Here is a 72,089-nt window from a genome sequence, read left to right as displayed (position 1 = left end):
ACCCTTATGGTGGCTCTTGGAAGGAGCCTTCCTCTTCTTACCCTTTCCTTGGCCGATTGCCAACACAGGAGCAGCTACATTAGAGGATGATGCAATAGATTTGTCCTTGAGGTTGCTCTCAGCTGTCCTCAGGAGCCCTTGGAGTTTACTCACGGTGACCTCTTCCTTGTTCATGTGGTAGGTCATCCTAACTTGGTTGTAGCAGGAAGGCAAGGAGTGGAGGATGATGTCGATAGCCAAATCCTCATCAAACTTAACATTAAGTTTGAGAAGACGATCAACATACCTTTGCATTCTTTGCAAATAAGAGGTTAGGTATTCTCCACTCCCCATCCTAGCGGTGATCATGTTGGTGATGATCTCATAGCGCTCTTGCCTCGCGCTCTGGTGGTACCTGTCCAGCAAATCTTGATGCATTTCATATGGATACATGTCCTCATAGGACTTTTGGAGTTCGAGGTTCATGGTGGCCAACATGATGCAATGAACTTTTGTTGCATCACGCTCGTGGGCCTCAAAGGCGGCCATCTCTTCAGGAGTAGCTTCTTCTGGGTTGATCTTCTCTAGCTTCTCGTCGAGGACATATTCTTTGTCCTCGTAGCGAGTTATCATGAGAATGTATCTCATCCACTCGTTGAAGTTCGAGCCATCAAATGTCACCTTTTGACACAGGTTCATCAACGAGAATGACCCAGAAGTGTTGTTGTTTGCGTTTGCGTTAGACATCTGAAATAGAAAGAAACAAAGTTTGATTAGAAATGAATCCCCAATTAAACACCCAAATGAGAAATTAGGGCTAGGATCCAACAACATTATTTACAGCTTAGAAAAGGGATGCCGTAACTAAAAGTAAATAATTTGAAGGTAAGTGAATGACAATTCACTAATTTTCACCATGAAAAACGAAAGGAAATTAAGTTTTAGATGTGTTTGAAAATTCCTAGATTTCTTTTGAGATTCATTGAACATTTCAATGACATGTTTAAATCTCGATATGCACTTCAAATTTGCGACTGGGATGCCGAGGATCGCAAACAAGTTTGTGAATAACCATGCGAATCAACATGTTTCACTCAATGTCTTCACCACCTAATCAATGTGCTGGTTAGCCACGCACGCTCCATTAATCTGTGATAAAACATCGAGCCACCCTTTGTCACCAATGTCAATCCCAAATTAGTGTGCCGGTTAACCACGCACACTCCACTAACGTTTGACAGGGGTACAAAGTGTAATTCCATGGAATAGCATCATTTTCACATTTTACCCTAAAGTAACTAAGATTGGGAATTTATAAAACAATGTAGTTACTTTAATATTTCCATTATACTTATAATGAGGAATTAAATGCCCTATCCTATCCGTTCGGCTAACGACCCTCCACCAGTCAAGCAAGCGGTAGGTGTGAGTGTACACCCATTAAGCACCATTTTATTGGCAGCAACCTTATACCCACCTTATAGACTGGCTTCGTGAATGAGGCCTACTAGCGATAAGACTAGCTTATTCTTATACATATATATTAATTAATCTTGTAATAATATAATAGCATAGGGTTGAATTTTAAACTTGTAAAATTCTAACTTAATTAAAATGAAATTTTTGGTCTTGAATTTTAGGATGTTACAAGTTGGTATCAGAGCCTTGGTTTGAGGGATTCGTGCACACTCTTGGGTGTGTCAAGACTCAAACTGAGGACTTGGTATGAAATTTTTCAAGAGAAAGTCGTTTTATAGAAAGAATTTTGAAAAGATAAAAGGACTTTGAAAAGAACAAGGTGTGTGATGCGTGCAATCAGCCGAGCTCAAGTATGTTTTTCCCCAAGATACCCATACATGTTATGATATGATATGATTATGAGAACTGCATGCTAGATTAGGGCTAAGGATCTAGGAGGATGCCTTATATGCCTATTTTATAGTATGTGCTCGTAGACTTACATGTTAGTGCTGATCAGTCAGTGATAGGATAGCCTGTTAGGGTTATGCCTGATTGTATGAGCCTTTAAAATTACATGCTAGTATAGATTCCTAATAAGAGGATAGAAAGATTGTTTGGAATATGTTGGTTAGATTTCCATTGCCTGAATGCTGCTTACTTTGTGCTTTGTGAGAATTTTCAACCGTTCTAGGGATAAGCCTTTTACTCGAAGTATTATCTGATCTCTGCCGCATGTGGCTATATTCATAAGGTAGCTAGTTGACATTAGTGAGAAGTCCATCAGCAGCTGAGGACTGGGTGGGTACGGGAACCTAGGAATGCCTAGGTAATGCTTTAGTGGGTTTGGTTGCGCTGTTAGCGAGCATTTAGGGTATCAATTTGAGGAAGTGACTTGGAGGATTCGGGAGGATTACCGAGGAAAGTATGGATAGGTGTGGAAGGTAGTATTGGGCCCATAATACTGAATGCACAGGATTCCAACACGAATCGGTGAGAGTCTTGGAGAATCCGAGAAGCTTCGGGAAGTGTGTGTGACCCGTTCTGGGGACAGAAGATGTTCCAGTTGTCGCAACTTAGCCATTGGCAAGTGAGCTAGTGAGCGAGACAGGGTGTCAGACCGTGAAGGATATGACTTCCAAGAGTTTGTAGATGCGAGGTTGGTTTGGAGCGTCCTAGGAAGAGAGGGTCGTGCCAGGTGCATGTAGTAGAGGATCCCGGGAAGAGACCCATGACTTCTGATCATCGGGTGAAAGGCCAGCGAGGCCGGAGTCAATGCAGCACTTACGGGAAGGTGTATAAGGGAGTTTTTCTCTCCAAGGGTTTAGACTGTTACAAGGTAGCGGGGTTTGTCATGTCAGCAAAAGGTGATAAGGATTCTTGGGTATGTTCAGATCCTTGGAATGTCAGTTCAGTATATTGTTAGACACCCAAGAATGGGACTCAGATTCGGGTTTCGGCTCCGGAGCAGGGCTTGGGCTAGTCGATGCGCGATCGTAGAAGTTCATCTCATCGGAGATTACTCGCAGAGTTTGGGAATGGACCTTGATGGTCTTTCGTTCAGCCAAGGAAAGGACTTTGGGAGCTCTCGGTAGTCGTCTCGGGACCTTTTGGGGCTAGACTTGTCGCGGGGAAGTTAGGGGTTCATTTGAAACCCAAAGTTTGTAGACCCTTAGAATCCTTCGGGAAGGAAGATCCTATAGTTGGTTCCTATCATCAAGATCAGGATTTTGTCAGACATTCACGGGTATGTCATCTTCTGCCACTTCAAAGTGGATATTGGGAATCTGTATCGTTTCAGAATTGGGAGAGAGTTGGATAAGTCAGATCTTGGGTCGGTTCTCCGCTTTTGCTTGGTTTATCAAGGATTGTTATATGCCATTTTGCATGCCGAAATGTGACATCCCCAATTTCACGGCCAGAAAATACCGATTTGTTTATGCTTTGTTTTAAAATCAGAGTAATCTTTTAAAGAAAACAGTTGCGGAAGTTGTTCCCAAACAAAATATGATAAAACTTTATCAAAACATTTCTCAAAGAGACTGTACTTTTCATTAAATATTAAAACCTCGGGATGTCATGTTCCGATACAGACCAAAAAGCATAAACAGTACAATTTAACCTTACAGCAGTTATTTACAACTACTGGTCTATAATCCAAAATCTCTCGTCAAGTCAACCAACTTATACTCTTGTGCCATTACCTGTAATGCAAAGAAGACTGAGTGGGTCAGGCTTGGGAGCCTGGTGAGCATATAGGGTTTTCAATCCACAATAATATAATTATTATATTCAATCATCAATCAATCCAAATTACCCATCCCCATTATCTCCTTTATTTCTTAAGGATTTACCCTAAGAAACAACTATCCTTTATTCATTTATTCCTAAGGATTGACTTAAGGAATTGACACAAAGTCCACCACTGCCAAGGTCCTCAAATTACAACCTGTAAACACTTAGTTCAACATACTTCACGAACACCTAGTTCAAACACTCCTAGTGAACACTTAATTCAGAACATCTTGTGAATACTTAGTTCTAAAACACTTAATGAACACACTCTGTTCAAAAACACCAAGTGAACACATAGAGTTCAAAAATTCCTAATGAACACGTTGAGTTCAAAAACACTTATTATTTCGTCTCACATCAACTATTTCATCTACCCATGTTCTACCCAACATATTTGTAGATGCAAACACATATACAGTTTAAATCTTTTAAAACCTGTATAAAACATTAATTCAACATCCATCTCAAGTAAACAAACAATGTATAAACACATAGCACGTACTTCATAGCAAATACTTCATATCTATGTGTTAGAAGAAAGTAACTATACACTCACCTGATACGACAATGATCGGACAGCACAATGGCTTGTAAAGTAGTATGCTTCGATGTAACCGGGATATCTTCTCAAAACCTGGCTTCTCGCGGGCAGAGTTTCGGCTTGAAAACTCTATTTCTCGGGATCTTCGAGGCTTCGGGACTTGCTTCGGGTGTCGGGATTGATACCGGGGCTTCGGGGGTACAACTTGCCAAGAAAAAGGAAGAATAAGGGAGTGAAAGGAAAGAAATGAGCAACCAATTCGGCTGGACTCGCATCCTATTTATAGGAGGGGTCTGGCCTCCGAACGCAGCGCGTTCCACCGTGCGTCATGGCTTACAAACTTCGGACTTGACAGGCGACAGGACTGGCTCTGGGCTCTGAACGCGGGGCGTTCCCCAATTGAAAGTGGGGCGTTCCCCCCTCGGTGTGCATGCCTCGAACTTCAGAAATTCATATATTTCGCATACAAGCTCCGTTTTCGATGTTCTTTATATCCACGTGAAGGTGAGATTATGCTCTATAACTCTCGTTTAGACTCCGTCGGCTAATTTTGAATTTTATATATTATATTATTTTAGTAGGCCGGGACAGGAAAACTCCGTTAGAAATTCATAAATTCTTCATCGGACGTCCGTTTCCATCTGTCTTTTCACCGTTGGACTACTATCGATGAGATCTTCGATTCTCATTTAAATTGTTTTGGCTAGAAATCGCTCGATCTCATAATCGAACTTCGGGCTGCATACTGCTAAGCTGAAACTTAGAAAAATCATAACTTCCTCAAACGAAGTCAGATTTAGACGTTCTTTTTATGCACACTCTCAGTTTAACGTATTCTACGACTTTCATTTAGATCGCTAAGGCCAAATATCGCTCTATCGTAAATTTACTATTTACGTCGCGCTGTGTCGTGTCGGTTCTGTCGCGAAACTTCGGCAGGTCATAACTTCTTCGTTATAACTAAGATTTCGGCATTCTTTATATATTCGGAATCCTTTTCACGACTACTACAACTTAGTTAAGATTACTCCTTCTGAATAGTCTTCCATCAGAAAGTCATTTTCGACGCTTATCTTCTCTAAATTGACTTGCTTGGATCTGCGGGCGTTACAATTATCTCCCCCTTAGGAAGATTACGTCCCGGAATCATCAACGAAATAGGGCTTGTATAATGATTCCATATGTTATCTCTTCATCCTAGGTAATAACTGTAACTTCTATGTTTCCTCGAAAGAGTATCTAACTCTTGGACTTCTCGATAGCAGGTAGTGCTCAATCCTGCATCTGCTCTTCGTACTATGTTGGACTTTCAATCGTAACCTTCGAGTTAAAAAATAAATCTTTATTGAGGACTCCTTTGTCACAACTAGGAATTTTGATGCCTTGTAACTACAACACTTATATTAATTATGAATCAACAATATGAAAGCATGTATGATGCTTATTCAATAACAACAAAACTTCATCAAATACTTCATTCAAGCACTACGAATAATCAACAAAGAATTGGAAACCTTTGAAATCCCGGTTTAAGTCCATTTTGGACTAGGATTTCCTTATTGGACCTAATGGACCAATAAGCTTCCAATTTAACTACCTTGAACATAGAACTCTCAAATGGGCCCAAATTGGACCCATATACATGAAACTTAATATTTTTGGGCCTTATGAGCCCAAAATATACTAGGTTAACTTTAATGGGCCTTATTGGATCACAACCAATTTAATTTAGCCCTAATAGGTCATAAAAATCATTCTTTGATTTTTATTAGGCCAAAAATCATCTAACTTAACCATAAAATGGGCTTAAGCATACAAGGCCCAATTTTCTCTTTTCGCCTCTCCATTTTCGGCCCAAACCACAAAAGAAAGAGAGTTGACTTTTCCTATGCCACCTCACATTTACCCATAGGTTTTCCATGCATCCATCTCATGTTTTCATGCAAGTCAACTCAAAGATCTCTCTTCTCTCCTCTCTCTTTTGCTCTCGCCCGAACACAACACAAACACACACACATTTCACTCAAAACTCTCTCAAAGAAACTCTCTCCACTCTTCACCAAGTTTTTGAGATTAAGGAAGCTTTCAAGGAAATTTAACCCACAAAATTCATCATCTAAGGTAAGATATTACTTGGATCCATAATCTAGCTACTTCATTTCATCAAAAATCTCTTCTAAATCCATTCAATCTTGTGATCTTGCATCTTAGAAGCATCTAAGTTCGAGATCCTCCAAGAAAGCTTGCTAGGATCGAATCTTCTTCATTTCTTCCTTCAAAAACCGAAACCACAAATCAAGGTGAGCTTCATACCCCTCTCTTTTCGGTTTTCATATGTTTTATGGGGGAGAATACAAGAAAATGTGTAGATCTATGTGTATGTGTATGCTATGTGTGATTTTATGCATGTATGTGTGTGATTTTATGTGTTTTTGTGATGAATATGTAACCAAAAAGGGGTGTTAACGCGAGATCTATGACATGAGAAAGGAAACAAACATAATCTAAGTTATTTTACACTAAACAAGTCAAGAATAATAGCTTATAAGATTATGATGAACATGTTTCAACATTAAACCCATTTTAGGGCTTAAATTGTCAAAAATACAAAACTTGGGTTAAAATTGCCAAGTCACGGTTTCTTAAGGGCCAAAATAGTCAAAACAGTTTCCATAATTGTTTTTCTGAATAATAAAAATTTCAAAGGACTTGAAATGTAAATTTTTAGCTTAATGGGCTAATTTTGGGCTTTTTGGCCCAATAAGCCCAATATTGCGAAAAATGATAATTGAAGGGGCTGAAATGAAATTTTCTTCATAACAGGGGATAAAAAGTGTAACAAAACTATTTCAAGAGTCAAAAATTCCTTTCATTTCCAAAAAGGATCAAAAATGTAAAGTTTTTGGATTTTGGGCCAAAACTGTAAAAATTGCAAAAAATAAGGCTTTAACCGAGAAATACCATTCTAGAAGGGCTGAATCTGATAACAAAATAAATTTTTGGGTTAAACTATCATTTCAACAAATTTATGATGCAAAAGTGTCAAGAAAATGTTTTAAGGACTAAAAATGAAATTCTTTTATATAAAGGACTAAAATTGTTATTTTTATAAAAAGAAAGGTAGTAACAAGGTCAAACCTCTACTTTAGACAAACTATTTCATTAAGTCAAAATACAAAACCACGACTACCGACAAATCAAAAGACGAATATCGTAATTAAGTCAAAATACACGTTTAACTCCAAATATCGTGATACACGAATCGATCGGTCTCGAATCGATACAATAAAACAACCGCTAAATCAAACCTCCAAATGATACGCGATACCTACGATGAGTAAACTTACAAACTTTGGGCTTATGAGTTTCAAATCATGCTTGTTGGGCATTGCATGTCCATCAACATGATCTTTGGGCCCAAAGGGATAACGATTATATGTTATTGGGCCTTCTATGACCCAATATTTTATAAAAGGACTTTCAATAGCTTTTATGTGCTATTGAGCCCTAGTGGCCCATTAGTAAAGCTAGTAAGGTCACAGTAATCAAATGCGAGTTGGACCATCGTGTCTTTCGCATCCACGACAGCCTAAGGTACTTACGATAGTAGCATGACATAGTGCTCCTCTTCTCTTCGTTCGCTAAGGCTTATGAGTATTCAAAGTAGACGGAATTAGGACGATATTCAACAGTAATTAAGGTGGAGTAATCGATATTCATTTGATATGAAGATACAAGAAATATTAATCACGTATACCTTTCGACATCGGAAAACGTCGGGTTTTCCGGGGAAATCAATACTACTCGCTCGAAATTTCTATAACTATAATACAAAACACCCTTCATATATATGTTTTGAAATCATTCATGCATCAACTATGGATCTTCACACTTTGATAAACAAATGTCTTTTCAGAAAATATCGGATTTTCTGGGTTTTATAAACTATACAAATCATTTTATTTACAACTATGCTTATGAACTCACCAACATTCCATATGTTGACGTTTTTCCAAAATAACTTGTATTCTCTGGTAACAGATAAGCGGAAGGGTAATACCAAGTATGTTAGAATATTTTGTGTTGAAATCTTTGAAACAATTTGTGTTATGAAGTGTAATATTTGAAAACAATGTACTGGATGTAAACAATATCAGTTGTAATGTATTGATGCATGGTGATGTTTGTGTTATGATTCATGTATATTCATTGTGATGGTATTCAATTTAAGTCACACGAGCCCCCGGACGTTTCCGCCGTCTGGTTTCGGGGGTGTGACAGGTTGGTATCAGAGATCTGTTTATAGTGAACTAGCATATCTAACCACACATCGATATGCAACTATAAACCAAAAGAGGGACTAACACAACTCTGAACAAAACAAATAAAACACAACGATAAAACATCCTTACTTGTGTGATATAGGAAAGAGAACATAATACAAAAATCAAACAAAATAACACTGACATTTCGGTTAAGTCGGGACTGTTCATGGTTGTAGTAAGGAGTGAGTGTAGCCTGATCAACTACATTTTCCCGAAGTGCAACTATTACATGATCCGAGAAAGCCTCGATGGTCAGTAAACCTAATAACATACCCTTGTTTTCCAAGAAAATAACATTAACTCAAATTACATAGTAACTAAAACATCTTAGAAATAATGAATAGTACATTAATATACTCTCGCAGACAGTATGGCCGGCTTCCATCACCCCGGAGATCTGTATTTCCCTAATCAGGGAAATAACGGATGGCTGGAAGAGGAACCTGAGGAAGACCCCGAGGAAGGGTCTGAGGAGGAGCCTGAGGAGGAACCTGAGGAGGAAGTCGAAGGCATACCTGCCGAGCCAGTAGAGGTCCAGGAAGAAGTAGCAGCCGGAGAGGACATCGAGGAAGAACCCAGCGATGATGATTCGGACACAGAGTCCGAAGTCATCAACCCCCCTTACCCGACTAGGGTGCCCGCTCATCGGATGGGCCCGACCGGCCCTACACCTCCCTGGGGTATCGATCTTTGGAGATGGAGCAGACAGCAGGGACAGCGACCTCCATTCGGCATGTCACGCGAATTCTACGACTTGAGGGAGGGAGGACCAGCTGATCGCGCACTTCCGGTCATGGTGAGACGACTGCGGGACACTGGCGACCTGGCGCAGAGCACCGCTGATCAGATACACCAGATGCGGGCTAGGGCTGAGCATGCAGAACAGGAGACGCGAGAGGTTATTCGAGAGTTCCACATGAGGCAGGTGAGATGGGAGACTCGCCTCCGAGATGCGGAACAACGGGTGGCTCACCTTCAAGGAGCGTCCACTTCGTCGGCACCACCCCCTGGCGCATCCCACCATGATTAGGACTAGTCATATCTATCTTTAGCATTAGGCTTATGTGATCCATGCTATGTATCATCGACTCTATGTTTAAGTGATTACACTACTCATAGAGCCGTTACGCTGCCGAACTTGCATCACTTATGTATGCTCTTCTGAGCAAAATTTTCATGTATCAAAAATGCGGATAATATTAATGACAAGTTTTATGTGTTCTATTGTGATGTTGTGATCTGCTATGTGCTATATATACATGATTGTATGCTAATTTGTGAAACCACTTAAGTTCATGCAAAAAACCTAGTTTTTAGGACCACTATCTCACAAAACTATAGGCACTCAACATCTTTCCGTTCCATGACAGAAAGATGCCTCAACGACCAACTCGTGGAAACCCTGGACCAACCCCACCCGAAGTCAACTCAACTGCATTCCAAGCTGCTGTATCTGCTGCAGTTACTACAGCCATGGCGCAGATCCAGCAAGGAAACAACGGTGGAATCAATGGACAAGGGGCTGGGAGTTCGAACAATGGAACAAATCACGGACCTACCAGGACATGCTCCTACAAGGACTTCACCAACGCCAAACCCCGAACCTTTAACGGCACGGGTGTTGTGATAATCCTGAAGAGATAGGTGGAAAAGGTGGAATCAGTGTTCGAAATATGTGAATGTCCCGAGGAAGTGAAAGTGAAGTTCGCCGCATGCACATTTGTCGACCAGGCTCTCACCTGGTGGAATGGGCATATAGAGGCCATGACTCTCCCTGTAGCCAACGCTATGCCATGGACGGAGCTGAAAGAAATGCTGATGGTTGAGTACTGCCCTCGTGGCGAAATCCAGAAGATGGAGCAAGAGCTGTGGGATCTCACCGTCCGAAACTCTGATATAGATGCATACATATCAAAGTTTAGCGAGCTGTCATTGTTGTGCCCTGGCATGATTACGTCTGAAGGGAAGAAAATCGAACGATTCATCTGGGGATTGACCTCCCCAATCCAAGGAAATGTAATTGCTGCAAAACCTGAAACCTTCGACAGTGCCAAGAGGTTGGCCAAGAAACTGTACGACCACAACAACAAAAAGGGCGAGAAGCCAGCGGAAATTGAAGGCAAGAAAGAGAATGACAACAAGAAAGGAAAGAACAACAAGAGGAAAGGACGACAAGGCTCGGAATCAGCGAAGAAGCAACAAACAGTGACGGTCAATGTTGCGACCACCCAAGTACCCTTCACACCACATGCTCTAGCCTCAGCTAATCCAAGCACTCCCAAGTAGTATTCTGGGAATCTCCCAAAGTGCAACAGGTGCAACTACCATCATAATGGCGAATGCAAGGAAATGCAATGCACTAGTTGCAATCGGAAGGGTCACATGGCAAGGTATTGCAGGACCTATCCTCCCCAGAATCAACCGCAAGGAAACAACAACAACAACAACCGCAACAACAACAACAACAACACCAACAATAGCGGCAATAACACGGGATCAAGCCCCACCTGCTATGGGTGTGGAAAGACAGGGCATATCCGTCGCAACTGCCCCAACACCAACAACCCTGGGAACGGAGGAACAGGAAGGGTGCTAGCTATGGGTCAGGGAGAAGCGGTGCAGGATCCCGCTGTTGTTACTGGTACGTTTCTCCTAAACCACACTTATGCATGCATCCTATTTGATACCGGGGCGGAACGAAGTTTCGTGAGTAATAAATTCAAACACTTATTAAAACAACAACCCCAAAAGCTTAATGAAACCTTCACGGTGGAAATGGCCAATGGGAAGACAGAGTCCACTGGGGAAATCTACATCGGATGTACCCTGACTTTAAATCACCACGTCTTTCAAATCAACTTAATGCCTGTTTCCATTAGGAGTTTTGATGTGATTATCGGCATGGATTGGTTAAGCCCCCACCATGCTGAAATTATGTGTCACGAGAAGGCCGTTCGCCTTCATCTCCCGAATTACGAAACCCTAGTTATTTACGGGGACAAACCCAGCACGAACCTTCGTCTTATCTCGTGCATTAAGGCGCAAAAGTGCCTAAGAAAGAAGGACTTCACGTTCCTAGCTCATATCGTGGATAAGTCCAAAGAAGAGATCAATATTCGAAACATCCCTGTGGCTTGCTATTTCCCGGATGACTTTCCGGAGGATCTTCCGGGGATACCCCCAGAAAGACAAGTCGAGTTCTGAATAGATCTAGTGCCAGGAGCTACTCCCATCGCCAAATCACCCTACGGATTGGCTCCTGCGGAGATGCAAGAGTTGTCCAGTCAACTCAGCGAGCTTTTGGACAAAGGATTCATCCGACCCAGTTTCTCACCTTGGGGAGCTCCGGTTCTCTTTGTCAAGAAGAAAGACGGTACCTTCAGGATGTGTATCGACTACAGAGAACTTAATAAGCTTACCATCAAAAACTGCTATCCACTCCCGCGAATTGACGACTTGTTTGACCAGCTCCAAGGAGCTAGTCACTTCTCAAAAATAGATATGCGATCTGGATACCACCAACTCAAGGTCCGGGAGGAGGATATTCCAAAAACCGCCTTCCGAACTCGTTACGGACATTATGAATTTGTCGTAATGCCCTTCGGTCTAACGAATGCTCCTGCCGCATTCATGGACCTAATGAATCGAATCTGCCGACCTTTTCTTGATAACTTTGTCATCGTTCAAATCGACGACATCCTCGTCTATTCTCGAAGCGAGGAAGAACACGGCCGACATCTCCGACAAATCCTGGAAACCCTGCGAACCGAAAAGTTGTACGCAAAACTCTCTAAGTGCGAGTTTTGGCTCCAAAGTGTGAACTTTTTGGGACATGTTGTTAGTCAGGAACGAATTCATGTGGATCCTTCTAAGATCCGAGCCATCGAAGGATGGGCAATTCCCACAACACCCACGGAAATTCGCCAATTTCTAGGCCTCGCAGGCTACTACAGAAGATTCATTCAAAACTTCTCCAAAACGGCAAAGCCACTCACCTCGCTTAAACAAAAGGGCGTACCTTTCGAATGGACGGACAAGCAAGAAGCTGCATTCCGAACCCTGAAGCAGGCACTCTGCAGTGCACCGATGCTATCGCTACCTGAAGGAACAGAAGACTTTATAGTTTACTACGATGCGTCAAATCAAGGTTTAGGCTATGTACTCATGCAGCGAGGAAAGGTGATAGCTTACGCGTCCTGGCAACTAAATACGCACGAGGTGAATTACACCACTCATGATCTGGAACTGGGAGCAGTGGTCTTCGCCCTGAAGATTTGGAGGCACTACCTTTACGGTACCAAGTGCACCATCTTCACCGACCACAAGAGTCTCCAGCATATCTTGAATCAAAAAGAGCTAAACATGAGGCAACGAAGATGGGTCGAACTGCTGAACGACTACGAGTGCGAAATCAAGTACCACCCAGGCAAGGCTAACGTAGTAGCCGATGCCTTGAGTCGAAAAGAATACTCGAATCGTCGTTTGAAGACTCTCTCCATAACCATTCGATCCCACCTAACCTCTCAAATCAGGGCAGCCCAGTTCGATGCTATGAAGGCAGAAAACAAAACAAGCGAAGCGCTGCGTGGAATGGAGAAGAACTTCGAAGGGAAAGAAGACGGAACAAATTACTTCATGAACCGTATCTGGGTCCCTAAACACGGGGGATTCAGAGAGGTAGTCATGAACGAAGCCCACAAGACGCGATACTCCATCCATCCAGGTTCAGACAAAATGTACTTGGATGTTAAGCAACATTATTGGTGGCCTAATATGAAGGCAGAGATTGCCACTTACATTAGCAAGTGCCTCACTTGTGCTAAAGTAAAGGTGGAATATCAAAAGCCCTCCGGATTACTACAGCAGCCAGTAATTCCCGAGTGGAAATGGGAAAGGATTACCATGGATTTTGTGACCAAACTACCCAAGTCGACGGATGGTTTGGACACGATCTGGGTAATAGTTGATAGATTAACGAAATCCGCCCATTTCCTACCAATAAAAGAATCATACAAGATGGAGCGCCTGACAAGAATCTACATCAAAGAAATCGTGAGACTCCACGGAGTACCTGTATCTATCATCTCAGATAGAGATAGTAGATTCACTTCACGCTTTTGGCAATCGCTTCAGAAAGCTATGGGAACACAACTTGACATGAGCACTGCCTACCACCCACAAACGGATGGTCAAAGCGAGCGAACCATTCAAACACTAGAAGATATGCTCCGCGCGTGTGTGATAGACTTTGGAAAATCATGGGATACCCACTTGCCTTTGATCGAGTTCTCATATAACAACAGTTATCATTCGAGTATCAAAGTTGCTCCTTACGAAGCATTATACGGGCGTAAATGTAGATCACCGTTGTGTTGGGCTGAGGTAGGAGACACCCAGCTAGCAGGAGGGCAAACTCCAAACAATGCCTTAACGGGACCGGAAATCATACGTGAGACGACCGAGAAGATAATTCAGATCAGAGCACGACTGCAATCGTCACGAGACAGACAAAAGAGCTACGCCGATAAACGACGAAAGCCCTTGGAATTCAGAGTCGGAGATAGGGTGTTACTAAAAGTCTCTCCTTGGAAAGGAGTGATTCGTTTTGGGAAGCGGGGCAAACTGAACCCTCGATACATTGGACCCTTCGAGATTCTTGCCCGAGTCGGTACAGTGGCTTATAGACTGCAACTACCCGCTGAGCTCAGCAGTGTACACCCTGTGTTCCACGTTTCCAATTTGAAAAAGTGCTTATCCGACGAGACTCTCGTCATTCCATTAGAAGAAATCGAAATCAACGAGAATCTTCTGTTCATCGAAGAACCAGTTGAAATCATGGACAGAGAGGTGAAGCGTACCAAGCAGAGCCGCATTCCGATTGTGAAAGTTCGATGGAACGCGAGACGCGGACCAGAATTCACATGGGAACGCGAAGATCAAATGAAACAAAAGTACCCTCATCTATTCTCGCATTCTCAAATCTAGCTTTCAAAAGAATTTCGGGACGAAATTCCCTCTAACGGGGGGATGATGTCACAACCAGGAATTTTGGTGCCTTGTAACTACAACACTTATATTAATTATGAATCAACAATATGAAAGCATGTATGATGCTTATTCAATAACAACAAAACTTCATCAAATACTTCATTCAAGCACTACGAATAGTCAACAAAGAATTGGAAACCTTTGAAATCCCGGTTTAAGTCCATTTTGGACTAGGATTTCCTTATTGGACCTAATGGACCAATAAGCTTCCAATTTAACTACCTTGAACATAGAACTCTCAAATGGGCCCAAATTGGACCCATATACATGAAACTTAATATTTTTGGGCCTTATGAGCCCAAAATAGACTAGGTTAACTTTAATGGGCCTTATTGGATCACAACCAATTTAATTTAGCCCTAATAGGTCATAAAAATCATTCTTTGATTTTTATTGGGCCAAAAATCATCTAACTTAACCATAAAATGGGCTTAAGCATACAAGGCCTAATTTTCTCTTTTCCCCTCCCCATTTTCGGCCCAACCCACAAAAGAAAGAGAGTTGACTTTTCCTATGCCACCTCCCATTTACCCATAGGTTTTCCATGCATCCATCTCATGTTTTCATGCAAGTCAACTCAAAGATCTCTCTTCTCTCTTCTCTCTTTTGCTCTCGGCCGAACACAACACAAACACACACACATTTCACTCAAAACTCTCTCAAAGAAACTCTCTCCACTCTTCACCAAGTTTTCGAGATTAAGGAAGCTTTCAAGGAAATTTAACCCACAAAATTCATCATCTAAGGTAAGATATTACTTGGATCCATAATCTAGATACTTCATTTCATCAAAAATCTCTTCTAAATCCATTCAATCTTGTGATCTTGCATCTTAGAAGCATCTAAGTTCGAGATCCTCCAAGAATGCTTGCTAGGATCGAATCTTCTTCATTTCTTCCTTCAAAAACCGAAACCACAACTCAAGGTGAGCTTCATACCCCTCTCTTTTCGGTTTTCATATGTTTTATGGGGGAGAATACAAGAAAATGTGTAGATCTATGTGTATGTGTATGCTATGTGTGATTTTATGCATGTATGTGTGTGATTTTATGTGTTTTTGTGATGAATATGTAACCAAAAAGGGGTGTTAACTCGAGATCTATGACATGAGAAAGGAAAAAAACATAATCTAAGTTATTTTACACTAAACAAGTCAAGAATAATAGCTTATAAGATTATGATGAACATGTTTCAACATAAAACCCATTTTAGGGCTTAAATTGTCAAAAATACAAAACTTGGGTTAAAATTGCCAAGTCACGGTTTCTTAAGGGCCAAAATAGTCAAAACAGTTTCCATAATTGTTTTTCTGAATAATAAAAATTTCAAAGGACTTGAAATGTAAATTTTTAGCTTAATGGGCTAATTTTGGGCTTTTTGGCCCAATAAGCCCAATATTGCAAAAAATGATAATTGAAGGAGCTGAAATGAAATTTTCTTCATAACAGGGGATAAAAAGTGTAACAAAACTATTTCAAGAGTCAAAAATGCCTTTCATTTCCAAAAAGGATAAAAAATGTAAAGTTTTTGGATTTTGGGCCAAAACTGTAAAAATTGCGAAAAATAAGGCTTTAACTGAGAAATACCATTCTAGAAGGGCTGAATCTGATAACAAAATAAATTTTTGGGTTAAACTATCATTTCAACAAATTTATGATGCAAAAGTGTCAAGAAAATGTTTTAAGGACTAAAAATGAAATTCTTTTATATAAAGGACTAAAATTGTTATTTTTATAAAAAGAAAGGTAGTAACAAGGTCAAACCTCTACTTTAGACAAACTATTTCATTAAGTCAAAATACAAAACCACGACTACCGACAAATCAAAAGACGAATACACGTTTAACTCCAAATATCGTGATACACGAATCGATCGGTCTCGAATCGATACAATATAACAAACGCTAAATCAAACCTCCAAATGATACGCGATACCTACGATGAGTAAACTTACAAACCTTGGGCTTATGAGTTTCAAATCATGCTTGTTGGGCCTTGCAAGTCCATCAACATGATCTTTGGGCCCAAAGGGATAACGCTTATATGTTATTGGGCCTTCTATGACCCAATATTTTATAAAAGGACTTTCAATAGCTTTTATGTGCTATTGGGCCCTAGTGGCCCATTAGTAAAGCTAGTAAGGTCACAGTAATCAAATGCAAGTTGGACCATCGTGTCTTTCGCATCCACGACAGCCTAAGGTACTTACGATAGTAGCAGGACATAGTGCTCCTCTTCTCTTCGTTCGCTAAGGCTTATGAGTATTCAAAGTAGACGGAATTAGGACGATATTCAACAGTAATTAAGGTGGAGTAATCGATATTCATTTGATATGACGATACAAGAAATAGTAATCACGTATACCTTTCGACATCGGAAAACGTCGGGTTTTCCGGGGAAATCAATACTACTCGCTCGAAATTTCTATAACTATAATACAAAACACCCTTCATATATATGTTTTGAAATCATTCATGCATCAACTATGGATCTTCACACTTTGATAAACAAATGTCTTTTCAGAAAATATCGGATTTTCTGGGTTTTATAAACTATACAAATCATTTTATTTACAACTATGCTTATGAACTCACCAACATTCCATATGTTGACGTTTTTCCAAAATAACTTGTATTCTCAGGTAACAGATAAGCGGAAGGGTAATACCAAGTATGTTAGAATATTTTGTGTTGAAATCTTTGAAACAATTTGTGTTATGAAGTGTAATATTTGAAAACAATGTACTGGATGTAAACAATATCAGTTGTAATGTATTGATGCATGGTGATGTTTGTGTTATGATTCATGTATATTCATTGTGATGGTATTCAATTTAAGTCACAGGAGCCCCCGGACGTTTCCGCCGTCTGGTTTCGGGGGTGTGACATCCTTCTTCTTCTTAGGATAAGTACTTTCCTTCATCTATTGTAACAGACCGATGGGTCATGTTCTAATGACCCATCATCGTATGATGCAATGCTTAGACTTAGGTCTCTTAGAGTCTAATTCCAGAATGGAATATATCTTCCCTCATATTCTAATGTGATATAATCATATTTTAGCATGTAGCATCTCTAGCTACAAACTTCTTTATCAACGAGCGCGATGCTATCGGTCGCATTGATTTCAATCTTCTGACCTCAGTCAGATGCTACATCGAACTTAGTTCTCCGAACCACGTAACAAACTCATCGTAGTCGGACTCAATTTGATATGACCACTAGGGTCGGAATAACAACCATCTTACTAGTCATTACCGAAACAATGGTAATGACATACTTGAATAAAACGGAATCAACTACTAGCTTCTTGGTAACCTTGTGACTTTCCATGATCCAAGTGTGAGTCCTGTGCTTCCGGTAGTATAGGCCTCTACTACCATTCACACCTACTCATACTCGTCCCAATTATTGTCTCGCAGTTAAACCAAGTCACCATACAACAACAAAAATCACACAATTATCCAACACATCAGATATTAACACCATAGATATCACATAGACATCCAAACCATAAATATCACATAGATATCAAAACCATGGTTTATATTATCTTGAAACGATTACACAAAGGTTCAAGTTCACCCTACACTATGCCGCTAATAGGCTACACTTCCAGATACTAGCCATATCTTAATACGAAGTTTTCATCCTTGATTTCTCGTATTGACATCTGCTTCGTCAAGGATCATGTGGAATGCCTTTGGCTTTGCTAGTTCTTTCTTCTTTGGGCAATTGATCGAGATGTGCCCTTTTTCGTTACACTCATAACACACTTTCTTACTAGATGCACACTCATTGGCGTAGTGCCCAGACTTTCCACACTTGAAACATGTGACCTCCTCGCCACATCCTACCAAATGTTTCTTCTTGCACTTATCACACCATCTTGCTTCATCTCTTCCTCCTTCGAACTTTTTCGAACCAGACTTTGAGAATTTTCTCTTCTCGTCGGATCTTGGGGATCCCTCAAACTTTCTTTTCTCACCAACTTCAACCTTGTTGGCGGTTCTGCCCTTGATCATTTCTTCGACAGACTTAGCAACCCAGATGGCCGCCTCAAGGGTAGGTGTCTAGCGTACTGGCACTGTGTACTCCCATGGTAGTCCCTTTGCATACCTATCTATCTTCGCCAGCTCATCTGGGACAATGCGCAGAGCAAACTCCATCTTATCTGTGAAGGCATTGGTGTATTCATCAATGGACATGCTGTCCTTCTTTAATGTCAGGAATTGGTTCTCTAGTTCTAGCAGATCTTGGGCCGAGCAGAACTTTCGTTTGAATTGCACCAAAAATTCTGCCTAAGTCAGTTGCAGTGGCTCGTTGGGGGTTATGGTTTTTCCCAGAGTGTTCCACCAGCGAACAGCGCTGTCTCTGAACTGACGCACTGCATATGTGGTTTGTAGCTTGCCCTTGCAACCACATGTTATGAACGCCAACTCCATCTCCGATATCCAATCCATAACTCCAATTGGGTTTTCTTTTCCCGTGAAAGTCGATGGCTTGCAAGTTAGAAAATCTTTGTAATTGCATCCATTTCTTTCGACCCCGTCGTCTTGGTTGTTTCTCCTAATCACTGGCGGATCAGCTTGACCAACGATCCCACTGTAGTTCCCTCTTTCCGACTGGCCTCCATTCACTTCGGGCTCTTCAACTTGTATTGAAAGTTCTTCACTATTCTGCCGAAGCAGGCGTCTAGTTTCTTCCATCTGACGATCCAACATCGTTTGATTCATCAATTGTACTCCAACCATTGTTATCGGCTCAGGTGCTGCTGCTGCAACAACTACTTGCTCAATCACAGGTGGTTGATTCTTGTTTTCGTTCACGTTTCCAGCTCCACTTCTGGTTCTTGCCATTTTTTATCTATACACCGAATAAGGTGAATTTAGATCCTCTTTCACGATAGATATTTAAACCATCCATATCTCTCCGAGACGTTTACATGCTAGTTCTAATACCGTAGTCATACGCTTAGAATCCTAAACACATAAGGTTTCCAGATCTGGTCGGCAACAGACCGAAGATCTAAACAAATAATATCATATATGGCAAACATATAACATTTAGCACATAAAAGCATTTTAGGCATCTTTCCTAAAATACACTAGTGCTCGTGTCTAAAATATAACAGACACTCATCTCACAATCTTCACTTAGCATTCTAAGTTTAAGTCTAGAAATTTCCTACAAATTCCTAGTTCACTTAAACTAATACTCTGATACCAACTGTGACATCCCCAATTTCACGGCCAGAAAAGACCGATTTGTTTATGCTTTGTTTTAAAATCAGAATAATCTTTTAAAGAAAACAGTTGCGGAATTTGTTCCCAAACAAAATATGATAAAACTTTATCAAAACATTTCTCAAAGAGAATGTACCTTTCATTAAATAATAAAACATCGGGATGTCATGTTCTGATACAAACCAAAAAGCATAAACAGTACAATTTAACCTTACAGCAGTTATTTACAACTACTGGTCTATAATCCAAAATCTCTCGTCAAGTCAACCAACTTATACTCTTGTGCCATTACCTGTAATGCAAAGAAAACTAAGTGGGTCAGGCTTGGGAGCCTGGTGAGCATATAGGGTTTTCAACCCATAATAATATAATTATTATATTCAATCATCAATCAATCAATCAATCAATCAATCCAAATTACCCATCCCCATTATCTCCTTTATTTCTTAAGGATTTACCCTAAGAATCAACTATCATTTATTCATTTATTCCTAAGGATTGACCTAAGGAATTGAAACAAAGTCCACCACTGCCAAGGTCCTCAAATTACAACCGGTAAACACTTAGTTCAACATACTTAACGAACACCTAGTTCTAACACTCCTAGTGAACACTTAATTTAAAACATCTGGTGAATACTTAGTTCTAAAACACTTAGTGAACACACTCAGTTCAACAACACCAAGCGAACACATCTAGTTAAAAAATACTTAACGAATAGATTGAGTTCAAAAATACCAAATGAACACATAGATTTCAAAAATACCTACTGAACACGTTGAGTTCAAACACCAAGTGAACACATAGAGTTCAAAAATACCTAACGAACACATAAAGTTCAAAAACACCAAGTGAACACATAGAGTTCAAAAATACGTAATGAACACGTTGAGTTCAAAAACACTTATTATTTCGTCTCACATCAACTATTTCATCTACCCATGTTTTACCCAACATATTTGTAGATGCAAACACATATACAGTTTAAATCTTTTAAAACCTGTATAAAACATTAATTCAACATCCATCTCAAGTAAACAAACAATGTATAAACACATAGCACGTACTTCATAGCAAATACTTCATATCTATCTGTTAGAAGAAAGTAACTATACACTCACCTGATAAGACAATGATCGGACAGCACTACGGCTTGTAAAGTAGTATGCTTCAATGTAACAGGGATATCTTCTCAGAACCGGGCTTCTCGCGGGCAGAGTTTCGGCTTGAAAACTCTATTTCTTGGGATCTTCGGGGCTTCGGGACTTGCTTCGGGTGTCGGGATTGATACCGGGGCTTCGGGGGTACAACTTGCCAAGAAAAAGGAAGAATAAGGGAGTGAAAGGAAAGAAATGAGCAACCAATTCGGCTGGACTCGCATCCTATTTATAGGAGGGTTCTGGCCTCCAAACGCAGTGCGTTCCCTCAAGGAACTTCTGAACGCCCAATTGAACGTGGGGCGTTCCCCCCTCAGTGTGCGTGCCTCGAACTTCAGAAATTCATATCTTTCGCATACAAGCTCCGTTTTGGACGTTCTTTATATCCACGCGAAGATGAGATTATGCTCTATAACTCTCGTTTAGAATCCGTAGGATAATTTTGAATTTATTTTTATTATATTATTTTTAGTAGGCCGGGACAGGAAAACTCCGTTAGAAATTCATAACTTCTTCATCGGACGTTCGTTTCCGTCTGTCTTTTCACCGTTGGACAACTATCGACGAGATCTTCGATTCTCGTTTAGGTTGTTTCGGCTAGAAATCGCTCGATCTCATAATCGAACTTCAGGCTGCATACTGCTAAGCTGAAACTTAGAAAAATCATAACTTCCTCATACGAAGTCAGTTTTAGACGTTATTTTTATGCATGCTCTCGGTTTAACGTATTCTACGACTTTCGTTTAGATCGCTAAGGCCAAATATCGCTCTATCGTAAATTTACTATTTACATCGCGCTGTGTCGTGCCGGTTTTGTCGCGAAACTTCGACAGGTCATAACTTCTTCGTTATAACTCAGATTTCGGCATTCTTTATATATTCGGAATCCTTGTCAAGACTACTACAACTTAGTTAAGATTACTCCTTCTGAATAATCTTCCATCAGAAAGTCATTTTCAACGCTTATCGTCTCTAAATTGACTAGCCCGGATCTGCGGGCGTTACACGAAAAGTCCTTGATGAACCTACAGATGGGTGTATCCTGCGAAGTGTGTACCTCGTGTATCGTTATCATTCCGGATCTTGTCAGGATCTATGAAGGAGTGGTGTTTAGAGGATATCAAGTAAGAGTTAAAGCGATAGTTCTCCAAGGAAGTTAGATTTCAGTGGTTCTGTCATTGTTCGGGTATGGTCGCCAGCTGTCCACGGATGAACTTTGGAGTTCAAGCACTACTGTTGCTAGGGAAGGATTGGTAGCATGAAGATGGTAGTGCTAGTAGCGGGTGTTAGATGCATGAGTGTTTGGATATTGGATGTTCAAGAGGAATGTATTTCGCATGGGTTATGTCACTTAGAGTTCAGTGGTGCTGCAAGATTGGAAGCGAGAACGTGGATTCGTCAGCCAGAGTAAGAATTAGGGCCTCCAACTGTCAGCTTAGGAGGTGGATTGAGGTGTCAGGCTGGACCAGATTTCAGGAGTACTCTTTAAGATTTCAGAGGATGGTAGATCTCATGGTTTAACTAGTGATTGATCACCAGCATTGGTAAGCACAGATTGTCATCAGCGGATTACTGGAAGACAAGAAAGACTGGGGATCCTTCAATTCTCATAAGCCGTGAAGACTTAGCTGAAGCTAAGTGGGGGAGAATCGATCAAATACTCAAGAACGGAAATGGGTGTGAAACTAAGATGAGTGTCCAAATTGAAGATTATGAGTTGGGAGTTCAAAGACGTTCCAACGTTTGGTTCATGCTTTTCCTTGGCATCAGATAGCAGGTTTTGGGAACCAGGTTAGAGCTCCAATTAGGACTCAAGTTCAGTTGTGTGTTAGGTCGAGTGCGTTCGACCGGTATGGAAAGTGTTGTAAGACTGCGGGGGTAGCCGTAGCATTCACAAGCAATCAGGTAGTGTGGAGAGTGTTGTAAGTCTACGGGTGTAGTCGTAGCATTCACAAGGTTAGCAGATAGTGCTACAGTGATGTAAGACTGTGGGTGTAGCCGCAACATTCACTAGGTTGGTAGATAGCATGAGTGTGTTGTTAGGACGCGGAAGGAACAGTAGTACCCACCAGTTCGGGTGCAGCAGTGAGGATATGGAAATCCACGGATTGGATTTCGGGATTACCCAAATGGATTAGATCTGGTTGAGCCAGCGACACGACCGTTGGAATGCCACTACGGATATGAGATCAAGGAAGCAGTGGACTGCTTAAGGTCGTTCGTGATATAACGCTACCATTGGTCAGGTAGCAATCACTTTTAGTTTTGGATTTGATGAGGACAGGATTCGACGCATGGACCCGATCGGTTAGATCAGAAAGTAGTAGAGTCGCAGTGGCATGATAACTAGTGGCAACTAGTTCAAGAGAAGGATTTTGTTCAGAAGTCGTGTGAGGCGACTAAGTGGGGAGTCCTTTGGCTTCGCAGCCGGGCCGGAACCCGGTATTTCAGATGATTGGTGAACGAATTGAGACCAGGGAGGTCTCGGTAGATTTTGGCAAGCAGCCATGTGGCAGCATACTACTTCAGGCAGTTTAATGTTTGGACGGTTCCAGCGATTGGCAGTATTAGTATTTGTGTTTAGGTTGCAAGTTCGGACGGAATAATAGATTGCTTGGGTTATACTAAATGACCTGCAGGGATAATTGGGTCTGTGATTTAATTTTTCTAGTGGGAGCCACAGGCTATCAGAAGTTAAGTAGTCAGTTGAGGGATAAACGGACTGGATTCAACAATAATGATTCAGTATGAGTGGTCTGTCAGGGATTCAGACCATCTCAAGACAACAGATTTTAGACGGAGTAGATGTGAACTCATTGCGAGGAATTCGTTCACCTGCGGATTTTAGGGCTTTGCGAAGATTGGTCACGGCTACCCTGGGAAAGCTAGGGTGTACTCAGGATGGTAACCATATTACTTGAGTGGTATGGGGCATAAGAAATGGTAAGGAATGATTTCGAGGACAAAATGTAATTTAAGTGGGGGAGAGTTGTAACACCCCGTTTATTTAATAATTAAATAAACAAATTAATGATTGTATAGTAGCCCTAAAATCAATAATTATATAGCAAGGTGTGGGTCTCGAGGAGCTAAATGCCACAATTTAAGAGATTGGGGGTTAAAAATATAATTCCGGATTGGTTTTGTAAGTATTTATGAAGGCAGGGACTAAATGGGAATTTATGGGACTTCATTTGAAGAGATTTTAGAGGATAGGGGATGTTTGGTAAATTTCATACCTAAGTTGTAATGGATTTTAATACTGAGGGTTTAAATGGTAAATATTGGATTTATTTTTATAGAAATGGGGAGAGGAGGTACTACTTTTGACATTATGGAAAACTAGTTAAGGGGATCGGGGTATTTAAACCCGTCACCCCCTAATACCAACCCTAACCCTAAACGGTAGCAGCAGCCGCCACCTCTCCCCCTTCTCATCCAGCCGCCGCCACCATTCCATTAGCCACTTCGCCATCGGGATGTCATCACCACTGCCGGACGACGTGTCTAACCGTGGATAACCACCGAGAAAGGTCGAGTGAAGCTGTACCGGTTGGAGACCGGCGAAACTGATTTCGTGCTTGCCGCCATCATCCCTTCGCCACCTTTTGGCCGCCGCTACTCCGTTGTCGAGGTCACAGATCGTCGGAGGAGCACCGGAATATTCCAGCATTGTGTGCTCCAAGCCGCCTAGCGGCCACCTTGCCATCGAAGTGCAGCCACTGCAACCTGCTGATGGAGACGATGTGTGCGATCGGAGAGCCGCCATGATCGGAGAAGCAGTCACGTTCGTTGTCGTGCGAGTCGGGAAACGATAATGCGTGTACTGCTGCCGTCGTTCAATCGATGGTTGCCCTACAGTCGTCGTCGCCCTTCCTTTTCCGCCGATACATTGCAACCGCCGTTGTGCCGCCGCTGTGGACGTTAGTATCGCTGTTGTCGCCGCTGGGAGCCACCAGTTGGGTAGCTGGATCTGTTTGCAAGACAGAAAATGTGTGGGTTTCGTTTCGGTTATAGTGTGTGTCGTATGTGTAGTTGGTTTGGTCGTAAAAGCCACCGCTACCACCGTGAGGTGGTGGCTGCCACCACTTACCACCACCGGCCACCACAAGGGTGGTTGTGTGTGTATTTAGCATTAGTGTGTGTGTGTGTTTATTTTGGAGATTGGCATTGTAAATTGTAACAAAAATGGAATAATGGAAAGAAACTCAAAACCTCTACCGTGAGGTGGTGGCTGCTGCCACCGGTCGCCGTGTCGGGTGGCGGTGTGCTTTGCCTTGTTGTGTTGATTCGATTGGGATGCTCGAAACCCTAATGGGCCCAATAAAGCCCTAATGAGCCTAGTGGAATCATAATGGGCCCAATGAAGCCCTAATGGGCCTAGTGATATCATAATGGGCCTAATGAACCCAAATTGGTCAAAGGACCTAGCTATTGGGCCTATTGGGCTAATATGAGTTGGAAACCCTAATTAGGGTTTGGAAAACCCTAACGCCATGAAACCCTAATTTGGGACTTATCGGGACCGCATCGGAATTATTTAATGAACTTAAAATATTAATTAATAATCATTGCAAATTAACCTAAGGCCATGTGGGACTTAATGGATTAAGTCCTTAATGGGTTAAGTGAGAAACACTTAACCCTAATTGTCATTTTATATGAAACCCTAATCTCACTTGGGCCTTAAGTTGGGCCTTTATATTGGGCTTTGGTGATTGGGATAATAATGGGCTATCCAAGAACAAGCAAATGGGCTAGAAAATTTTAATGGGCCTAGGGTAAGGCCCATGTAAGGGGTTTGGGCCCAATTTGGAAAATTGGGCCATACATGGGCCATAGTTTGGGCCTTTATGATTATGAGATTTTGGGCCATTAGAAATACCAAATGTTGGACTGGACTTTTTGGTTGGGCCTTAGAATAAGGCCAAGCAAAGGTTTGGGCCCAGTTTGGAAAATTGGGCCATATGTTGGGCTTTGACTCATAGTGGACTTTTGGGACTTTTGATTGGGCCTTGGGATTTGATAAAGCTAAGTTAGGGGTAATGTAGTATTTACCCCAAGTATGTACGTATGGTTACGAGTTGGAACCCAATTATTAATTGGGTGTTATTTTGATGTTGACAGATTCGGGAATCTATCAGCCAGCAGCCACAGCTCTATTCGCGGGATTCCAGCAGTGCGACGTGAGTCTCCTCACTGTTTGTACGGGTCTAAGGCTCCAATGCCTGCCCATTTAGTTTATGTATGTTAGGAAGACCTGGGGGTTAGCCCTAGGCAATACGTATGAAAGACCAGGAGGTGGCTCCTGGCACACTGTATGCTAATAAGCTAAGTAGAATAATATATATGCTAGTTGTCTTTGTGATACTTGCATGGAAGACCAGGAGGTGGCTCTTGGCACTTGTCTATAAGACCCAGGGGGTGGCCCCCGGCTTGGCAACAAAGACCACGTGGCGGCCCGTGGCATAATGGCAAGACTATGTTTTGGCACATAGCATTTTATTTGATTATGATATGTGAATGATATGTATAGCTCATAGTTATGTATGACTGTATGTTTATGGTATGTATTATGTGGTAGTGGTAGGGGTGAAATAGTCCCCGTAACTGGTTGAAATAAACCGGAAGGTAGGTCGAGCACCCAGATATGCTTGACAGGGTAGGTCGGGCACCCAGATATGCCTGACAGGGTAGGTCGGGCACCCAGATATTCCTAGCAGTATGTTATTATGTGGTGTGTTGGGGGAACTCACTAAGCTCCATGCTTACGGTTTGCAGTTTTGGTTTCAGGTAATTGTTTGACTTCATATAATAGTCAAATATATCCAACCCTTTGATTATCAACTTACATACTCTTGTTTCCCTTATAATATCAACTTAACATCAATCAAGGTTCATAACTTCAAACAATATCCCATATCAAGAATTCCAATCAACTTCATGTTTTCCATGTACCAATTTCAACTTAGGTTTAGAGCTTTTGATAGAAATATGAAATCAGGATGTTTGGGTTATCAAATGTGAAGAATTCTTGTCCCTGGTCGACTCCGACCACTGTCACCACCATCCGGCTACTGCATCTAATGGCAGAGATGGTAAATGACAAGACTATTTAAATATTGAAAAAATTAATTGAGTTAAATATTTTTATTGAATTATTAGATACTATAAATAGATCAAAGATTTGTTAAAAATATAAATTAATTATTGATGTGTAATTGGGAACCATATTTGAAAACGTATTGCTATTGTAGTGATGTAATGATAATAACAAAAATATAGACTAAATAATGAATTGATATTACCTAAAATGTAGACTAAATAATGAATTGAAAAATATACCGAAAATGTAGACTAAATAATGAATTGAAAAAACCTATTGCACAAACCATTCGGTTGGAAATATGAAATTGAATGAGGAATACAACAAGAGTGATCTTTGACAGTTCACAAAGCCTAATCCCATTCCTTATAATTTAGTTTTTGTTTATGATGATTTGTATTGTTATTATGAAGTTTTAGTGATATAAAGAGAAAATATATCGAATGTTAAGACTGGGTCAAAAAAATAATAATAATAATAAAGAGTATGAAAATGGCAACCAAAAGGTTGAATTTTCTTTAATTAGTATTTGGTTGATTTTATTATCTTCTTATAACTTTTATATATTTGGCTGATAATTTTTGTTTCTTTAATAATTCTGTTAAAAGACCGGTGACGATGAAGATGGAGATGGAGACATACTGATTGACGAAATGACAAACATATATAATAAAAGCCTTAAAAAACACCATGTGATGTGTGCATTGACTTATTGAATGATTCATTTATGCTCTACTCATATAATAATCAATTTTCTCAAGTCCTCAGTTGACTATTTGTTTTGCCTTTTAAGTTTGTCTGATTATGCTGTTCATTACTTCTGGGAATCAACATATGCAGAAGCTAAACATAATAAAGCATGATTCTAATAGCTTCTCATCTCTTTTTCTTTTTCTTTTTCTTTTTCTATTTGTTTTATATTCCTTCTCTCTCATCTGGAGCTAACACTTTATCCGTGGATCAATCTCTCTCTGGAAACCAGACCCTTATCTCTCTTGCTGAAACTTTTGAATTGGGTTTCTTTAAACCAGGTGAGTCTTCCACCTATTACATAGGAATTTGGTACAAGAAAGTCAAAACAAGAACCATAGTCTGGGTAGCAAATAGAGATACACCCATTTCCAATATATTATCTTCTAAATTACAAATTGTAAATGGTAACTTAGTGCTCTTAGATGAGTCAAACACCCAAATTTGGTCAACAAATCTAACCCCAGCACCTACAACTTCAACATCAGCAGTTCTTCTTGATGATGGTAATTTAGTTTTGAGATATGATTCAAGTTCAATTTCAATCACACCAATTTGGCAAAGTTTCGATCATCCAACCAATACTTTCTTGCCTGGTGGCAAGTTTGGATACAACAAGCGTACAAACACAAAGCAGATTATCACTTCTTGGAAAAGTACAGAAGATCCAGCAATGGGTCCCTTTTCTTTAGAGGTTGATCAAGATGAGAAACAGTATGTGATTAAATGGAATAGAAGTGTAGAGTATTGGGCTAGTGGATCTTGGAATGGTAGAATCTTTAGCTCCTTACCTGAAATGCGATTGAATTATATCTTTAACTTCAGCTACATTGACAATGAAAACGAGAGTTATTTTACATATTCTTTATATAATCCATCAATTATTTCAAGACTGATTATGGATGTCTCTGGGCAGATTCAACAGCAGACCTACTTGGAAAGTCTCGATCAGTGGAATCTCTTTTGGACTCAACCTAGATCACAGTGTCAGGTGCATGCTTTTTGTGGGCCTTTTGGTATTTGTAGTCAAACGGGATTACCTTTCTGTAGTTGCTTGACTGCTTTTGTGCCTAAATCACTGAATGATTGGAATCTGAGTGATTTCTCTGGTGGGTGTGTGAGAAGAACGGAATCCAATTGTGGAATTAAGGAAGAAAAACCTGGGTTTATTCAAGGTTATGTCCCAGTCAGTTATCTTTCCACATTTCTTGAAACTGAAACTCCGGAATCTGAAACTCCAAAATCGGAATTGGATGAGTCGGCATGCAGAAGATCTTGCATGGATGACTGCAGCTGTGATGCGTATAGTTTTATCTTGAAAATATGTCGACTTTGGAACAGTGAAAATCTGAATAATGTATCACTTCTATTTGTTTCTGATGATGCTAATAGTAGGACATTTCCAGTCAACATTAAAGTTTCTTCATCAGATCTTCAGAGCAGTAGTACAAAAATCAAGACCAAAGTGCTAGTAGCAGGTAATTTTAAGCTGGTTTAATCTTAATCACCCATTTTCTTGTCATTTTTACCCATGTAATGTATACAATCTTTCTTTTCAATCACAGGAATCGTTTCAGGGTTTTGTGGTCTTGTGTTTCTTTGCAGCATTGGCATTATATTCTACAGAAGGGTGAAAAGACAAGGTATAAATGCTTTGCTTGTTTCCTTTTTAAATAAAAGGATATTTGGTCTTCTTTATTTAATGTTAATTAGTGTATGTGATTTAATCAGGAAGCAGAGATAATGGGGAAAATTTTGAACATGAGTTTCAAGAAAATGGAAGAAATGTTAGATATTTGGTAGATCCAGGGATATTGAGTGCAGAAGATAGAAAAGGAATTGATGTGCCTTTCATTGAATTCAAAACCATTTTATCTGCCACGGACTATTTTTCTTTAGCAAATAAACTTGGACAAGGGGGATTTGGGCCTGTTTACAAGGTAACAAGTCTTGAATTTAGCTTTATTAGCAAACTATACTCATATCCTGTTGTCAAATTGTACTTTTTCTTGTATGTCTTTTGACTTTTATATAGGGTGTTTGAGTGAAAGTCTAGATCTTCAATAGACACATAGTTTGAAACATGTTGTGGGGTTATCAAGGATGGCCATTGATGCTGAGCTAAATCTAGCTCTCTGTTTTGATAAAGTAAACAGGGAGCCAAAGACCTTTTTGCTGATCCCATATTTTTCTTCTATATCTTCCATAGAACATAATACCATATTTATAAAAGGTACTAGAAGCTATTTTGGAAAACTATTGTGTTGTCTACAATCGTATTTGATCTTTGATTGAAGGAAGGGATTCCTAAATCTGAGACTTTAATTGTTGGACTTAGGCGTGTTCGACACGGACCTTTAAAAGCTTTTAGCTTTTAGTCTTAAGAAAAAACTGAAAAAATAAAAAATAAAAAATAAAGAAGTTAGTTCAACGGTAGGAGTGAAAACTTTTATTTTAAACAAAAAACTCATAATCCAAAAACTAATTCAAGTCGTTTTTCGGAGCATTTAGCTTTTGTGTTTTATCTAATTTCACACTTTTAAAAACTAACAACTATTTTTGCCTAACACTTTTGCACAAATAAAAGATACAGCATTCAACTAGTTTTGCCAAACACACCATTATTCCAACACAACTGGTCCCAATAATACATAAACTAAATGAATCTTATAAATCCAAATCAATATCTTGTAATTGTTTGCAACTTTTATGGGAATCTAGAATAATATTTGACGTTTAAATTGGTAAAAGGTTGCTCTCACTGCTCAAGGGAAATTAATTATGAATAAAATAGATTTTGGGGATTAATCATATGTTGTTGGTAATTATTTTAGGGAATACTTCCTGGATTAGGTGAAGTAGCAGTGAAAAGGTTGGCGAGCCAATCTGGACAAGGGCTCAAGGAGTTCAAAAACGAAGTGTTGTTAATTGGGAAACTTCAACATCGTAATCTTGTTAGGCTCTTAGGTTATAGCATGAAGGATCATGAAATGATACTACTCTATGAATACATGCATAATAAAAGCTTGGACCGTTTCATCTTTGGTTAGTTTCACATATTTCTCAATTTCTTTTTCCATTTTGTGAACAACTTTAACTCTGAAATCTAAAATCTTGGGATTTGATGAGATTTTTGGCAGATAGGACGCTTTCTGTGTGTCTTGATTGGGATATACGGTTTGATATCATCATGGGGATTGCTCGAGGGCTTTTGTATCTTCACCAAGATTCACGGTTGAGGATTATTCATAGAGATTTGAAAGCTAGCAATGTGTTATTAGATGAAGATATGAATCCCAAGATTTCAGACTTTGGTTTGGCAAAGATAGTTAAAGGCCGAGAAACCGAAGATAATACCACTAGAGTTGTTGGAACCTAGTAAGTACTAATCTAAATCCTATGTTCAAATCTAATAACAAATTTTATGTAAGTCTAGGTAGTGTTTTTGGTATGATGGAATTGGATAAGGAATGAAAATAATGTTCATTTTGTATGATGGAATGGAAAGAATAAACCATTCTTGTAGGAAGGAAATTCTTCCAATTCTTTAATTTTCATTTCTTAGCTGTTCTTGTTCTTTTTCCATTCCATCATAGAATGGAATAAATTTTGTATATAACCCATTTGATTAAGCAATTTCTAATAACATAAATATTTTCTAAAAGGATTTCATGATTTTGATTCAATTACAATATTGTTTGTTTAGATAACTACAAAAATTATTATTATGTTATTTGGGTTTTGATTAGTTTTTATTGTGTTTAATATTCTTCAATGAGTTTTTATTATATAGTGGCTATATGTCTCCTGAATACGCGCTAGACGGATTTTTCTCGGTAAAATCCGATGTTTTTAGCTTTGGGGTAGTAATACTTGAGATTATAAGTGGGAAAAGAAACACGGGTTATTATCACTATCAACAAGCCTTTAGCCTTATATCCTATGTGAGTTTTCTTAAACTCTCATCTTGTTTCAACATTTCATTTGCTTTTTAAAACTAATTTTGGATACATTTCAGGCATGGGGTTTGTGGAAATCGAAAAGGCCATTGGAATTAGTGGATCTGGCATTAGTGGAAACATGCAATTCCATTGAAGTGTTGAGATGTATGATTGTTGGGCTTTTGTGCATACAAGAAGACCCTAGAGATCGACCAACAATGGTAAATGTGGTTTTAATGTTGGGGATGGATATTGAGAGCCTCCCGGACCCAAAAGAACCGGCGTTTGTTTCAAAAAGAAGTATCGATCGGTTGCCATCGACTTCGAGTAAATCAGAGATTAATCAATTGACCATTACTCAAGAAGAAGGCCGATAGAAAAAGTGGAATCTTTTTCATTTTTTGTTTTATATAATAAAAAACATATTCAAATTCAAACTAAAAAAATTAATGTAAATAAGAGTTGGATTTAATTATATATAATAGTACCCTCAAAGCTTATCATAATAGATTATAATGGCCTCATGACCTGCAAAGAACATCTTTAAGTTTAATACAATTCACATTTCACCTTCACCCTATTTCCAACTACATGATGCGGATGAGAAGGTTTTCTTGCATAGAATAAGATTAGTTGCTAAATATGATACTCTTCCAATGTTGGATTTCGTATCTGCAAAGAAACCCCCCTGCATAGATGAGTTGCTACAGCCTACAGCTTGACCAATCATATATTGTACTACAATGCATAGTAAGACAAATAATCACGGACTTGGATTAAAAAGATACCTTGAAAGTCTGGAAATTTCTCTCAAATCACCTAATCACAAATATTAGGAACAGAGTTGATAGGGTAAGGGAATGAGTCACTACATTCCATGATCATGCTTGATTAGCCTTTAGGCTCAATTTTCAAAATCCCCTCAAACCCAAAGGAGACAGCAGGGTAGGGATGGTGGTGGCGTTCTGCTGCAGGAAACGTTTTCCCTTTTGATGCAAAACACCATTCTTGAACCACTTCCTTTGTTTTCAGCATCCCTAATTAAGTATGCCATTTCCTACGACTTCAAATCGATTCCATTCTCATCCATCATCACCAACCAATCATGTGGTTTGATGAAATTTATGAAACACACCTCTTCGTTTTCAATATGGAACCTTGAATCGATTTAGTTCTTGGGGTTGGATCGGATTTGTAGGACATGAACTATGCAGTAAGGTTTGAGTTGATTATTAATTGGACTCCTGTTTTGCCGACTGTAGCGTAAAAGGGGGTGGCAGGGGTGGGGATGGCGGTGGCTTTGTGGTGCAGGGGTGGAGGAGTGGCGGCGGGGGTTAGAGGTTGTGGTTGCTGGCGACTAAGATGGCGATGATGGAGTGTCAAAAGCGGGAGAGGGAAGAATGGTCCCGATTGGGATGAATGGCTGATGGCCAAAGGGTTTATTAGATTTTTACAGAAATGGTCCCTGCGATATTTATTAATGCCAATAAATTAAAGAAAATAAAAAATGTAAAGTCATTTCAGAAGTATTTAATCCCTATTCTTAACAGAATTTTGAAACTGATCACCTGTGCAACGTTTTCCAAATATATGCTGAAAGTACAGGGGCCATTTATGAAATTTTGTTCTATAGAAAAAGTAAATTCTAAAATATTTAAAAAAAAAAAAAAAAAAACAAACAAACGTGGGGAAAAAAAGCTATAAAAATGTTTGGACCAAATTTATAAAAATACTGAAATCAGGGACAAATGTGTAATGGTTAAATGATGGTGTGAAATCTAGGCCTGGCAATGGAGTGGGTTTTGACTCTCCGATCCAAACCCTTAACAATTATACGGGTTTGGAGCATAGTTTTTGATCCATTTACTCGTTAACGACCCATACCCGCTAACTCTTTTATTAAAAGGGTCGAGTATGGATCATCACCGATCCGCTCCATTTATAACCCGCCCCCTATAAATTTTAGAATCATACATTTATAGTTTATACCGCCTAAAGTTTACTTTAAATTCCAATCGAAAGTTCATAGAGAAAATGCCAAAAACTAAATTGTTTTTACATAGAACTCGAGGACTCAACTTCTAGACTTCCAGTATTCTCCCAAGAATTATGATGTCATTTCATTTATATTTCATCATGTAATGACCAATTTCATTTATAAATCAATAAATTCATTTATCAACCGGAACAAAGTTTGTAATTCCTATTCTCTATCAATGCAATCGACGGTCAAAAACCAATCGGAAGTAACTACGATAATGATTTTAATTCCAATCGAAAGTCTGTGAGTATATAATGTGTTTTCTAAATCAACATTTTATTTATTTAATAAATGTGATTTTATGATTTAAGTAAAATGTGTTTGGTTATTCAAAAAACCTACGGGTTACGGGGCGGGTTTAGATATCTACTGATTCGGTAGATAAGGATACGGGTTTGATTATTCAAAACCCTGCGGGTTACGGAGCGGGTTTGGATCGGATTTTGGAATTTGTTAAAAGGGTTTGGATCAAGGTCGATTCGCTCCAACCCCGCCCCATTGCCTGGTCTAGTGAAATCAATGTTGAAAAATGTAAAGGTTAAGTTTTGATGAAGAAGACTGGGTCAACGAAATAAAATAGGGAGACTGAAATTGACAATTCTATTGTTGAATTTTCGGTGATTAGTAGTTCATATTTTTTTTCTTACCTTCTTATGCTTTTTTAATGGTTGTAAAAGTGTGGTGTTCATAATTTGTGGGAATCAGAATATCAAGAAGCTGATCATAATATTGTAATCAGCATGATTATAATAGCTTCTCGTCATCTCTTTTTCTTTTTCTTTTTCTATTTGTTTTCCATTCCTTCTCTGTCATCAGGAACTAATAATACTTTAGCTGTGAATCAAGTTCTGTCTGGATTCCAGACCCTTATCTCTGATGCTGGAAATTTCGAAATGGGTTTCTTTAAACCAGGTCAGTCTCCCAATTTTTACATAGGAATTTGGTACAAGAACGTCAGAACAACTCCTGAAACTGTAGTCTGGGTAGCAAATAGAGAGACACCCATCTCCGATGCATTGTCTTCTAAATTACAAATTGTCAATGGTAACTTAGTGCTCTTAAATGAGTCAAACACCCAAATTTGGTCTACAAATATAACCCCAACACCTACACCCACAACCTCTGCATCAGTGGTTCTTCTTGATGATGGTAATTTAGTTTTGAGATATAATTCGAGTTCAAGTTCAATCACACCAATTTGGCAAAGTTTTGATCATCCAACCGATACTTTCTTGCCTGGTGGCAAATTGGGATACAACAAGCGTACAAATACTAAGCAGATTATCACTTCATGGAAAAGTACAGAAGATCCTGCAATGGGTCCCTTTTCTTTAGAGGTTGATCAAGATGAGAAACAGTATGTGATTAAATGGAATAGAAGTGTAGAGTATTGGGCTAGTGGATCTTGGAATGGTAGAATCTTTAGCTCCTTACCTGAAATGAGATTGAATTATATCTATAACTTCAGCTACGTTGACAATGAAAACGAGAGTTATTTTACATATTCTTTATATAATGACTCACTTATTTCTAGATTCGTCATGGACGTCACAGGGCAGATTCGACAGCTGTCATACTTGGAAACTTCAGCTCAATGGAATATGTTTTGGTCTCAACCTACAACACAATGTCAGGTGTTTTCTTTTTGTGGGCCTTTTGGTATTTGTAGTCAAACCGAATTACCTTTCTGTAGTTGCTTGACTGCTTTTGTGCCTAAATCACTGAATGATTGGAATCTAAGTGATTTCTCTGATGGGTGTGTGAGAAGAACGGAATTCAATTGTGGAATGAAGGAAGAAAAACATGGGTTCATCGAAGGTTATATCCCTATCAGTTATCTTTCCACATTTCTTCAAACTGATACTCCGGTATCTGAAACTACGGAATCGAAATTGGATGAGTCAGCATGCAGAAGATCATGCTTGGATGACTGCAGTTGTGATGCGTATACTTTTATCTTGAACATATGTCGACTTTGGAACAATGAAAACATGAATAATGTATCACTTCGGTTTGTTTCTAATGATTCTAATAGTAGGACATTTCCACTCAACATCAAAGTTTCTTCCTCAGATCTTCCTAACAATGCTGCAAAAATCAGTACCAAAGTGCTAGTAGCAGGTAACCTTAAGTTGGTTTAATTCCAACTTCCAGTTTTCTTGTCTTTTTATCCTTTCATTGTATATAATATTAAAAAAAAAAAAAAAATCTTTTCCATCGCAGGAATCATTTCAGGGTTTTGCGGTCTTGTGTTTCTTTGCAGCATTGGCAGTATATTCTACAGAAGGGTGAAAAGACAAGGTATAAATGCTTTGCTTGTTTTCTTTTTAACTCAAAGGGTATTTGGTGTTCTTTATTTAATATTATGTATGTGGCTAAGTCAGGAAGCAGAGAAGAGAACCGAAAAAATTTTGAACTTGAGTTTCAAGACAATGGAAGAAATGTTAGATATTTGGTAGATCCAGGGATATTAAGTGCAGAAGAAAGAAAAGGAATCGATGTACCTTTCATTGAATTCAAAGCCATATTATCTGCCACGGACTATTTTTCACCAGCAAATAAACTTGGACAAGGAGGATTCGGCCCTGTTTACAAGGTAACAAGTCTTTATATTAGCTTATAAGCAAACTATACTTGATACGCAAGAAGGCAAAAGAAAACAATAAAACGACATAAGGATGACCTTCGTCCATGGGAGGAACCGAAAATCCTTCTATCACTTGACTGATTCAAAAGTGATTACATTGGAATCTCTAACTTCAAATATTTATAACTCTAAACCTTAGCAACTACAGGGTCAAGCCCATATACAAGTAAATACAAGTAAATCAGGATTAACTACTCCAAACACTTATCCCTTATAAATCATCATTTGAGTTCTTCACTTCTTTTCGGGTTATTCATTGGGGTAATTAAATTCCAAGTCACACATTAGCAATACTCATATCATGTAAGTGTTGTCAAATTGTACTTTTCTAGCTTGCATCTCTTCCATAGACTTTGTACACAAGATATTTCCTGCCAAGTGAAGAGCATTAGTTTTCTTATTGGTGATGAGTTTATTAGATGGCGAAGGATTCTAATCATGACCCCCATATCATATAAAATTATGCATTAAATGACTTGCCACGTAAGCAATATCCAGCAAGTATGACATACGTAAATTAGCTTCCGCTCCTAAATTTTCAATTTCTAAACAGAGAATTGTTATTGTTCTTGTAGCCTTGATATATCATATCATCCCCACAGAGTATTGTTGTCACCTTTCTTTGTGGTGGTTAGAGTTACTTTGGAAACAATATATATATATATATATATATATATATATATATATATATATATATATATATATATATACTAGTTTATAACCCGTGTGAACCACGAGTTATAAAATTAATTCAACTTTCATAGTAAAAACTCATAACTATTAATCAATTATTTTAAATAAAATATTAACTAAGAGATATATCAAAATTTTAAAGTTATTATAATTTCAAATTTAACATATAATTAGAAAAAGTAAATTTAAATTTTGAACTATTGTCTAATATATCACCTTGACAAGTGGCTTAATATTAATGAGGAGTTGTATTTGGGTGACACATGTCAAAAGGAGATTAAAACTATTCTTTTATTAGAATAGAGAAGATATATGTATATATATATGTATATATATATATATATATATATATATATATATATACACACACACACACATAACTAAACTAAATAGGTGAAATCATGCCCATGGTAACTGTTTTGGTCCATACAATGTCCTTTCCAATTTGCAAACAACTTTGGTCTTGTTAGATTATGTATATCTTGAAGGAATCGTGTACATCTCCTCATCAATGTTACCATGAAGCGGGGAATTTTTCATCTTGAGTTGATGTAATTGCCAATCTCATTTTGCTACAAAAGTGGCAATATGACCCCATACAACTCCTCATTAATCCTTTGCCAACCTCATCTGGATTCAACTTAACTACGAGTGAGGAGATTTTTAAGTATTGAGTATATGCCATATGTGTAGCTAAAATCCCTTTGCCACAAGGCTCATGTACCATGTATCGATCGATTGCCGTATCCTCTTTTTATTTTATAGAGAATTCTCCTTTTAAGTTGTCATATTTGACAAACAAAAAAGTAGTTTATAAACTAGTTTTTTCAGAAGTTTTTTAAAAATTTTCCCAAATATAACCTTCATTAATTATAAAAAAAATATTCTTCTAAATCCCCTTTTATGTCATTTTATATATTCCATGCTAACTTGTCGACTAATTTTTACCAAATGTTATTTTTTATCATCTATCTTTTACCAAATGTCACTTTTTATCAGTTATCTTTTCAGCTAAGAACAATCTTTTCAGCTATCGGTTAGCTTTTCAACTAGTATGCAAAATATAGCCATAGTATCATATTTATTAAAGATACTAGAAGCTATTTAGGAAAACTATTGTGTCTACAATCGTATATGATCTTTGATTAAAGGAAGAGATTCCCAAAGGAGAGACTTTAATTGTTGGACTTATTCCAAAGAATACACACCTAAAGAAATCTTATGAATCCAAATCAATACCATGTAAATGTTTGCAACTTTCATGGGAATCAATGAATAATGTTTTGTTAGAAATATGGTTTAGTGGCACTTGGAAATCTGAGAATCGTGATAATCACTTTCAAATCGAAGTATTTGGGTGGTACTCCCAAATCCTCAATTGGATAAGACTCAGAGAAAATTAGAGAGAAAGAAAGAGAATGAGATGGTGTAATTTCGTGAGTACCAGAAAACTGACTAAAATTTGGTTATAAACCTTCCTTATCTGAAAAAACTGTCAAAACTGTCATATAACAGTTTTTTCTCAACAGTCAAACTGTTATAAATCCGGGTTTTGTATAAGGATTAATGCTAAGTCAAAATCGGGTCAAATATTCAAAGTTTGGATTTTCTGATGCATTTTTAATACAACTCGACCCCAGGGGCTCTGCCCCTTGGACCCCGCCAGGGGCTGCCGCCCCTTGGACCCCGCTCCCAGGGCGCTGCCCCCGGACCCCCGTTCGTTCAGGGGCTTCGCCCCTAAATGACAATATACTTTGATACTTGATCAAACTTAAACAAGTGTATACTCCACACTTTCCTTACTTGTTTAATATTTATCAAGATCATTTTTAGTCAACAAAGTAATCCCATTACACTTAAATAACCTTGATGATAACAAATCACCAACATGTTTGACGTTTAACTTGGTAAAAGGTTGCTCTCACTGCAAAAGGGAAATTAATTATGTATAAAAAAATGGAGTTTGGAGAGTTAATCATATGTTGTTGGTCATTATCTTAGGGAATTCTCCCTGGATTAGGTGAAGTGGCGGTGAAAAGATTTGCAAGCCAATCTGGACAAGGGCTCAAGGAATTCAAAAATGAAGTTTTGTTAATTGGAAAACTTCAACATCGTAATCTTGTTAGGCTATTAGGTTACAGCATGAAGGATCATGAAATGATACTACTCTATGAATACATGCAAAATAAAAGCTTGGACCGTTTCATCTTTGGTTAGTTTCACATATTTCTCAATCTCTTTTTCCATTTTGTGAACAACTTTAACTCTAAAATCTAAAATCCTGGGATTTAATGGGATTTTTGCAGTTAAGACCCTTTCTATGTGTCTTGATTGGGATTTACGGTTTGATATCATCATGGGGATTGCTCGAGGACCTTTGTATCTTCACCAAGATTCACGATTGAGGATTATTCATAGAGATTTGAAAGCAAGTAATGTGTTATTAGATGAAGATATGAATCCCAAGATTTCAGACTTTGGTTTGGCAAAGATAGTTAAAGGCCGAGAGACTGAAGATAATACCACCAGAGTTGTTGGAACCTAGTAAGTACTAATCTAAATCGTGTGTTCAAATCTAATAAATTTTATGTAATTCTAGGTAGTGTTTTTGGTATGCTGGAATCGGAGAAGGAATGAAAAAAAATGTCGTTTTTGTCTTATGGAATGGAAAGATTAAATCATTCATGTAGGAATGAAATTCTTTCAATTCTTTAATTTTCATTTCTTAGCCGTTCTTTTTCCATTCCATCAGAAAATGGAATGAAAATTTGTATATAACCCATTTTATTTAAGCAATTTCTAATAACACGAATATTTTTAAAGGAATTTCACGATTTCGATTAAATTACAATATTATTTTTGTAGATAAAAAAATATTATAATCTTATTTGGGTTTTGATGAGATTTTATTATGTTTAAAAAATTTTGAGTTTTTATTATACAGCGGCTATATGTCTCCCGAATACGCGCTGGACGGATTGTTTTCGATAAAATCCGATGTTTTTAGTTTTGGAGTAGTTATATTGGAGATTATTAGTGGGAAAAGAAACACGGGTTATTATCATAATCAACAAGCCTTTAGCCTTATATCCTATGTGAGTCTTCTTAAACCCGTTTTTTGTGTTAACATTTTTTATAAAACTAATTTTGGATGCATTTCAGGCGTGGGAATTGTGGAAAGCGAAAAGGGCATTGGAATTAGTGGATTTGGCATTAGCGGAATCATGCAATTCCATTGAAGTGTTGAGATGTATGATTGTTGGGCTATTGTGCATACAAGAAGACCCTCGAGATCGGCCAACAATGGTGAATGTAGTTTTAATGTTGGGGATGGATATTGAGAGCCTCCCGGAACCTAAAGAACCGGCTTTTGTGTCGAAAAGAAGTATTGAAAGGCTGCCATCGTCTTAGAGTAAATCGGAGATTAATCAAATGACTATTACTCAAGAAGAAGGACGATAGAAAAGTGGAATGTTGTTCATTTTTTGTTTTATATGATAAAAAATAAACTGAATTCAAATTCAAACTACAAAAAATCTAATGTAACTTTCAGAAAATTATAGGTGACCGGCTGGGGCGGATACATGTAGAGATGAGTGGGGGCACGTGCTCCCATGGATGGGAAATTTCTAAACATGATGAATTGAGATTTGATATAAAAATAAATAAATAAATAAAAATAAATTTTTTTTATTAGGTCCCATATTGGGTTATCATCATTGCAAAACAATAAATAATCAAGAAAATTACAAATATTGTCCCTATTCTGCTCATAATTGAAACTTTAGTCCATTTTTTGGAAATTACCCAAAATCATCCCTTTTTTGTTTCTATTTGGCAATTGTCCCCAACTCAAATAAAATGACTTTTATACCTTTTTCTAGAATTTGTAATTACTAACTAATAGTCTGTAGTTAATATAGTGTGACCCAACCAGAAAAAGTTTGGTATTTGAATATATTTTTGTGCCCCCAACTTATATAAATCTTAGATCCGCCACTGATGACATTGAATGAACATGGTTCGGTTTGGTTTTATACTACAACCAAAACTAAACAAAAAGTTCATTTTTTGTTTTTGTTTTTGTTTGTGAGTTCTCCATTAACCATGTTAATAAAATTTAACAAAATTGATACTTTTCTAAAAGAAAATATAAGATGTACATGCATGCTCATTGATACGACCTCTTCGAGTCGGTCGTGAACTCCCAAGAATTCAAAAGAAGAAAGACAATATTTTTGGAGCAATATTCTGTATATCCCTCAACAAAAATTACAAAACTTAAATACTTCAAAAAAAGAAAGAAACCAACTCACTATCAACTACTTCTACTTTTTAGGAATTCAATTACGTAAACAAGGGAAACAACTAATTGTGCAGTAAAATAAAAGGAAAACATGGGTCTGGTTGTTTGACTTTGTTCCCCAAGAGATTGTAGGGCATCACAAATGATTAATCCAATAAACATGCAGGTGGGCGTCTTTCTCGTTTGGGCCTTTCTATGAATTAAGCTGGAGTATAAAGGTGGACTATATCAACTCCCCCTTGCTGGACAACGGCCTTGTCCTCAAGGCTCTATAGTTCGGGGTGGCCTTCACAAAATTCTCCCAATCTTTCCCATGTAGCTTCTGATATGTCATAATTTGACCATTTAACCAAAATTTCATAACTGCCAGCTGGTTTTTGTAGTCAAATACTCAAAATCTCTTCTGGAATGAAGGGAACTTCATTATTTTGATTAGCCTCATCAATAGGGAGCAACGAGATCTGATGTTCACCCACACAAGGATGTAAAAGTGAAACGTGGAAGGTTGGGTGTATTTTTGAGCCTGTTGGTAGCTCTAAGCAGTAAGCTACTTCCCCAATACGCTCCAAAATGCAAAAAGGGCCATAAAAACGCTTTGCGAGTTTGTGAGATTTCTTGTGGCTGTCTTCTTTTGTCGGTACTTTTGAAGTTGTATGTATACGAGATCACCCACAGGGAAATTTTTGTGATTCTGATGCTTATTTGCCTGGTCAACCATCCGTTGGCGTGTACGTTCTAATGTGTCTTTAAGCAGGGCCGGTCCTGAGGATTCAAATGCCCGGGACGAGATGGAAAAAAAAGCCCTTAGGCATTAACGTGTAACGAATTAAATTACATAAATTGATATTTTTTAAAACGACGATAAACATTCTAGCAATAAACATAGCAAAATCATAGTATTTTAATAAGTAATTACATATCGCAACGCTAACCGACTACCCGTGAAGTGCTCCTAGCATTCTTGATTGCAAATTGGTTGATCAACTCTTCGAAGTCTATACTCTCTAAGATTTTGTTCTCGATAGATATCATCGCCGAACCGCTAAGTCTTTCTTGGGTCATTGTGGAGCGTAAGTAAGATTTCAAAAACTTCAATTTTGAGAAACTCCTTTCTGTTGATGCCACCGTTACTGGAATAGTCAACAAAATCCTATATGCAATGCATGCATTGGGAAATAATCAAGTTTTTTCAAAAACTTTAAAACATCTACATGGCTGTTAAATTCATTGGTTTCCAATGTCTCAAATAATTTCAACTCTATATAAAGTTCCTCGGCATCAATATCCGATCTTTCTTCAAACTTGAGTGCTTTTTCAAGATGATGACAAGAAGATTTAAGATCTTTATCTTCAATTCCCCTCAAATTATATGGAAATAAAAAACCAAATACTTTTTCATACTCTTTGAATTGTTCAAATCTTGTCTCAAAAGAAGAAATAGCTTGATCAACAATGTATAAGAAATAATTGACTCTGAAATTCTCTTCAGCTGTAAATGAAACTTATGTGCTACTTGAACTCTCATCAAACCTTTTTTTCCTTTGAATCAAACGCTTTTATGGAAATATTGGATCAACACCCATTTAAATAGCAATCTGCTTAGCTTTCCCCCATCGCTTTTGAAAAACCAGTTTCTCTATAATCCTTGAAGTACCCAATCAATATGTTTATTTCTGTAATAGCATTATCAAGATGCATATCATTTGATTGTAACTTTTTACTCACAATATTCACATGGTTTAATAATTGATACCACATAACAATTGATAACAAATATTCAAAGTCACCAAGTTCTTTTTCTGCTATTGAAGTTGCTTCACTTGCAATTGCAACATCATTATCTTTTTCTTCAACGTGAAGTAAAGCTTCTCGTACATTAACAAGTTGCAGTTTAATAGCCTTTCCACTCTCAACCCGACTTTCCCAACGAGTTTGACACAATGATTTAAGACTCCAAGCTTAAACATTATTTTTCAAAATTTACCATCTCTTAGTAGAATATGCAAAGATAGTATAAATGTGTTGGATGAGTCCAAAAAAGTTATTTCGTTTAACACACTTGTTAGCCATATCACATAATGTTAGATTAAGAGAATGGCAACCACAAGGAGTGTAAAATGCTCTAGGATTTAGATCTAAAAATCTCTTTTTCACTCCTTGCTGTTTTCCTTTCATGTTTGCTTTGTTATCATAGCCTTGACCACACATATCATCAATTTCAAGACCAAGAGAATTTAACTCCTCAAGTGCAATATCAAGTAGTCCTTTTCCGGTGGTATCATCAACATTCAAAAAACCTAAAAATGACTCATCGACGGTAACAGAATTATATGATAACTGTAAATACCTTACTATTATAGTCATTTGTTCTTGGTGGCCTGAATCAGGAGTACAATTAAGTATGATTGAGTAGTACTTTGTTTCCTTTATCTTCTTGATAACTCTTTTTTAATTTCTTGAGATATCAAAAGTATTAGTTTGTTTTGGATCTTGTGCCCAAGATAATGTACATGAAGCCCATCACTTGTGATTCGCCGCACATGTTCTTTCATAACCGGGTCAAACTCTTCCAATATTTCAATGACACCCAAAAAATTTCCATTACATGTTACATACAATTAACAAATAAGAAGTGGAATCAATCATAATAATTAACAAAAAGGTATTTGGTGTAATTTGAACAAAAAAAAATATACAATTTATAGTTACCTTATTGATACAACTTTTCATTTGATCCATGGAATGCTAAATTATGTTTAGCAAGAAATTTCACTACTACAATGATTCTCAAAAGGACTTGTTTCCAGTAATCACTTTCTTTCTTGAATTGTTTGTATTGAACTTTATCAATGGTTTCGTTCAAGTTCAATATCTTATGCATATCAAACCACTTTTTCCTATTTGTAAGATGATCCAAGGAAATTTCGTGTTCTTTAACTCTAGTGGTTACATGGTGCCAATCTAAATAACCTTCATCGCCCAATTTACCTTTCGAAATCCCTTTTCTAAACATTTTACAATAGAAACAAAATACCCTGTCGAGCTCTTTCGAATATACTAAACATTCTCTATCACACTTTCCAAATTTGATAAAGTTCTTGTATATAAAGTTGCAGAAGAGCGTCTACCAAATTTATCGTAGGGACCATACATAACACTAGTATCTCGTTTAGGATCTTTCTCGACCAAAAGTTTAATCTCCTCATAATTAAGTTTTTCCCACCTTCTTGGATCACATATATCAACAAGCTCTTTAATAGACTCTTGCTCTTCTGCCTCTTCTACTTCTATATGCTCTTGCTCTTCAACATTCTCTTACTCGTGACCATGCTCATCAATGTGCTCTTCAACATGTGTTTCAACAGGTTGTCTATGTATAAACTTATCTAGAGCACCGACATCTACCTTTCTTTTTTCTTCATCTAGTTTTCGCTTTTACGTTTTCGACTACCGGATGATTGTTTAGACTTCATCACTACAAGTTCATTAGTTTCAATTTTCAACATAAAGTAATTACTAAAAACATAACCCAGTAAACGAATAATGACTCAACATGACAACATTCATTCATGATTCAACATTCAAGATTTCAACATTTAAGATTTCAAGTATTCAAGAATCATTGAATGATTAAATTAATAATATAACCCAGGGGTATTTTGGGAAGAACATTCCAATTTTCAGTTTTTGAGTTAGTTTAGGATTCCAACAATGAAAACATTCATTCATGATTCAACATTCAAGATTTCAACATTTAAGATTTCAAGTATTCAAGAATCATTGAATGATCGAATCAATAATATAACCCAGGGGTATTTTGGGAAGAACATTCCAATTTTCAGTTTTTGAGTTAGTTTAGGATTCCAACAATGACAACATTCATTCATGATTTCAACATTCAAGATTTCAAGTATTCAAGAATCAAGAATCAAGATTTCAAGGAAAACTGATAAAGATAATTGATAAAACATTAAAACTGATAAAAACTAAATTTGTCAATATAATGTAATTGATAAAGATAATTGCTTAATTATCTAATTGATAAACTGTAAATTTAAATTTGATATAATCATTTACCTGATTGAGTGATTGTCGACCTGATTAGACAAATAGTGATTACAGAATACAGATTAAAACCGACTACTGCCATTGAATATTGATGTCGTTGTTGTTTGCCTATCTCGCTGAGGCTGAGTTGTCAATCTCCTTTTATGTTGCTGTCGTTGCTGACCTGTTGTGTCGCTTAGAGGAATTGTTGTGTCGCTTAGAGGAATAGAGGCTTAGAGTAGAAGGAGAATGAGTGAATAACGATTTACGAATTTGTTTTATCACATTGCTTATGCCGCCTTCTGCCTTACGTGACCTATTAGTGGACTATTTGTCTATTTTTGCACTGACTTTACTTTGGGCCAAAATTGATATAGTATATTAGTATTTTTTGTTTTAGAAAAATCGGGCCCCTAAAAGATGAAGGCCCTATGCATGTGCACAGGTGCAACCGCCTCATCACCGGCACTGCCTTTTAGAAGCCCCAATAATCGGTGACACTCTGTCAATGATGAATCAATGGAATGGATTTTTCAATCGCTTGTGCGGTAATCATGAATTGTTGGGACTAGTCGACCATATAGGGCTTCAAACGGTGTCATCCCAATTGTCGCGTGGACCGAAGTGTTATACCAAAACTCGGCAAGATATAAGTACTTCTTCCAACTATGTGGTTCCTCCCCTGCGAAGCATCATCAATATAATAGTAGGCAACGGTTAATCACCTCGATTTGTCCATCTGTTTGAGGGTGATAGGCGCTTGAATGGAGGAGCTTGGTTCCCAATTGATCAAATAACTTGTGCCAAAATCGGCTCACAAAAACTGATTCGCGATCATATACAATGGTCTTAGGAACGCCATGGAGTCTATAAATCTCATGCAAGAAGATTGTGGCAAGTGAAGCGGCAGTGAAATGAGTTGGTAACGCAATAAAATGAGCAAACTTTGAAAAGCAATCAACAATTACCCAGATGGTTGTCTTGCCATTAAATGGTAGGAGAGCCGTAATGAAATCCATCCACACGTCGTCCTATACCTGAGTCGGTATTGGTAGCGGTTGAAGTGTTCCGTACGGCTTGTGTGTAGGGGTTTTGTACTGTTGACACTTGTTGCATTTTTTAATAAAGTCAGCTACATCTTTTTTAAACCTTGCCAAAAGAATGATGCATTGATCCTGCCTGTGTTGGCATGTATGCTAGAATGGTAGAGGCGGCTTGCTGGTTCCACTCAAACTGTGAAAGTTTAAGGATGTTTGTGAACGGTGTTGCAATCTTTGCATAATGATAAACAAATCTGCTGTAGTAGCCGTTCAAGCCAAGAAATCCGCGTAAGGAGGTGAAAGAGTGGGGCGTCAGCGAACGTTGCATTGACTCAATTTTTTCTGGGTCTGCTTGAACTCCCAGTGCAGAAATAATGTGACCCACATAGTTCATTGTGGTAACACGAAAAACACATTTTGATAACTTTGCATGGTATTTGTTTTGTTGGAGTGCCTTGAAAACGTATTGCAAGTGCTCATAGTGATGATCCAAAGAACGACTATATACAAGTATCTCGTCAAAGAATATAGAAGGACGAAACGACGTAGAGCATCACGAAATAAATCATTCATGGCTGCTTGGAAGGTTGATGGTGTATTTGACAAGCCGAATGGCATAGCTAAAAATTCATAATGGCCATCAGTGCTACGGAATGCCATTTTGTGGATGTCATTCGTTGCAACCCGAATTTGATGATATCCTGCATGGAGATCGGTCTTGGAAAAATGGTAGGTCCATGTAACTCGTCCAAAAGTTCATCGACTGACAGAATCGGAAGCGATCTTTGATGGTGATGGCGTTTAGAGCCCGGTAGTCTACACAAAACCGCCAAGTGCCATCTTTCTTTCAAACCAAAAGAACTAGCGATGAGTACGGGCTTTGGCTCGGTTGGATGATCCCATCATGAAGCATTTCTTTCATGAGTTCTGCGATGACTTGTTTTTGAAAGTGCGGATATCGATATGGCTTTACATTGACGGAGCTTGAGTTTGTGTGCAGAAGGCATGAGGGCAATGAAAGCACCAGATGATGCGACCTCTTCGAGTCGGTCGTGATCTCCCATGAATTCAAAAGCAGAAAGAAAATATTTTTGGAGCAATTTTCTGTATATCCCTCAACAAAAATTACAAAACTTAAATACTTCAAAAAAAAAAATGACCCTGTATCAACTACTTTCAATTTGGTAAACAAAGGAAACAACTAATTGTGCAGTAAAATAAAAGGAAAACATGGGCCTGTTTGATTGACTCTGTTCCCAAGAGATTGTAGGGCAGCACAAATGGTTAATCCAATAAACGTGCAGGTGGGCGTCTTTCTCGTTTGGGCCTTTCTGTGAATTGGGCTGGTGCAGGAAGGTGGACTGTATCGCTCATTTTTTTAAAATTTCAATAGAAATCGCAAATACATGTTAATTGTTTTAATTTTTAGCATACTTAATAAATTAACGTATACATATGATGATGTTAGTGTGAGTATTGTGTTTTTTTTTCAATATATAGAAAAACGAAACTGGACTTGAAAATTTGTTTCATCTAGAATATAAAAATCAAACCGCTGGTTTTTTCAAATTTGTTTAGTTTTATTTTAATTTTTCTAATTTTTCGATTTTTATTTCACACAGTGGATGGCACAGCACTAAATAGCGTCATAATGCCATACAAATGTTAAGCGAAGGGTTGGAGGTTTTCGGAGGTTTTTTAGCAGCGATGGTTGTCACCGAGAATATATGAGATAAACAAAGTAAAATGGAGATGGCTAAGGTGGTGGCCCACTATATTACTATAATAATCATTTTTTTATTATTTAGATAATAAAAGCAAAAATAATACATCAAGGTAAGATATAGCTATTTTACATGGACTAGGGATCAAAACCGTAAGCTTTGGAAACACATGTATGCTGCCGATCAAACTTTTTGAAAGTTGGATTGAACCTCCAAATTCAACTAAACCATAGGACAATTTCTGTAATTTACTCGAAGACAAAAAAAATGTATAGAACTAGTGTGTTTACATGTGGGTTGCTATATGCATTTTTGGATGAATTTGTAAAAAATATGTAAAATAGGTTGTAAAAAAATTCTAAAAGGAGTAAATATAATAAAAATAACTTAAAAAAAACATGCATAAAAACTAGGATAAAAATATTGTAATAAAAGTAATTTTATGTAAATGATTTCGGAAATATATAATTTATATAAGAATTAGGTTTAATTATACATAACAGTACTTTTTTTGTTCGTTAAAATGAATATGTAAACAAGAATTATCTACTATAATGAATAAAAATCATTTCTGCCACTTGTCATTTTTTCATGTGTTATGTCATATGTCATTTTGTGGTTTTTTTTTTATTTTATTAAATTCTATCTTATATTTCAATGTAATAAATATAATAATAAATGTATATCAAATTTATTAATGCAACTTTTCTTATAATTTCTAAATTTTTAAATTGAATCTAATTATTTTAATTGTTTATTTATTTAAATTATGTGTTTAACTTCAAAAAGAGAAATAAGCACTTCAATTTTAATAGTTAAATATTTGTCTTTTTCTTTATATATTCAAACTTTCTAAATTCTTAAATCTTCATGGCTGTTTTTATTTTATTTTTTAATAACCACATATACTACATAGATCTCACAACTAATTATATGTATATACAACCTTACATGTATGAAAAGGAATATGTAATAAATTTGGAAACAAATTTTATAAAAAAAAAAATTCTAAATATGAAATATATATATATATATATATATATATATATATATATATATATATATATTAAAAGTTGCATGCGCATAAAAAATAAAGATATAAAAGCATAAAAACTATAAAAACAACCATTTATAATAACAAATGTAAAAAAAATCTAAAAAACAAATACAATTGTAAACAAAATTAATATTTTAAATTCGAATTCGTCATTATGTTAAAATGATTTTGTAAAAAAAATTGTAAAACAATTGTGTAATGGTTAAATCATCATGTGAAATCAAGGTTGAAAATGTAATGATTTAATAATGCTAGATGTTGAAAAATGTAAATGTTATATGATGTTAATGTGTTGACGAAGAAGACTGGGTCAACGAAAAACAATGAGGAGACTGAAAATAACAGTTATATGGTTGAACCTTGGGTACTTACCTTGTTATGCTTATGTTTGTCCAAGTATGGTGTTCATAATTTGTAGGAATCAGCATAATCAACATGATTGTAAAAGCTTCTGATCATTTCTTTTTCTTTTTCTTTTTGTATTTGTTTTCCATTCCTTCTCTGTCATCAGGAGCTAATAATCCTTTAGCTGTGAATCAAGTTCTGTCTGGATTCCAGACCCTTATCTCTGATGCTGGAAATTTCGAAATGGGTTTCTTTAAACCAGGTCAGTCTCCCAATTTTTACATAGGAATTTGGTACAAGAACGTCAGAACAACTCCTGAAACAGTAGTCTGGGTAGCAAATAGAGAGACACCCATCTCCGATGCATTGTCTGCTAAATTGCAAATTGTAAATGGTAACTTAGTGCTCTTAAATGAGTCAAACACCCAAATTTGGTCAACAAATATAACCCCAACACCTACACCCACAACTTCTGCATCGGTAGTTCTTCTTGATGATGGTAATTTAGTTTTGAGATATAATTCAAGTTCAAGTTCAATCACACCAGTTTGGCAAAGTTTTGATCATCCAACCGATACTTTCTTGCCTGGTGGCAAATTGGGATACAACAAGCGTACAAATACTAAGCAGATTATCACTTCATGGAAAAGTACAGAAGATCCTGCAATGGGTCCCTTTTCTTTAGAGGTTGATCAAGATGAGAAACAGTATGTGATTAAATGGAATAGAAGTGTAGAGTATTGGGCTAGTGGATCTTGGAATGGTAGAATCTTTAGCTCCTTACCTGAAATGAGATTGAATTATATCTATAACTTCAGCTACGTTGACAATGAAAACGAGAGTTATTTTACATATTCTTTATATAATGACTCACTTATTTCTAGATTCGTCATGGACGTCACAGGGCAGATTCGACAGCTGTCATACTTGGAAACTTCAGCTCAATGGAATATGTTTTGGTCTCAACCTAGAGTAGTGTGTGAGATCTATGCTGTGTGTGGGGCTTTTGGTAGTTGCAGGCAGACTGAATTTCCATTCTGTAATTGCTTGAGTGGCTTCAAGCCAAGATCAGAGAGAGATTGGAATCAGAGTGATTTCTCTGGTGGGTGTGTGAGAAAAATAGAATTTAATTGTAGTGTTAAGGATGAAAAACCTGGGTTCCTTGTAGGTTATCTCCCAGTTAAATCGGTTTCCAAATTTCTGGAAACAGCAACTCCAAAGGATGAAGCGGCATGCCAAAGATCTTGCTTGGATGACTGCAGTTGTGAGGCATATGGGGTTATCGACAATAAATGTCTACTTTTGAACACTGAGAGCTTGAATAATATATCAAGTTTCTTTCTTTCGGTAGATCCTAATAATCTGACATTTCCATTAAAAATCAAAGTTTCTGCGTCCGATCTTTCTAACAATACTGCAAAAATCAATACCAAAGTTCTAGTAGGAGGTGATTCTTGTCTTTTTGACCCCTGCAGACTATACAATATAAAACGGTCTTTAATCACTTTTGAAAAAACTTTATTTTTCATCCCAGGAATCGTTTCAGGATTTTGTGGTCTTGTGTTTCTTTGTAGCATTGGCATTATATTCTACAGAAGGACGAAGAGAAAAGGTAAATGCAGAATGCTACGCTTCTTTCTCTCTAACTCTGTTTTATTTCTTTTAAAATATTATAATCATTTTATCTTGAAGTTCAAGTATTGTAATAATAGTTAATGGTTTAAAACAAATGTAGCATGTTTTGTCTTGTTTATTTGATTTTAATTCATGTATCAGGAAGCAGAGATATAGGGGGGAATTTTGAACTTGAGTTTCAAGACAATGGAAGAAATGTTAGATATTTGGTAGATCCAGGGATATTAAGTGCAGAAGAAAGAAAAGGAATCGATGTACCTTTCATTGAATTCAAAACCATATTATCTGCCACCGACAATTTTTCACTTGCAAATAAACTTGGTCAAGGGGGATTTGGGCCTGTTTACAAGGTAACAACTCTTTATATTAGCATGTTATCAAATTATACTTATATTGGTGAAAGATTGCTCTAATTTCAAAATGCAAATTTATTATATTAGGGAATGCTTCCTGGAATTGGTGAAGTGGCAGTGAAAAGGTTGGCCAGCCAATCAGGACAAGGGCTTAAGGAATTTAAAAATGAAGTTGTCTTGATTGGCAAACTTCAACATCGCAATCTTGTTAAGCTCTTGGGATACAGCATGAAAGATCATGAAATGATACTACTTTATGAATACATGCCTAATAAAAGCTTGGATCGTTTCATATTTGGTTAGTTTCATGTGTATCTTCCCAATCTATTATTATAATCTGTGAAGAACTTCAACTCTGAAATCTAAAATCCCGGGATTTGATGGAATTTTTGGCAGATAGGACGCTTTCTGTGTGTCTTGATTGGGATTTACGGTTTGATATCATCATGGGGATTGCTCGAGGACTTTTGTATCTTCACCAAGATTCACGATTGAGGATTATTCATAGAGATTTGAAAGCAAGTAATGTGTTATTAGATGAAGATATGAATCCAAAGATTTCAGACTTTGGTTTGGCAAAGATAGTTAAAGGACGAGAAACCGAAGATAATACCACTAGAGTTGTTGGAACCTAGTAAGTACTAATCTAAATCATATGTTGAAATCTAATAAAAAAGTTTATATAATTCTAGGTAGTACTTTTGGTATGATGGAATAGGAGAAAGAAGTAAAATTTTCAGTTAGTTGGAATGAAAAGAAAAAAAAATGTTCGTTTTGTCACATGGATTGGAACAATAAAACCTTGGTGTTGGAAACCCCTTTTGATTACACCTTAATACAGCATTAAACAATTGAATTAGAATATTATCTTTTTAGATAACAAAATAATATATTTTTTTATTATAATTTTGTTTGGGTTTTTATTAGTTTTTATTATGTTTAATATCTTCTTGATGAGTTCTTATTATACAGCGGTTATATGTCTCCCGAATACGCGTTGGACGGATTGTTCTCGGTAAAATCTGATGTTTTTAGCTTTGGAGTAGTTTTACTGGAGATTATTAGTGGGAAAAGAAACACCGGTTATTATCATAATCAACAAGCCTTTAGCCTTATATCCTATGTGAGTTTTCTTAAACCCGTATCTTCTGTTAAAAATTCATATTTTTCTATAAAACTAATTATGGATGCATTTCAGGCGTGGGGTTTGTGGAAAGCGAAAAGGCCACTTGAATTAGTGGATCTAGCATTAGTGGAATCATGCAACTCGATTGAAGTGTTGAGATGTATGATTGTTGGGCTATTGTGCATACAAGAAGACCCTGGAGATCGGCCAACAATGGTGAATGTGGTTTTAATGTTGGGGATGGATATTGAGAGCCTACCGGATCCTAGAGAACCAACTTTTGTGTCAAAAAAAAGTATTGATAGGTTGCCATCATCTTCTAGTAAGTCAGAAATTAATCAGCTGACTATTACTCAAGAAGAAGGCCGATAAGAAAATGGAATCTAGTCAATTTTTTGTTTTATATAATAAAAAATCAAATGTAAATTTTAAAAAAATTAGAACTTATAAATGATGTTGGAGGTGAGCATGGTTCGGTCCGGATCAGTTTTAGATTAAGGGCATGTTCCACAAAACTAGCTGGTAGCGGGTAATATTTTGTTAAACGTTACGTGAGATAGCTTTTGGATTTAGAGCATTTTGTTTAAACTAAACGCTAAAATCATGTAGTGTAAAACAATGTTTATTGTTCAAAATTGAGCGTTTTGTGATAACTTAACAATTTGTGAGAACTTGAGAACTAAACGTCCGCAGTTGAGAACTGCGCGTCTGCAGTCATATGGACTGCGGACGCAGATATCCATGCATGCATATATATGAATTAGCAGTCATACAGACTACGGACGCAGATATAACTGAGGATTCATATATATGCATGCATGCATATTTATGATAATATTTTTCAAAAAAATCAACAAATCTTTTTTTGACCCTAGATATAGCTTAGACGCTGCATTTCCTTATTATTAGTTGTTTTGGTTTTGACAAATAATGAGCAGGTTAGGAGTAGGGATGAAAGTAGGTCCAAACCCAGACCAGATGGACCCGGACCCGAAAAACCCGGAACCGGTTAACGGGATTTTGTAGAACCGGAAACCGGACCGGTATATAGGAACCGGTTCCGGGTACGATACTGGGTAAAGTGGGTCTAGAACCAGAAAACCCGAAAACATCAAAGTGGGTAGGTTGGAACCGGATAAAGTGGGTTTAGAACCGGAAAACCCGAAAAAAAACGGAAGTTTTTGGTAATTACTTACTACTTAGTGGGTTGAACTTTGAAAATTTACATATTATATCCCGACTTTGGGGGACTGTAACTCATTGAATATGAAATCAAAATTGACAAAATTATAGTGTAAAATCATGTACAAATTCTAAACTACACTCTGGAAAAAACCGCATCTCAATCCGACTTTAAACAAATGAGATATGCATGTGTTAACATTTTCACATAATACAAAGTACAAAAAGAAATAGTTGAAAAGTTGAAATTTTTCAGTTTCGATATCCCGACTTTGGGGGACTGTAAATCATTGAATATTAAACCAAAATAACAAAATTATAGTCTAAACTCATGTACAAACTGTAAAATACATGTTGGAAAAAACCATATGTTAATCCGATTTCAAACGAATTAGATATGCATGTTTTAAAACTTTCACAGAATACAAAAAAACTGAAAAACTAAAAACTTTCAGCTTTGATATCTCGACTTTGGGGGACTGTAAGTCAATGAATATAAAACTAAAAATGTCAAATTTATAGTCTAAAATCATGTGCAAACTCTAAACTACACGTTGGAAAAAACTGCATGTCAATCGAAGTTGAAACGAATGAGATATGCATCTTTTAAATGTTTCACAAAAACCGGTTCCGGCCCTAAAAGTGGTTCCGGTTCCTAACACTGGTTCCGGTTTTTAGACCCGGTTTACCCGGACCCGATGGACCCAAACTCGGATTACCCAGAACCCAGATAAAGCTAATTTTAAACCTGGAACCGGAATCGGTTCTATATATTCGGGTTCTGACGGTTCCGGTTCCGGTCCGATTCTGGTTCTGGTCCGGTTTTCCGGTTCTAAATCTCATCCCTAGGTAGGAGTTTTCAAGTTCTCGCAAATCTTTTGGTATCAAAAGAACTTTCCTCTCTTTATCTTTCTTTCTACCCTCTCTCTTTCTCTCTCTCCCTCCCCATCCCTCTCTGTGTGTGTGTGTGTGTGTGTGTTTGTATGTGTATGTATATATATATATATATATATATATATATATATATATATATATATATGTGTGTGTGTGTGTGTGTGTGTGTGTGTGACATCCAAATTTCCAAACCAAATTTTTCATTTTTAAATTCATATAAAAACATTGTTCATAAAAAACCATCTCAAGAAAATCACAAATGTCCAATACAGATCATCATCAAAATATCAGAGTGTCCTAAAATATCTGAAATCATAAACTGCAGAAGAATTTGTACAATCAAGCTTCGCCTTCCCGCGATCCTAAGAAGTACCTGAAACACATTTAATCAACAATTGTAAGCACGAAGCTTAGCGAGATCCCCAAAATACCACATACAACACAACACAAAATAAATAGCAGTGGGTTATTAGCAACCCTGGAGACTACCTGAAGTCTCGGTGGGCCAACAGCATGTCATGTGGGTTATCAGCAACCCTGGAGACTACCCAAAGTCTCAACACACACATTAACACATATTACAGTAATAACACATAGACCTAGCTGGTCGTTACACACACACACACACACACACACATATATATATATATATATATATATATATATATATATATATATATATATATATATATATATATATATATATATTCTATGATACAAGTAAGAATAGTGAGGAGACTCACCTTGCACAGATGACTGATAGAACTTACACCCAAACTGTCGGAACTAGACTCCCCCTAATAATTACATCAATTAACCCTAATTAATAATTAAGTTAAGTTTCCATACTCCATTAGTCCCAAGCCAAGTTTGATCCACGTTTAGGGAAGAAGACCATTTTGCCCCTTCCAAGCCCCAAAAACCCTCATAAATCCACCTAAGGCACAATTTGTCAAAAAAAGTCAACGAAAGTCAAAGGTCAGCACTCTGACCATTACGAGTGGTGTACTCAGCTCTACGTTGGGTGTAGAGTGAAAGGCAAGAAAGGACCAGGTTTGCAACTAGCTACGCTGGGCGTAGCCAGAATTACGCACGACGTACATGGCTTATCCCAAAACTCACTTTTTAAGGTCTTAATCATTAAGACACTTTACCCAATCCTTAGATCTGACTCTAAAAGGTATCCTAATCCATAAATTCTATGACTTTATGCCTTTGCATGGATAAAGAGAGCCTAATCCCAAAACCTTAACATTTCACTTCATCAAAAACTCCATAACTCATAAATAGAAGAAAGGAAAGGGCCAAGCTAGCATTTTTATGACTCTATGCACCCTAAAACGTCTTAAAGAACAGCTCATATGCTCTGGAGTATTCCATACTATCAAATATCAAGGTTTTAGAACAAAATGAACATAAATCTAAGCTTAAACAAGATCTAGCAAAACAAGCTCCAAGGTATAAACTTTATACCTTCAAAAGATGAATAAGGAGATGTAGATTTTGGATCCAAAAGCTTGAATGCAACACCACTTCTTTAATGATCTTCCTTCACTAACAAAAATACTCAAAAATCACTCACAAGCTTCAAATCCCACTCACGAGGGCTAGGGTTTCGATTTTAGGGTTTAGAGGAGTTGAGGTTGGTCATAAGAATGTCCAAGGGGGATTAAGATGCTTAAATAGGGGACACAACCCTAAAAATTTTAGGTTAAAGAGTTGCACGAGTACGCCCGGTGTACTCACGTGTACACCCAGCGTACTCCTCCTCCTCCACGACTCTAATGTTGACTTACGCCTGGCGTACAAACCTTGTACGCCCAGAATAAGGGGCTTAATTGTAAATAAATTTAAATACTAAGGGTTGAAATGGAAATACTTGGCAATGGGTGTTACAATTCTCTCCCACTAGAATCAAACTTCGTCCTCGAAGTCAACCTCTACGAATAGATCAGGGTAATGCTCACGCATCTCAGACTCAGACTCCCAAGTCCACTTCGAACCTTTCTGATGTTGCCACTGAACTTTGACCAAGTTCACTAACTTGTTCCTCAAGGCCTTCACTTTCCTATCCAGAATCCTCACCGGTCTCTCGATGTAATTCAGGTGACCATCGATATGAATGTCCTCCAAAGGGCCCACAGCAATCTCATCGGCCACACATTTCCTTAACCGGGAAACGTGGAAGGTGTCATGAAACTGGCTCAACTCCTCAGGCAACTCTAACCTCTATGCCACCTTTCCCACTCGGGTTATCACTCTGAAAGGGCCAATAAACCTGGGGACCAACTTGCCCCGCTTCCTAAATCGGATAACACCTTTCCAAGGTGATACCTTCAAGAGCACCAAATCTCCAACTCGAAACTCCAACTCAAAGCGTCGCCGATCTGTGTAACTCTTATGGTGGCTTTGGGCCGTCAGCAACCTCTATCTGGCCTGTTGGATAAGCATTATCTCAGTGCTCCCCATGACTCTCTGTCCGACCTATCCCCAACAGATAGGAGTCTGACACTTCCTCCCATACAAGAGCTCTAAGGGAGGCATGCCAATGCTCGCATGATGGTTTTTGTTGTATGAAGACTCAGCCAAAGGAAGTTAGGAGTCCCAGCTCCCACCAAAATCAATGATGCAGGGCCGCAACATATCCTCAAGCGTCTGAATTGTCTGTTCACTCTGTCAGTCTGTCTACGGATGATAGGCGGTACTGAAATGTAATCGGGTGCCCAAATCCTCATGAAACCTCTTCCAAAATCTAGAAGTAAAACGAACATCCCAGTATGACACTATAAAATTCGGTACCCCATGACGTGCTACAACCTCTCAGACATAGATCTCGGCCAATTTCTCGGTAGAAGAGCTATCATGTATGGATAATAAGTGAGCACTCTTCGTCGAACGATCAACTATCACCCATATAGCTTCAAATCCCTTCGTAGTCTTCTGAAATTTTATAATGAAATCAATCGTGATATGCTCCCACTTCCACAGTGGAACCTCCAAGGGCTGCAACTTTTTGTGAGGGCGCTGATGTTCGGCATTGACCTTCTGGCAAGTCAAGAACCGCTCCACAAACCATGCCACATCCCTCTTCATACACGGCCACCAATAGCTAGGTTCAGGTCAAGATACATCCTTGTAGCCCCCGGATGAATGGAGAATATCGACTTGTGGGCCTCATCCATCAACACCCATCGATCCCCACCAGCATACGGTATCCAAACCCATCCATGGAGAGTCAATAACCCCTTGTTTTCGATATCAAAGGCTGAAATATGGCCAACCACCTGCTCACTCTTCCGATTCTCCTCCTTGATGGCCTCCGACTGTGCATCTCTGATCATCTCCAAGAATAGAGTCATCACTGTCATCCTCAAACACACATCCTGAATCGGGGCACTGACTGCACTCCGGCTCAAGGCGTCGGCCACCACATTGGCTTTGTCCGGGTGATACAGAATAGAGTCACCTCCTCTCTCTCTCATGTTCAGATTAGGCTGATCCATAAGATACCGCAGACTCTTATGGTCCGTGTAGATAGTAGACCAAACCCCATAAAGATAATGGCGCCAAATATTGAGGGCGAAAACCAACGCCCCCAACTTTAGATCATAGATGGGATACTTCACTTCATGAGATTTAGCTGCGTCGAAGCATACGCAATCACATTCCCTCTATGCATCAACACAACACCCAATCCCGAAATGGATGCATCGCAATAGACCACAAAATCCTCAATTCCCTCATGGAGGGCAAGTATCGGCGCCTCACAAAGCCTCTGTCGAAGAGTCTTAAATAATGCCTGTTGCTCAGTCCCCCATCTAAACACAATATCCTTCCTCATTAACTTAGTGAGAGGAACATCAATCTTGGAGAAATCTCGAATGAATCTTTGATAATATCCTACCAAACCGAGGAAACTCTGTCACACCCCCAAACCAGAACGGCAGAAACGTCTGGGGGCGGATGGAGTGACTTCATGTACAGTATCATAACAGTTGAATAGTAATGAAACATAGCAACCCAAACATTCATACAATGATAACACAAGTTTACATTGTTTACAACACTTTCTTTGTTCAAAAGTTAAATATAAATAACTGAAAAGTAGAAAGACATGAGACGACGATGCTGGCCCTCAAGAAGGGTTGAGTACCTGCTTACTGTTTTCCTGAGAATAGAAGTGATTTTAAAAAGTATCAACAATTAAGTTGGTGAGTTCATAAGCATTTTTGCATAAAAAGGGTTTGTAACCGTATCGTGAAAGATGGTTTCGTATTATTCCAGAAAATCCGATATTTTCTTTAATATGAACTGAAATTGTAAGTAATTCCTTTGTATATTTTCTTTGAAAAGTAATAATGTATATTTCCAGAAAATCCAGTATTTTCTTAAAGGTGAACTGTAGTTTTAAACCCTAAGACCACGATGGAAGTGAATATTGTACAGAAAATAATATATAGTTTCATTTCTTTTAATAAAACTAATGAAGTATAAGCCTCCCGTAAACCAAATAGTTTTGCTAATCTCTATGTGAGTTCTTATAACCATGTTAATATTACTGATATGCCTGAAACGACGTTCTTCAGGCGTCGGAGTCGGTAAGACACTTGTCATCCTATACTTTCCGGTCTAACTGTAGCGAACAACTGAGGTGTGTGGTTGTCAATCCCGTATAGATCTATACACAACGGTCTCGCTCTCCATCCAGGAGACTCTGGTTATAATGCAGGACTTAAGGTGTACGCTAGATAGGTACGGTGAAGGAAAGTCTCACAAGAGCATTAACAGATTTACGTGAACTATGACTCCCTTTTACTCACAAAATAAGATAATTATACCTTCAAATATTTATATGTATTTTCAAAAGGGGTGGTTTGTGGCTTCCAGACTATACCAATTATAGTTTATCCTGTTGGTTTGAAACTATCTATATAATCTTTTATATAAATATAAAGATGTATTCTAGCATGAAAATATGAAATCAAAACATAATATTTTGGTGTTAGAACCCACTAGATTAGTAAACGACTATAATGTAACATTTTTACTAGTAAAGCTATCTTTTAATATAAGTTCCCAAAATCCATGTAGTTTTACAAATCATAGATTCTCTTATGATTTTATAACATAGATTATGTTTGTTTTAGCAATATGTAAATCATAAATATTTATACCAAAAACCAGTATAAACCATAACTTATGTAAATAATATTTTATCTTCAACATAAAGATGAAAAACATGAAATTATTTGTGGGATAAGCAAAGTTTTACTTGTATCCCCCCCCCCCCCTAAAACATGGAAAAGCTTGAAAATATGGGGGTATGAACTCACCTTGTGTTGGTTTATGGGTTGTTTGGAGTGATGGAGTGAAAATCTCAAGCCTAAACTCTTGGATGAGTTGATGAACTTCCTTGGAAAGAATATTTCCCTAAGAGTTTTTATCACATATTAGTATGTGTAAAATAATTTGAATCTATCAAGAAAGTGATGTGAAACACTGGATGAATGGGATAACTTACCAAAAACTCTAAGGGAAAGCTTGAAGAGTTAGTCCTTTAGCAATTTCTTGCTCTTGTTCTTGAGAGGAAAATTTGAGAGGATAAGAGTGAAGTTGGAGAATACGAGAAATGGTGGAGTATTTGTTTACTGTGGATGTTAAGGATGAAAGGAAAGATGGGATATGTGCTTGGTAATCTGTAGGTTAAAACATTGTTATTTGGTGGGTCTTACGTGGGTTACTGTGAGTGCATTGGAAATGGAAGTGAAATCACATCCTAGAGTCAATTTTCCTTGTCTTATTCACACTCTAGACCACAAACCCCATTAAATTAACCTAGTATGAAGTTGTTTGCGGTCTTGGTGTGTCCTATGGAAGGGTTTACGGTTCATGTATCTCTCATTGAATGTTTTTTCGGCCAAAGTGTGGTCTACTAAGGGTGTTTACGGCCAACATTGATCCATTAATGTAGTTTTCGGTTCTAGGTACTTGGTTTTGGTTTTGTTTTCGGTCTTGAGTCCCCCATGGAAAGGGTTTTTGGTCCTAACTTGTCCCCACAAGGGTATTTTCGTCCATAGTGGCCATAAAGGTAATGATTATTGTGTGCTATCTTGTTGACTTGTCAAGGATGCATTTAAACATGATTCCATAAAGCTTATTTACACATATTTAAATACATATTTGTTAGCTTATAAATCAATGTATGTATGGCCTTCAAATGTTTTAGGGTGGGTGGGATACTAGGCTAAATACAAATAAACAATATTTTAAATCCATGATTCCTATTCCAATTTATTTGTCTAGTTTTGCCTTGATAAACTTGTTTACTTTCAAGAGGTTATCGTATATATGATTTCCAAAGTGTATACACCCATATATATGCACTTATACCCTTTTGGTTTTCAAGGTTTTATTGTAATAGGGTTACAATTTAGACCTTGCCTGATTCAAATCTTTCAGGTTGTCACATCATCCCCCCGTTAGAGGGAATTTCGTCCCGAAATTAGCATCTTGGCCAGCTCTTGCAACTAGGAGGAAGTTGAGGGTATCTCTGTTTCATCTGGTCTCTTCGATCCTAGGGGAATTTTGGTCCTTGATTGGTGTTCCAACTGACCTTCGCTATTGGTATTTGACCGTGCTCTTTTGGTTTTCCTTCCCATTATCCCCACATGTTCCTCTTTGGGGTTTAGGTTCATGTTTACCTTGATTTCTTCGAGTGGGACTACAAGAGCTTCGGCGGTCAGACACTTATTAGGGTTGGATATGTGGAACGTGGGATGTATGATGCTGAGTCCTTGTGGTAACCGAAGTCTATGGGCTTTTGGACCTATCCTGGCGAGGATCTCAAATGGCCTTATGAAGATTGTGTTCCTGGTATCCTAGGGGTAGTGTTCCTAGACCTTAAGGATGGTACTATTGTTACCAAGGTTAAGGTTACGTGTGGTGCAGCTGGCCTTATGAGTCCTAGGCTGTCTTGGGAATTCTCTTCCTACGGAATTCTGAACTAGTGGGATGTCGACCTTTCCTTGTTTCTTAAAGTTGGCTGAATAGGTCGTCGATTCGGAATAGGGGATATCGATCCTTGACGATGGGTTGGTTTGACCTTTGGGAGTCAATGGTCCTATAGGCAATTCGCCCTTCCTCTTTACAAGTCAGACGGGTGCTCTCTGAGGTTAGAGGCTTGGTCTGATAATTTCCTTACTTATTAGGTCGTTCCATTGACCGGACAATATATGTTTTTGTGTTGGTGCAAAGTGGTATTGGGGGTTAGGCTATGGGGACGGCTCCAAGAGTCGAGTCGATTCCGCACTCAACTTGGCACATGGGTGATATTTCCGAAAGACCTTTTAGGAAGTACTTCAGAAAGGTTATAAATCTCTGGGATACCCTTAATGTATTTTGCTTCTTGTTTCCTATTTCTATTGTGGGCTAGGAGAGAGCGTGGTACCTCTTAAATAGGTACTTATGAGTCTAGATGTCAAGGATGATTCAGGGATTTGTCGTTATAGGTTGAAAGGGTTTCGTTAATCGGTCGGTTAAGGCGAAGGGTCTCTTCGTAGCACAAGAAATTGGTATGGTGGGGATCAAGCCAGTTCATGTCAAATGACGACATTGGACTTCCTATTATAACAGATGTTATGTCGATTTGGAAGGGATGTTTATTTTGAATGATAGTGTGTTCTATGTACGTGTTTTTAACGCTACCAGTTTCATCATTGTTATTACTACTGTGAATATTTTGTACCGGATTTTGGGTGTACTAGCAGTACGAGTATTTTGATATATAATGATGAAATTTTGTAGTCTGATTTCTACTAGGTCTCTCTATGATAGTTTGGTGTAACCTAGTCGTATATAATTAAGATTGAAAAGATAGTCGACTGAGTGGCCCTGCCCTAAATCCACAACCAGACAAGGAACAGTAATTAAGGCGGAATCACGCACTCTTAGTCTATAGATGGCGTATCTCGGGTTTTATAGGTTTTGGGATGGCGTATCTCGGGTTTTATAGGTTTTGGGATGGCGTATATTGCTTGATTTCTTATTACTAGTTGCGATGAGAGAGGCGATAAGCCTGAAACATAGTGTGAGTAGTGTAATCACTAACTCACTAGGTTATATATTAATTTGTTAAATATTAGAGTGACGCATAAGGTGCTCTGCCACCTCGTATGCCTCGTGAGTGGTTTTCTCCGCATTTCTATCCTTGTTATGATTGTCCTAGTTTCAGCTGTAAAGTTTCGTTTTCTCCGGGCATCCGTATGGTGTTCTTGTTCCTCGTAGATATGTTGAATCTTCGCTCCATCAGGATTTGAGTTTTGTCACTAATCTCCATTACTTCATAATGGAGAGCCCGAATCTAGATGTTCGAGCGAGCCTCTTATGTCTGCTCTTGATAGGGTAAGGTTCCTTGATGATTTCTCCAGCTCCTTACTCTTCGGCCGACTGTTGTAGTTGAGTGGCTACATCTACCTATGTTGTTTGTGCGAGAATGGGAAGGTATAAAGAATCCATGAGATTAATAAAGGTATCTCTATTGAAATTTGTATGATGATCCTTACCGGGTCCTCCTATAGTCACATAGTGTATATGGATTATATATAACCTTAACGTATACACTCAGTAATTATAGACCTGCCAATAGGGCTCTTTTAGTTTTCACATAAGTTAATTATGATGGGTTTTGAGCAATTCTAACACTCCTAAGTGTACATGCAACCCTAGAAAACCTTGGATCTATGTTTGTCTAAAATACATGCAAAATACTTTTTCCAAGGTTCATAAACCTATCTAGCATACATGGGGAACTTTAAACATAAAGATGACTAGAATTACATACCTTGTAGTTGTTATGATTCCTTGAAGAACCTTGAGAGCCTAGCACCCCAAGTGTGATGCCTCAAATGTTTCACACAACACCAAATGCTTTGGAATAACTTTAAGAATGTATAACACTTGTAGAAATCGGATTTCCCTCTCTTGTTCTTAGTGTGTAGCTGATTTTGGTGAGCAACATGTTCCTTATATAGTGTGTCACATCTAGGGTTACACCATGTAAACCCTAATGTGGCATGACTCTTCATTTCCATGACCCATGGGTTTGTAACTCCCATGGAGCCTCCATGGAGCATCCAATGGGTTCAACCCAACTTGATTATCCATGGAGTCTTTTAGCCCACTATACAAGTTATGGATGATTTACATAATCAACCCATATATTTAATTAGTCATCTTTTGATCACTTAATTAATTCCAAATTAATTCTTGATCAATACTAATTAAATAATATTATTAATATATTAGAACTTATAATATATTAATAAACCACAAGTGTTATTTCTCTCATTTAGTCTATCCAAATGCATGATGCCATGAAACCCAAATGGACCATGCCGGGTCGGGTCAAGTACATACCAGATATAGTTATGGACTTAGACACCTTATCCAACAGTCTCCCACTTGGATAAGTCTGATAACTATAACTGCAAGTATGACTTCAGGAATCGATCTGCAATCGTAGCTCTTTTCAAGGTTTCTCGGAACTGAGAAGATGATGATACGCCATTTCAGATAAGTGATCATATAATCCTCTGTTCTAGATATCAGCCGGACAAATACATGGAACAATGTCTTACTTTTTGTCCAACAGTTTGTTTCCCGATTTCCGATTTGTTTGAAATAGAACTTAATTGAACACCTCAACTTAGTTCTGACCGGGCCCGGTACATGGGTTAAAACAAAATCATCGAGGGGCCCAGATATCGCTTCTAATCCAAGAAGGAACAGATAAACTTCGACTCATATGCTTGTTCTACTACTTGTTAAATCACACACAAACACACCTTTTATAACATCGAGTTACCAATGCGTTTTCGCACGATCAATGCATAACCAACTCATAGTCAACAAGTCATATCTCTAGGTTTGAAGACTTATATGATATTACCGTCTGGCGATCACTCGAGATAAATTCCATGAAGTGATACCAGCGAGCGTGGGTTGAATCCAATACTCAGAACTTATGAGCACTCATGAGTGTTGAGGCCATGTCCAACATCTTAGACCTCTACAACCAACTCATGACAGTCTTAATTCATATCTACTTCCAACATATGACCGACTGTGGATAATTTGAATAATATGTAAAACACAACATAAATATTATGGAAGTCAAAACATGCAAAAGAAATAATAGTAAACGATTGACAAAAGATAGCAACACTTTACTCATAAATAAACACAACTTTTATTCACCATCAAATGTCAATTACACTTTACAAATTTCAAAATTTATCTAACTACTAAAAGTAATATCATCCTTCAGCCCTATGCTCCTTGCATGTTGGAGATGCTTAACCCTACCCAGTCCCTTCGTGAGGGGATCTGTCGGGTTCTCATCTGATGATACCCTCTTTGGCACGAGGAGTCCTTCTTCTATACGATGTCTGATGAAATGGTATTTTCTGTCAATGTGTCTGGATCTCCCGTGATCCCTTGGTTCCTTTGCTAAGGCAACAGCACTTTCACTATCACAGAAAATCTCTATAGGCTCCTTTATATCTGGTACAACTCCAAGGTCTCCAATGAAGTTCTTTAGCCATATCGCCTCCTTTGCTGCCTTGCTTGCCGCTATATACTCTTATTCGCAAGTTGAATCAGCCACTGTCTCCTGCTTGGAACTTTTCCAATAAATTGCTCCTCTGTTTAAGGTAAAGACCCCGCCCGACTGAGAGCGAAAATTATCCCTATCAGTCTGGAAACTAGCATCACTATACCCTACAACTCTCAAGTCATCACTTCCACCAAGGGTAAGGACCCAGTCCTTAGTCCTCCGCAGGTACTTGAGTATATTCTTTACCGATGTCCAGTGAGCCTTACCAGGGTTCCCCTGATACCTGCTAACCATGCTCAAAGAAAAGGCTACATCAGGACGAGTGCAGGTCATAGCATACATGATCGAGCCTACAGCCGAGGCATAAGGTACTAGACTCATTTCTGCTATCTCAACCTCAGTACTCGGGCTCTGAGTCTTACTCAGTCTAGTGTAACTCTGGATGGGTAACTCTCCTTTCTTGGAATCTTGCATGCTGAATCTCTTCAGCACCTTCTCCAAGTATGTACTCTGGCTAAGCCCAATTAGTCTTTTACTCCGGTCTCTCAAAATCCTTATCCCTAGAATATAGGCAGCTTCTCCTATGTCCTTCATAGCAAAACACTTCCCAAGCCAGGACTTCACTTCCTGCAAGGTTGGGATGTCATTTCCTATGAGTAGTATGTCATCCACATACAATACCAAAAAGCTAACTATACTCCCACTAGCCTTGACATATATACAAGATTCATCTTCACTCCTCGAAAATCCAAAGTCTTTGACTTTCTCATCAAAGAAAAGATTCCATCTGTAAGGTGCTTGCTTTAATCCATAAATGGATTTCTCAAGCTTACACACTTTATTAGGGTACTCTGTACTGACAAAACCCTCTGGCTGATTCATGTAAACATCCTCAACCAACTTTCCATTAAGGAAAGCGGTTTTGACATCCATTTGCCAAATTTCATAGTCATGAAATGCAGCAATGGCTAACAATACCCTAATAGACTTAATCTTGGCTACTGGTGAAAAGGTCTCATCATAATCAACTCCTGGAGTTTGAGAAAAACCCTTTGCCACCAGTCGTGCCTTATAAGTGTGTACATTACCATCCATGTCGGTTTTCTTCTTTAAGATCCATTTGCACCCTACTGTCTTACGACCTGGTACATTGTCAACCAAGTTCCAAACTTGATTATCATACATGGACTGTATCTCGCTGTCCATTGCCTCTTTCCATTTAGCAGACTCGGGGCCTGCCATGGCTTCCGCATAGCTGTTAGGTTCATCTAGACTTACCAGTGTCTCATCATTGATAAGTGTCTCACCTTCTGCAGTAATATGGAAACCATAGTAGTGCTCAGGTGTATTCCTAACTCTTGTGGAACGCCTCAGAGGTACAGACTTGTCAATTGGATCAACAGAAGTTTCCTCCTCAGGTTGACTGCTAGGGTTTGAGGTTCCTTCACCACTTGACTCTTGAATTTCTTCAAGGTCAATTTGTCTCCCACTGTTTCCTTGGCATATGAACTCTCTTTCTCGAAAGACACCCCTCCTTGCTACAAAGACCACATTCTCACTAGGTCTGTAGAAGAGGTAACCAAAGGATTTTTGCGGGTAGCCGATGAAAATACACCTCTCACTTCAAGGTTCGATTTGTCGTGAGTCTCGCGTCTCACGAATGCTTCGCAACCCCAAACTTTAATGTGGGCTAGATTGGGAACTTTTCCAGTCCACATCTCGTGAGGTGTTTTGGCAACCTTCTTTGTAGGGACCAGATTAAGGATATGGGCGGCAGTCTCTAAGGCATACCCCCAGAATGAGATTGGTAGCGTAGCTCGACTCATCATGGAACGAACCATGTCCAACAAGGTTCGATTACGCCTCTCAGCTACACCATTCAACTGTGGTGTCCTGGGAGGTGTCAATTGTGAGACAACCCCACATTCCCTAAGATAGTCGAGGAACTCAGTACTAAGATACTCAGCACCGCGATCGGATCGAAGCATCTTAATGTTACTGCCCAATTGATTCTCTACTTCATGTTTAAACTCTTTAAACTTATCGAAAGTCTCTGACTTATGCTTGATTAAGTAGACATAACCATATCTACTATAATCATCTGTAAAAGTCACATAAAAACGATTAGCATCTCTTGTGGCAGTTTTGAAGGGTCCACACACATCCGTGTGCACTAGATCCAACAAACCTTCACCCCTGGCACAGGAACCTGTGAAGGGTGACTTTGTCATTTTTCCAAGTAAGCATGATTCACAACTATCATCTGACTTTAGGTCAAATGATTCCAAGACTCCATCCTTTTGGAGTTGGCCTATGCGTTTCTTGCTTACATGTCCAAGACGACAATGCCATAACGATGCTTTATCCAAGTTATTATCATTAGTAGAATCAATACACAACACATTATTTCCTACAACAGACACAGCTTCATACACACCATCACAAGGTAATGCTTTAAAATAAAACACATTATTAAAGAAAGCATTTATTCCACCAATTTCATTATCAAAAGAAAAGGTACAACCTTGTTTGTACAAAGCATGAAAGGAAATAACATTTCTTGCCTTTTCTGGCGAATAACAACATTTATTCAAATCTAAAGTAAACCCACTACTTAGCAACAAAGTATAAACTCCAATCTTGGTGACAGGTGAAACTTTCCTATTCCCCATGATCAAGTTTATCTTTCCATGCTCCACATTCTCACTTCTTCTTAGTCCCTGCAAATCAGAACAAATATGAATACCACAACCGGTATCAAGGACCCAAGAGTTAGAATAAGGTGAGTTTTTAGATAATATTGTGTAAATACCTGCATGGTTGGGTTTCACTTTCCCATCCTTCAAATCTTGCTGGTACTTTGGGCAGTACCGCTTCCAGTGTGCCTTTTCATGGCAATAGAAGCATCCAGCCTCTTTTGGGTCAGCAGAAGGAGTGACGAAACATTTCTTGGTTTCGCTAGAAGAGGATCCATCAAGGGTCTTACCCTTGGTACCCTTCGAAGGGTTCTTCCTCTTCTTCCCTCTACCTCTCCCGATTGCCTGGACAGGTGCGGAGTTTGGAGTAGGAGTAGAAGTGGTAACAACCGACTTACCTTTAAGACCTGATTCTGCGGTCTTTAGGAGTCCTTGAAGTTTGCTAAGTGTAAATTCCTCCTTGTTCATGTGGTATGTCATGCGGAATTGATCCTAACACGAAGGTAAGGAGTGCAAAATAATATCTATTGCTAACTCCTCTGGGAATTTCACATTCAACTTCATCAATCGGTCCACAAACCTTTGCATTTTCTGCATGTGGCCCGTGATGGGTTCACCATCTTTCATTCGGGTTGTGATCATAGAGGAGATGATTTCATATCGCTCTTGACAAGCACTTTGATGGTAGCGGTCCATCAAATCCTGGTGCATCTCAAAAGGATAGTAGTCCTCATAGGACTTTTGGAGCTCGGCTGTCATAGTGGCCATCATGATGCATGCCACTTTGGTAGCATCTCTTTCATGTGCCTCATATTCAGCAAAATCCTCAGGAGTAGTAGTTGGCTCAGGTACCTTAAGCTCCTTGTCTAGAACATATTCTTTGTTCTCGTATCGAGTGACCATCCTGATGTTTCTGATCCAATCAGTAAAGTTGGATCCATCAAAGATGACTCTCCCACAAAGATTCATGAGAGAGAAGGAGCCAGTAGGGTTTGAGCCAGGAGTAGCATTGTTGGAAGACATCTGAAAGGAAGAAAAGACAAGTTTAGTTTAGATGTAAGGATAGTCCTTAATAAAACACCCAAATGTAATATTAAGTCTAGGATCCAATCACAATATATTATAACTTATAAGAGGGATGTCGTAATCTAAGCTATAACATATTTGAAAGGTAGGTGAATGACGATTCACCAATTTCCACCACGAAAACGAAATATATAAATTATTAAGTTTTATTTGGTTTTTAGAAACTCCTAGATTCTTTTGAGATTCATTGAAATTTTCAATGGCATGTTTCAATCTCGAGTGTGCCCTTCATGTTTTGTGACTGGGATACCGAGGATCACAAAACAAGGTGTGAAGTAACCATACAAATTACTTGGTACCCTTAATGTTTTTCACTTAATCGATGTCCCGGTTAACCACACGCGCTCCACCGACCTATGAAAAACCTTAAGTCACCCTTTGCCTATCTTGTTAAGTCCAAGTTAGTGTGCCGGTTAACCACACACGCTCCACCAACGACTTAATCAAAGTGCAAAGTGTAATTTCATGGGTTAGCACCTTATTCACATTTTCCTAAAGTAACTAAGATTGGGAATTTATAAAACATTTATTTACTTTATAATAATCATTATACTTTTTAATGAGAATTTTAAGTCATTGTCCTACCCGTTCGGCTAACGACCCTCCACCAGTCAAGGAAGCGGTGGGTGAGAGTGGACACCCATTAAGCTGCCATTTTATAGGCAACAACCTTATACCCCCCTTATAGACCGGCTTCGTGAATGAGGCCTACTAACGGTAAAACGACTTGATCTTATACATATATATATATATATATATATATATATATATATATATATATATATATATATATATATATATATATATTATTAAACTTATAATATTATGAAGTATAAGGGTTGAATTTTAACTTTTAAAATTCTAGGGGTTGGAACTAAATTTTATAAGATGACTTTACATGTTCCAAAACTTGAGGGCAAGTTTTGTAACTTAACAAAACCTTCCAATTCATAACTTATTAGTTATTAAAATGAAGAATCTGCATTTTGTAACTTGTGTGTTCTTTTAATGGAATTAAACAAAGAGACTTTTGGTTATCCATAACTTTAGGACAAGTTATGGACTCCATTAAAACACATAAAGATCGTGAATTCAGCAATTAACAAGTAATTCCTATGATCTATCAAGAACTCATAAGAACATGAATTAATCATATCAAAATTTCAAGAACATATGAACACATATAATCATGTAATTTTGATATTAGCCATTGTAAATGGATTAGAACAATCATTACACCATCTAAAACAAGTTTAATAATACCAAACAGTTTAGGGTAATGTTTCTAGTCCATTTCCAGCAGCAAAAGTCGAAAATCTGCATTCTGAGGCTCCGTCTCGTCGAGTGCACAAACCTACTCGACGAGTAGGATGAATTTGGTCATGGACTCGGCAAGTCCCCCCATGGACTCGGCGATTTCATCATGAAGACAGCAAGAAAATCGACTTTTTTCACTATTTTGCATCAAGTATCAACAAACAAGCCTAGGCTCTGATACCACTGATGGGTTTTGAGCAATTCTAACACTCCTAAGTGTACATGCAACCCTAGAAAACCTTGGATCTATGTTTGTCTAAAATACATGCAAAATACTTTTTCCAAGGTTCATAAACCTATCTAGCATACATGGGGAACTTTAAACATAAAGATGACTAGAATTGCATACCTTGTAGTTGTTATGATTCCTTGAAGAACCTTGAGAGCCTAGCACCCCAAGTGTGATGCCTCAAATGTTTCACACAACACCAAATGCTTTGGAATAACTTTGAATGTATAACACTTGTAGAAATCGGCCTGCCCTCTCTTGTTCTTAGTGTGTAGTCGATTTTGGTGAGCAACATGTTCCTTATATAGTGTGTCACATCTAGGATTACACCATGTAAACCCTAATGTGGCATGACTCTTCATTTCCATGACCCATGGGTTTGTAACTCCCATGGAGCCTCCATGGAGCATCCAATGGGTTCAACCCAACTTGATTATCCATGGAGTCTTTTAGCCCACTATACAAGTTATGGATGATTTACATAATCAACTCATATATTTAATTAGTCATCTTTTGATCACTTAATTAATTCCGAATTAATTCTTGATCAATACTAATTAAATAATACTGTTAATATATTAGAACTTATAATATATTAATAAACCACAAGTGTTATTTCTCTCATTTAGTCTATCCAAATGCATGATGCCATGCAACCCAAATGGACCATGCCGGGTCGGTTCAAGTACATACCAGATATAGTTATGGACTTAGACACCTTATCCAACAAATTATAGTGCCTAAAATGCTCCTATAGTATTTTAATTATATGTTTGATTCTAAAGCTTCTTGGTATACGAAGTTGATAAGTTTTTAGACTTGTTGTTATTGTATAGTATCATAAAATACTCTTATAGTATTTTAAACTATATGTTTGATTCTAATGTTCCTTTGCATGCAGAGTTGGTAAGTTTTAGACTTGTTGCAACACCACTATCACTCCTAAACACATGTTGGTCGTATCTCAAATAAATATAGTTGATCATTCAATATTTATCCCAGATATGATTACATAACTGTCTAGGTTTGACTGTAGTGTCCAAGGATGCATTTAAACATGGTTCTAGGCCATAGTGGAGTTCTAGGTCATAATTCATAAAGGTAATGCTTATTGTGTGCTATCTTGTTGACTTGTCAAGGATGCATTTAAACATGGTTCCACAAAGCTTATTTACACATATGTAAATACATATATGTTAGCTTATAAATCAATGT

General features: G+C 37.9%; 4 protein-coding genes, 1 long non-coding RNA gene and 1 pseudogene across 6 annotated transcripts; 3 read left to right on the top strand and 3 right to left on the bottom strand.

Annotated features, from left to right (window-relative positions):
* Window positions 1-27,972: 27,972 nt before the first annotated feature.
* LOC145166167 (G-type lectin S-receptor-like serine/threonine-protein kinase At4g27290) lies at window positions 27,973-32,350 on the top strand. Its single transcript, XM_079085094.1, has 7 exons — window positions 27,973-29,381; window positions 29,469-29,546; window positions 29,635-29,843; window positions 30,738-30,948; window positions 31,044-31,281; window positions 31,697-31,847; window positions 31,922-32,350. Exons 1-7 carry the CDS (start codon window positions 28,013-28,015, stop codon window positions 32,219-32,221), a joined length of 2,556 nt encoding a protein of 851 aa, XP_078941220.1. The 5' UTR covers window positions 27,973-28,012; the 3' UTR covers window positions 32,222-32,350.
* Window positions 32,342-33,267, bottom strand: LOC145166169 (uncharacterized). Its single transcript, XR_013740418.1, has 2 exons — window positions 32,633-33,267; window positions 32,342-32,516 (listed from the first exon to the last, which is right to left on the bottom strand). It is a non-coding gene; the product is annotated as an uncharacterized LOC145166169 (long non-coding RNA).
* Window positions 33,268-34,625: 1,358 nt separating this feature from the next.
* Window positions 34,626-40,687, top strand: LOC145163816 (G-type lectin S-receptor-like serine/threonine-protein kinase At4g27290; annotated as a pseudogene). Its single transcript, XR_013739744.1, has 7 exons — window positions 34,626-36,006; window positions 36,109-36,186; window positions 36,345-36,481; window positions 39,227-39,437; window positions 39,532-39,769; window positions 40,170-40,320; window positions 40,388-40,687. The product of XR_013739744.1 is annotated as a G-type lectin S-receptor-like serine/threonine-protein kinase At4g27290 (transcript).
* Window positions 40,688-42,670: 1,983 nt separating this feature from the next.
* LOC145163815 (uncharacterized) lies at window positions 42,671-43,895 on the bottom strand. Its single transcript, XM_079082569.1, has 3 exons — window positions 43,607-43,895; window positions 43,160-43,489; window positions 42,671-43,020 (listed from the first exon to the last, which is right to left on the bottom strand). The coding sequence occupies exons 1-3, from the start codon at window positions 43,893-43,895 to the stop codon at window positions 42,671-42,673; spliced, it is 969 nt and encodes a 322-aa protein (XP_078938695.1).
* A 5,903-nt stretch (window positions 43,896-49,798) lies between these two features.
* Window positions 49,799-53,428, top strand: LOC145166166 (G-type lectin S-receptor-like serine/threonine-protein kinase At4g03230). The gene is made up of 7 exons (XM_079085093.1): window positions 49,799-51,191; window positions 51,279-51,356; window positions 51,521-51,729; window positions 51,820-52,030; window positions 52,129-52,366; window positions 52,705-52,855; window positions 52,931-53,428. The coding sequence occupies exons 1-7, from the start codon at window positions 49,835-49,837 to the stop codon at window positions 53,228-53,230; spliced, it is 2,544 nt and encodes an 847-aa protein (XP_078941219.1). The 5' UTR covers window positions 49,799-49,834; the 3' UTR covers window positions 53,231-53,428.
* Window positions 53,429-58,023: 4,595 nt separating this feature from the next.
* On the bottom strand, window positions 58,024-58,437 carry LOC145163814 (uncharacterized). The gene has a single exon (XM_079082568.1). It carries the CDS (start codon window positions 58,435-58,437, stop codon window positions 58,024-58,026), a length of 414 nt encoding a protein of 137 aa, XP_078938694.1.
* Between the last annotated feature and the right edge of the window lie 13,652 nt (window positions 58,438-72,089).

Source organism: Lactuca virosa, chromosome 3 (assembly GCF_052849685.1).
Source record: "Lactuca virosa cultivar CGN04683 chromosome 3, Lactuca_virosa_CGN04683_v6, whole genome shotgun sequence".
Lineage (NCBI taxonomy): Eukaryota > Viridiplantae > Streptophyta > Magnoliopsida > Asterales > Asteraceae > Lactuca > Lactuca virosa.
This window is presented reverse-complemented; position numbering and strand designations above follow the sequence as displayed.

Excerpts from the sequence above, each read along its gene's own strand:
- LOC145163814 (XM_079082568.1), bottom strand. The coding sequence starts at position 58,437 with ATGGATCAGCCTAATCTGAACATGAGAGAGAGAGGAGGTGACTCTATT.
- LOC145163815 (XM_079082569.1), bottom strand. The coding sequence starts at position 43,895 with ATGACTATAATAGTAAGGTATTTACAGTTATCATATAATTCTGTTACC. Across the intron at positions 43,490-43,606 it reads TTCTCTTAATCTAACATTAT|CTTGGAGTCTTAAATCATTG; the intron begins GTGATATGGCTA and ends ATAATGTTTAAG. Across the intron at positions 43,021-43,159 it reads CAAGGATTATAGAGAAACTG|CTGAAGAGAATTTCAGAGTC; the intron begins GTTTTTCAAAAG and ends TTTCATTTACAG.
- LOC145166166 (XM_079085093.1), top strand. The coding sequence starts at position 49,835 with ATGATTGTAAAAGCTTCTGATCATTTCTTTTTCTTTTTCTTTTTGTAT. Across the intron at positions 51,192-51,278 it reads TACCAAAGTTCTAGTAGGAG|GAATCGTTTCAGGATTTTGT; the intron begins GTGATTCTTGTC and ends TTTTCATCCCAG. Across the intron at positions 52,031-52,128 it reads CTTGGATCGTTTCATATTTG|ATAGGACGCTTTCTGTGTGT; the intron begins GTTAGTTTCATG and ends AATTTTTGGCAG.
- LOC145166167 (XM_079085094.1), top strand. The coding sequence starts at position 28,013 with ATGATTCTAATAGCTTCTCATCTCTTTTTCTTTTTCTTTTTCTTTTTC. Across the intron at positions 29,547-29,634 it reads CAGAAGGGTGAAAAGACAAG|GAAGCAGAGATAATGGGGAA; the intron begins GTATAAATGCTT and ends TGATTTAATCAG. Across the intron at positions 30,949-31,043 it reads CTTGGACCGTTTCATCTTTG|ATAGGACGCTTTCTGTGTGT; the intron begins GTTAGTTTCACA and ends GATTTTTGGCAG.